Source organism: Hemicordylus capensis, chromosome 6 (assembly GCF_027244095.1).
Source record: "Hemicordylus capensis ecotype Gifberg chromosome 6, rHemCap1.1.pri, whole genome shotgun sequence".
In the NCBI taxonomy this organism is placed as follows: domain Eukaryota; kingdom Metazoa; phylum Chordata; class Lepidosauria; order Squamata; family Cordylidae; genus Hemicordylus; species Hemicordylus capensis.
The window spans coordinates 104,288,642-104,342,901 of record NC_069662.1 but is presented as its reverse complement, the minus strand read 5'-3'; the positions used below and the strand labels follow the sequence as shown (position 1 = coordinate 104,342,901).

Genomic DNA, 54,260 nt, shown 5'->3' with positions numbered 1-54,260 from the left:
CTGGCTCTTTAGGACAAGCCACTACTGGATTAGAGTATTAATTATGAAACCACATGATTATGGCAATAGAGTTATTACATATTCAATTTTAGCCTATATATTTTATGTATTCATTCATTCATTCATTCATTCATTTGGAATATTTATACCCTGACCCTCCAGTATGCCACTGCTCGGGGCACATCACAACAATAAAATAGATACAATGTAAAATAAAACTAATAAAATTCACCAAATTAAGTACACAAGTTAAAAGTCAGGTTAAAAACCACAATCAGTATTATTAAGTTTCAAATTAAAAGTTACTTTAAAAGCTAAAAATTGAGAATGCTAGAAACTAAAGAACCCACCAGATATAACCAACGATGAAATATTAAAAAGCCTCTTTAAAAATATGTTTCTCGTTTTAAAAAAAACCCTGAGGGAGGAGCATGGCAAAGCTCTTCAGGGAGAGTGCTACAAAGCTGAAAGGCCACAACCCAAAAGGCCCTGTCTCTAGTCCCCGCCAACCAGGATCTCTGTTAGTGGCGGGGCCATGAGCAGGGCCTGAGACAAAAAGAGGGCCCTAGCAGTTTCATATGGGTGAATATGTTCCAACAGGTACCCCAGCCCCAAGCTGGGTAGTGCTTTAAAGGTCAAGACCAGCACCTTGAATCAAGCCCGGAAGTGGACCAGTAACCAATGAAGCTGCTGCAGGATGGGTTTGATACTCATGAAGCAACTTGCGCCCACAAACATCCTTGCAGCAGCATTCTGGACCAGCTGAAGCTTCCAAAAAGTCTTCAAGGGCAGCCTCATGTAGAGCTCATTGTAGTAGTCTAATCTGGATGTTACCAATGCACGAGTGATTGAGGTCAGATCTGATTTCTCCAAGTAGGGTTGTAGCTGGTGTACCAGCCATAGTTGGTAAAAGGTGCTTCTGCACACAGCCGCCACCTGCGCTTCCAGAACAACGTCAAATTAGACGCTGCCTCACAATCAGCCTCAATTAGGGGTGTGGCCTCAATGTTGGTTAAAAGTGCATGTAAATCGAACATATAGAGATTATCAGTGGCTAACATCCTGACAAAATTAAGTCGAGGAAGTGGAAGTCACATTAAAGGGACAGATTATTTATTTATCTATCATATTTATATACCACCTGATATGTGTATCTCTAGGTGGTGTACACAATTTAAAACAGAATAAAAACAAAACAATTTCACAGAATAAAAAGTTAAAACAATTTATTGGGACAAAAACAATTAAACAGTTTAAAATTAATTTCACTTAAAAGCCTGAGAAAACAGGTCTGTCTTGAGGGTCTTTCTAAAAGCAATCAGAGATGGAGATGCTCTTGTTTTGACAGGGAGCATATTCCAAAGAGCTGGGGCAGCCACATATATCATAAAAAGAGATATGTCTTCTTAATTTCAATGGAACTTGTTCAAGTAAATTGAGTCAGAATGTCAGTCTTTTTTTCCCCTTGCTGGGAGAGGAGGCAAATTAGGAAAATGCTAATTACTCATGTAATTATTAAATAATTGCATTTATGTATTTGTTTGCTTTCTTGTTCATTTAGATTCATTTAGATTACTATTATAGCAATAGCAATAGCAATAGCACTTACATTTATATACCGCTCTATAGCCAGAGCTCTCTACGCGGTTTACAATGATTTAGCATATTGCCCCCAACATTCTGGGTACTCATTTTACCGACCTCGGAAGGATGGAAGGCTGAGTCAACCTTGAGCCCCTGGTCAGGATCGAACTTGTAACCTTCTGGTTACAGGGCGGCAGTTTTACCACTGCGCCACCAGGGGCTCATCTATTATACCCTTATTCCAGGGTGGGTCACAACATACTGGAAACCCAAAGGAATATAAATTCCAAAAATATGAATATGAAGATAAACTACAGAGATAAGCCACACAGAACCCAATACCATCACAATGCTGAGTACATGAGGCTCATATTTGGAAGAGCTAGACCAGAGAAGAAACTGTTCTGCGGAGAGGTTTAATCAAGTAAACCTCATAGGGCGAACAAAGAGATATCATAAAGAAGATTTCATGGTGTTTTCTATTGATCCATTAACTAGATAAGTAGAATCTCTCCATGGAGCTGCTATGCAGGCTGCATGCAGATCAAGTGTTAGATCCTAATAAGAAATCCAGAGAAACATTATGAATTGTCTAGACTAAAACTGTTTGTTCAGTAACAATAAAACTATTCTTTGTTCATCCTAGTATTCTTAATTCTGACTCATATATTGTAATACTTGAGCAGAAAGTGTGTTTCTGACTTTCCAAGTGGACTGATATTAACAAGGGACTACAATAAAGAGCACTTAGATTGCAGGGCACCTTTCTTCATTTTACAGAGACACTTGAGACTAGCACATGATGTTACAAAGTGTAGTAACCACTGGAAGTGCTCCAAGGTAACATGAGCAAAGAACACCAGTGATTGTGTTGAGCAGAACCAGGAGTCCCACAGATAACTGAATAGTTCTGTTGTCATTGTGCTCCCTGGATGGCACTATTTTTGGAGCAAGATAATTCCTAAGTTGTTTTTCATTTTGCTGGCCTATGTTCAAACTACGTTTGCTTTCGTCTGATTTCTGTTTGTTCCCTCCCTCATTTCCTCTAACCTATCATACCATACATTTTGCTATTTTGGCAAGCAGTACTTTGCCACTTAATTTTGTGCTTTCAAATATGTAGATAACAGGAAGTGTGACGGCTAAGGTTATCAATATGACGCTTCTCCAGTAGTGACAAGCCTCTGTCCTGTGCTGTTAATTTCCACACACTTACTATCGAAAAAATCTTTACACACTGCACCTGGATTATCCTTAGGAATGCATTTGCCTGGAGAACTGTAACATGTAAACTGAGTCCACCAAGGAATTGCCTTAGCTTTCCATTAGCAATTCCCACAGCTGCAGCCACACATTTTTCTGTTGTTGGTGAATCACCATTAGTTTGGGGAAACATAACTGTGGAGGACTTGGGCTTACATGCTGCAGTTCTCCATGTGAATTCATCACCAGCAACAGACACACTGGACAGAATGCTTTGGTAATATGTGTTTTAATTTTTGTAATTATGTATATATAAACACTGAGTTCCAGTTCACAGTCAGATTCCATATAAGCAAGTAACTAAAGCATAGGATGGGTTCACTCATAATAATGCAGAACCTGAGGTTCTCCCAGCCCAGGATATGGTAGGAACTTGATGTTTGCGCTGCAGACAACCACATATCTAGGTTTATTGGGGTGTGTGGCCAAGATGGCGATGTGAAAGCAGCTGGTTCTGTTAGCTCCATTCAGTGGGGATTTTTTCTTTTCTTTTTTGCCCTATGTTTGGATTTTTAAACCTTTTTAAAGCTGTTTTATATATGGATTCTCTTAGAAGAGGAGTTATTTAGATCCCCCCCCTTTTTTTCTTTTTAAATTCTGCTCCTTTGTTTGTTTGTTTATTTGTTTATTTATTTGATTTATATATGGCCCTTCCAAAAATGGCTCAGGGAGGTTTACATCAAAACAAAAACAATTAAAATCTAAACTAAATTAAACAATTAAAATCATTTAAACATTAAAATCATTAACATTACAATCATTTAAAATCTACATAAAAATTTTAAAAACCATAAATGGTTTTGTCTTCTGGAGGATTTACACACTTAATCAGCCAGAGCACTGTTGACCAGCTAGCTGGCTGGCTGATTGCTTAGCTTTTGTTTAACTTTAGATTATTTGGTTTTTACTAAGGGTTTATTTTATGTTGTAAACTTTTGAGCTAACCTAAAAAATGGGCCAAAAAGAAAAAAGAAAAATAAAAAATAAAAAAAGCAATGTATCAGTCCAGATGTGCAGGAACGAGTGAAAACTTTGAAGCAAACATGTCTGGATACATTTATGGCAACAAAGGACAGTGAGACACCAAAAGAGTCTGTAAGTTTGAACTACTCTATTTCCACATCGTATAGATTTGCACTCTTGGGGCAACAGGAAATTGAGCTAATTGAAGCAGCAACAGTTATCAAAGAAAGACAGTTGTAGGGGAATAATACCTAGGTAAATGATAAAGGACTTTTAATGAACCTATCTCTTGCATCAGGGCTGGAATCAGATGAGCGCCCCAGATTATCAGTAGATTTTATCAGAGATCAATGTTTACTAACAGCTCAGACCATTCTTGCAATATTTGAAAATTTAAACTCAGTTAGCCAGAAGGTAGATTGTATTATAACTTCAGTTGATGCCCTTATGCAAAAGCATTCATCTACCGGTAGTACAGCTAGCTTGATCACAAAGACGTCTGTGAACAGAAATGTGGTGGGCATAGGGAGTGACTCTGAAAAGACATCTGATACCAGAAATCTTCAGACTAAACAGGTTGCACTTCAGATAATTATTAATAAATACAATGTGGGAAGGTGTTGGTCCACCCGGAAGGCTATGAAATTCTCTTTAGGTTAATTACTTCATTGTCACCTTCAAAGTGTTATCTTAGATATTGAATGGTTGCCCTCTTCCCCGAAGTGCAAAAGAATTCTGTTAACTTTCAGTCAATCTACTGTTCCTTTGATGCTTTTCAAAATGAGAGCTTTTCTGACTGGCTATCAAATCTCTCCTGCCCGTGTTTTCCAAAACACTTCCATTTTCCCATTACTACTACTGGCAAGGATTAAATCTGCAAGATCTTTGACAGACAGACTGAATTTGCATAACATTGATAAGTCCACTGTGGGAAATGTGCTCCCCCAACCAGCTGCTGAGGTACTTTCACATAAACAAGGCAGTACAGTTGAAACTCTGGACAGTCATCGAGAGGACTTAACCTTCTCTTCAAATGATTCGAATAAAAATGAAATCAATGAAAATTTGCTGTATCTCAAACAGGCTCTGTCTTCAGTTCAAACAATTGTGAGTCCTCTTGCAAAAGTTGATCAACAGCAAACTGAGTGTAAAATATTTGATAACTCTGGAATTTCTATTCCTGGCAAAACGGAGGTTGTAGGGAAACTTGATCAATTTGCTTTAATCAATGTCTCCCTAGACAAGGACTTAATAGTGTTTGTGAACTCTGAATTTATACAGGTGAACCCCCTCAAACAATGTGCTGTTATCCTAGAAGATGTGTCTTCTAATGAACTGTTAAATTGGGGGGGGGTGTCCTGAAACCTGCTGAGCTTGTGCATGAAACAGAATTCCTGACAAAGCTACAATTTGTGCATGTGAGACAATTGAGTCAGGAGATAAATGATGTGGATGGGATTGATGCAGAAGTTCACAGTCCTACAGCACTGCAATTGGAGCATCCCAAGACCCAGGATGGGAAGCCCATAGTAAGACTCTTGGCTTCTGATTCAACAGATATTTCTAAGACACTCCTTGCAAATCAAAACTATCCGACAGGAATAGCTCCGGAGAACATTCAGAGGCACTCCAATGCAGATTCTATGGAACCAGAGGGAAATCAGCAATTCCCCTCTGAGCCTATTTCATCATTAGAAAAGTTGGATGAACTTCTGAGGCCCCTTCCATCTTTGCCTGAATTTATAGAATCCTTGAAGAAGGATCAATCCAGTCCCAAGATGTCTCCATCAGGCCTCCGAATAACAGAGCAATCTCCCCTGGATGTCTGCCCAACCGAGTCTGATAAGGCCCCGAGCTCTACTAATCTAGTTCAGCAATTAAATCTGCCTGGAGAGCAGGCTTCTGTCCCAGCCACTGCTGAATTACCCAAGTGACAATTATCAGTTCAGGGTAGATTTTCCCTCTGCACATGGAATGTAGCTGGTTGGGCATGTAAATCTACAGATATCTCTTCCATAGAATACCGGTCTAAATTCAATATTCCTTTCCTGCAGGAGACTTGGGCCATGGATAAGATTGAGGTGAATGGTTTCTATGTGCAATATGTCAATGCCCTGCCCAGTGAAAAGGAAAGTAGACCCAAAGGAGGATTGGCCCTATTGATTGCAACAGGACTTCATATGAAGATTACCCCCATGCCCTTTCATGCCCAGTGGGTTACTGCAGTTTTACTGCAATTTAATCACGTTCAATTGGTTCTGAATAATATATACTTAACTCCTCTGTGTAAGCATTCCCAGGTAGGGCAGCAATGGCAAAGCCTAGGCAAATATCTAGAGGAATGCATTGAGGCCAACCTCCTAGCTTATATTCTAGTGGGAGGTGACATCAATGCAAGGATGGGGCAGGATAACACAGCTTTATAGAACTATTACCATGCTGTCCCACAAGAAAATATGGGAGATTCCCTTCTCCCCCCACCCCCACCCCCCACCCCCACCCAGCTGGCCAAGGATGGGAAATACAATTTTGCAGGCCTGTGTTTGGCTCAGTTGGCCAATTGGTTTGATCTGTGTATTCTAAATGGAGCAGCAAGTGGAAAACACCCAGCAGAATTTACCTACTGGTCTGGGAAAAGGATGTGAACTGTGGATTACTGGCTTACATCGTATAACCTGGTTAGTTGTGTTGTTCAATTGGAGGTTGACTCTCACCCTGATAGTGACCATGTCCCTTTGATTCTAAGGACTAACCTGCCAGCTGGGACATTTCATTGTAAGGATAAATTCAGTTTCACTTTGGAAGTGGTGGTTGGGGAAGTACAGATTAAATGGGAAGAGAGATGGGCTCAAATTATGGACATTTTGTTAAATTCAGATGACATGGTGGGACTTCGTGATGAATTAATAAGGAAAGAGACAGGGTTGATATATTATCATTATGGGACACTCACCCATATGATACGAAATCATCTTGTATGTGAAAGAACTAATTATAACTGTCTGCCAACGGGTAGGTCTAGAGGTTGGTACTGTCACGCCCCCATCCTCAGATAGAGAGGAGAAAGAGGAAGCTGTCAGTCCTCCAGCAGCTGCAGGGATACCTGAAGGGCAGAGCCTGGCTTTCAGCTCACAGGAGATACCTGAGGCAGGTCCAGTCGAAGCTTCAGAGGCAGCAGAGACAGTGGGTGGACAGCAGAACACTGAGGTAAACAGCAAAACTCCTCCGCTGCCTCATCGCGAGAGAAGATTGATGAAACACCGACAACAGGTGGAAGAACTCAGGAGAAGCAGACAGCTGCTCAACAAGCCAGATAAGCCCTGAATCTGTGCCAGCTGGCCGAATGTGGAGAGCAATTAAGCCAGGCTATAAATTAAGTCTGAAGGCTGCAGCCAAACACTGAAAGACAACGTGCTTCTTGGAGCCTGCTTCAGCCAAGCCTCAGACTCAGAGAAACCCCAGCTTCATGTTGGCCTCTAGAGACCCAGGCTTTCCCTGCTTTACTGCTGCTACCTGACAGAGTCCTGACAACTGTACCTAGCAACAATGCCCTTCTGGGAACGCCTTGCACCCCTTTTGCTCTGGAACCATGCAATCTGGTGAATGAACTGAGTTTGCAGGGGAGGCTGTCTGAACGTGATACTGTAGTAAAGTGTTCTTGTGTGTTTCTCTTGCAGACCAAATAGGGTTCAGAGGATCTTCCAGTTACCTTGACAGAGACTGTGACTTCAACGCCAGACAGACAGGCTCCTGACAGGTATGACCAAAAGTGTGTAGCTTCCAAGAAGGAGCTAGTGGCAAACTATAAATGGTACCGACAAAACCCTCAATGTGCAACTCCTTCAGCACTACTAGTCCTGAAAAAACAATATAAATCCTTGATCAAAGCTAAGAAAAGAGGCTCAAAGGTTGTCCTGGCAGTGGCTGACTGCTTCAGTTAGAGAGAGGAATTCCCCTCTCTTCTGGAGTATTACAGTGGGCTGCTCAGACCATTATTCCTCCCATTTGACTAGTCAGGTCCCTATGGAGACATGGGAATTACACTTTAAAGCTTTCAATTTGGCCCAGGAGGAGGAACTAGTCCCATCAGATTTAAAAAATCATCCACTCCCTGAATGGCCACCTGTTTCAGTTGCCAAAGTTAAGAAACTTATTCATTCTTTAAAAGTTGGCAAGGCCTTGGGCTGTGATTGTATCTCTTCTGAAATGATTAAGTTTAATGCAGATTGGTGGGCCCCTGTATTGGCAGCCCTCTTTACATGCGTAGATAGAATTGTGCTCATACCTGAAGACTGGGGCATAGCCATAACAGTGCCCATATTTTTAAAAAAGGGATAAATGTGCCAACTATCACCCAATTAGCCTGCTGAGCATTGTGAGTAAGCTTTACATGAGGCATTTAGACTGGACGTTGCAAGACTGAATGGAGAATGAAGGTATTTTGGGTGATGAACAGGCTGGTTTTAGAACAGGGCAGTCAACCATGGAACAAGCCCTGGTATTATGCCATCTGATTGAGAAATATAGCAACAAACCTCCTTGTATGTGGCCTTTGTAGATTTCAAAGCAGCCTTTGATTCAATCTCGAAAATAAGCCTCTGGAGAAAACTCAGAGACACTAATATTTATAGACGCTTACTCTTTCTAATTTATTTATTTATTATTTATTTATTTGAAATATTTATACCCTGCCCCTCTAGTGCACTACTGCTCAGGGTGGCTCACAACAATAAGATAGACACAGATTTAGAAGATTTAGATTTAGAAGCTCTACGATAAAACCAGTGTAAGGGTGAGGTGTAACCCTCAAGGCTCACTTTCATATTTAATAACCACTAGTAAAGGAGTTAAACAAGGGTGCATTTTGGCACCCTCCCTGCTCAATCTTTACATAAATATCCTAGCTAATAATCTCTCTGATCCAGTGCTACATTCCCCAGCTATTGCAGGCGTAGCTATCCCAATCCTGCTGTATGCAGATGACACTGCTATCATCTCACAAACTCCTGTGGGCCTTAGGAGAGCACTTAGGCTCTTGGCCACTTACTTCAAGGACAACCACTTGGTAATTTGTCATTACTAGATTACAGTCAGGCCAAGGAGATTCTCAAACAGAGGGTCTTGAACATCGGAACAATTTAAGCTCCATTCAAGAGACCATAAGAGGGCGCCTTGGTGACTTTAACCGGGAACCTGCTATTGAGCTATGGTCCCTTTCTTTACCGAGCCATCACAGAGTTTTCCTCAGAGCAAGATATGATGCCTTACTGTCAGCAGTTTTATCTAGAAGGTTTTTTAAAACCTCTCTGGCCAGTCGGTTATGCCCCTGTGGCTCAGGTGAGGTTGAATCTGTCCATCATGTGCTGCTGCTATGTCCTTTTTATAATTAGCTGGTGCAGTCTTATTTCTCCCTTGCTATCACACTTTCCTGGCCAGACTGCTGAATTTTACGCCACACTCCTCCTTGCAGATAAGAAACCTTCTATCACCTACAAGGTTGCCAAATTTTGTGCAGCTGCTGTTAAGATCTGTCAACAGCTAATCTCCAGCCCTTCTTTTTGGATGCTGTTACAGGAGGCTTCTATGGTGATGTATTCTGTACAGTATGATTTACTTCTTATCTGAATGTAGTATCATCTGTTTATATATATAACTGATCAATGGTTGTAATAAAGCTATTCATTCAGGTTTATTAGAAATAGCCAAGTTAAGCCAGAGGCACACCCTCCTCACAAGGCCTGGGATGCTATCCCAGCCTGCCTTCCAATGTCTTACAGTCATTGGGCCAGATGGCAAAGGAGGTGGGCTTGTATAGAATGAACCAGAGGTTCATGAAGAACATGGGTTCAGACATAACTCACAGCCCAATGGGAGTAGCACTTAGGGATGGGCCCAGACCGGTCCGGAGGCCATTGTAAAGGCCTCCGGACCGATCTGGACCGGTCCAGACCTGGGCAGTCCGGTTCGGGTGGGGGGGTAGCTTTAAGAGTGGCAGGAGGGTTTACTTACCCCTCCCGCCGCTTTCCCGCTCTGGCGCCGTAATTAGCAATAGCAATAGCACTTACATTTATATACCGCTCTATAGCTGGAAGCTCTCTAAGCGGTTTACAATGATTTAGCATATTGCCCCCCCCAACATTCTGGGTACTCATTTTACCGACCTCAGAAGGATGGAAGGCTGAGTCAACCTTGAGCCCCTGGTCAGGATCGAACTTGTAGCCTTCTGGTTACAGGGCGGCAGTTTTTACCACTGTGCCACCAGGGGCTCTTGTAGGAGTAGGAGTATTTGGGGCAGCAGGATACTCCCTGCTGCCCCTTCCCCACTGTCGCTGTAAAAAACTCCCAGGAGTCCTTTGCGCGCGCGCACGTCCCAGAGACGTGAAGCGCGCGCACAACATGCACGTGCGCAAAGGACTCCTGGGAGTTTTTTACAGCGACAGCGGGGAAGGGGTGGCAGGGAGGTATCCTGCCACCCCAATTACTCCTACAATTACGGCGCCAGATCCGGAAAGCAGCGGAAGGGGTAAGTAAACCCTCCCCCCGCTCTTAAAGCTACCCCCCACCCCAGTGCCGGACCGCAGTTTGGCGATTCTGTGCACACCCCTAGTAGCACTTGGTTTGGCAAGCCAACTTCAAATTTTGGTTACACATCTTGGTTTGAGTTCCTGAATGAACCTGAAGTTCCTGCTTTGGAGTGGGTTCAGACAGTTACAGACAAGTCAGTTACTGATTTTGCAAGTAGGTTCTGTGTTATGTGTGAACCCACCCATTACCCACCCATAAATCATCACCTGGGGATACATTATTATGAACTGATTGCATATATTCCATCCACCACAATCATGAAAATCTGGTGCACACCAATATTTCTTCACATCATATTAGTCACTATTCCCTCCTAAGCTTAAGTCCATGGGTAACTGAAATGCTAGCATATTCTCCCCCTGCGTACCCTACCTCCGTTTCCCAGACCCTTTCTCTACTGTCTCCCTTGTGTCAACATCTTCTAGACTATAAGCAGGGCTTACAGGGGCAGGGACCTCTCCTTTCATTCTATGTAAAGTGACAAGTATATGGACAATGCTAAATAAAAACATAATCACAAGCAAACCCATGAACACCCTTGAAACACAGACAGGAAGCAAAACCAAACCAGAAAAGCAGCCTGGAACAAATTCCCCATTTAAGAAAAGAGTTTGTACAGTTGGACCACATGTTAGTTTTCACATGTGAGATAAAAAGGTTTATATGAGTGTATGAATGTTGTTAACATGGGATCATATGTGAAAGAAAAATGGAATGTATTTGACTGTAGTTAGCTTTTAGGACTATTATAAGATTTTCAGTATATTAACATGAAAGATGTAATTTCATACTTTTAAAATTATTTCTTAGCAAAAAAAAGAGTATCAACTCAAATAACTTGTAACCAGCAAGGAAAACATTAGCGGCTGCTGTTTTTTATTTGCATTAGAGCTGATTTAATTAAGTCTCATTTCTGAGAACGACTGATGATTCTATTCAATCTTTGTTTAAACTACAGTATATCACCCAAAAGATTTGAAGGAGATTTTGGGTTGGAGCAAAAATCTCCCCTCTCAATGGAATATGCTATTGTGGTAGTTTGCAGGGTTCTAAGGAAGACAGCATTGACCATAAGAAAGCACCTTCTGCTTTGTTAATTGAGTAGAACCATTTTGTGAGTGTAAGTGCTAGTGGAAAGTAGACATTCCTGGTGGGAAAGGATTGTCTCCATGCTATTTGTCATTCATCCAAGTCCAGGACAGGTTTATTAATGTCAGCCTGACATTTCCTGAACATCTGCTACCTCTTGACATAGAAGTCATAATAATTTAGTATTTCCATTCTGAAAGCAAAGCTAAAGTATGCTAGGTTATTTAATTCAATTTGGTATAAAATCCCAAAGGTGCTCGAGCTATTAAAAATGCATATGTGCTAGTTTAATGTCATTTTCTGTGTTAATAACAATACAATTTATCAACTTAAATATAATTTAATATGTTTGAGAATTCTCATGATTGGATTGCTTATAATAAATATTGAGTAGGTTAAGCATACATTTTGTCTCATGTCTTCTTCAATACTTTTATACCAAGCTCTTTAGATTTTGAGAATTCTACAATCCAAAGCTGCAATCTAAATATATAGTGCCCTTGGATTCTAGTGATGTCAATTATACTTCCTTGATACAGTTTTATGTCGTCAGGAAATTGGGGCTGATGTGATAGGAGGACTTGATGGAGGACTAGGCCTCAATTAGAGTAACTGCTTCTAGGGTAAAAAGGTAAAGTTATGCTGTCGAGTCGGTGTCAACTCCTGGTGACCACAGAGCCATGTGGTTTTATTTGGTAGCATACAGGAGGGGTTTACTATTGCTATCTCCCATGCAGTGTGAGATGTTACCTTTCAGAATCGTCCTATATTGCTGCTGCCCGATATAGGTGTTTACTATACTCTGGGAAACATATCTTCAGGGATTTGAACCAGCAACCTCTTGCTCCCTCAGCAAGTTACTTCCCCACTGCACCATTAGGTGGCCTGCTAGGGTGGGCGTCTCCAAATAAGGAAGAAAGCCTGGGAGTATCAAATCCCTGTGGCCAAATGCAGAATGAGGAGGGTAGGGTTTACTGGACAACTGCCTATAAAGGGTAGGGGACGGGTGTGTGAGAGCAGTTCAGTTCTTCCCTGGAGGCTTCTGAAGGAGGTCTGATCAACAGCTACTGTAGGACTAAGGGAGTTTAACAGCCTTGAGCTGGCAATCAACTGGGAATTCTTGCCTGGAAGTAAGTAGGAAGGATAGGGACCAGTTTAGCTAGATGTGTCCGCAAATTTATTTATATTTAAGTGCTTGGATCTGACTGCATGGTCCTTGTAGTTCCTGGGGAAGGGTTTTATTTGAATAGAAGCGTGATTGTTGAGGCCTCTATCACTTTCCTTATCTTCCAATTATTAATAAATCCTTGCTGTTATAGAGTGTCACTCCTTATTGGCTGCTGCCCTAGCCACATGCTCCCGAAGGTCTAAGACTGCTCAAGCCTTTCTTGTAGGGAGGGGTTTTCCACTTGCCTCCCCCAGAATATTCCTTTGGATGGGTGAATCTAATCATATTAAAAAGTGGATGGTGGCAGCCTATCCAGGAATCTTCACAGCTAGAGGAGGGATTTTGTATCTCTTCCCCACTTTTTTATCATTACAGGGGCCAACTGGAAAATGGTCACTAGTCTTCAATGGCGGTCATTAGGTTAAATAGGACAAAGCAAACTGCAGGCTACAGTCAACGAGATTGTTGAAGAGAGTCAAAACATGCTCCCACCCAAGAACATGAGTCACCAGGGCCAGGGGTAAGGGGCAAGTTTCACCCCACCCAGCTCCAGATGCACACCTTTACTCTGTTCTCATCTCTAAATTAATGTCTGTCAGACCTTAACAAGAATGAGCCCCAAGGACTGGGGGGAGTTAGCTCTCAATCTAAGTGGTTCACAAACCATCTGCATGGTCCAAAGACAGACAGGAGTCTTGTTCTAGAGCAGCACTCCAGAACAGTGTGTCCTCCCGCAAGAGACACGTTGCTCAGACTGAGAATAAAGCATTGAACTAGAATGTTATAGGGCCTGATAGATAGGGATTGGCTGGGCCCTTGGGGCCAGCTGACTGAGTATGCAGGCAGGCTGTTAATTCAGACTAGAAGGGCCCCTCAAATACACAGTTCAATCTGCTAGGTTTGCAGTGGAAACAGAACATTGGTGGCACAGGAAGAAAGGTGTCAGAGACTGACTGCTGGCGAATGACTGCTGGCAGCCATGCTTTGAGACACAGACATCCAGCCAGTCCTATGGGGAAAGGAGACTGTGACATCTTGGCAGGGTGTTTTATGTATCACACTGTTGTCCAACCCTTCCTCCAAGGAGCCGGAGACAGCACACATGATCTCCCCACATTTATTCTCACAGCGATCCTGTGAGGTAGGTTAGGATGAGAAAGAGTGACTGGCTGTCAGGGGTAGCTGAGAGTAGCTGCCTATATGACCACCAGAGAGTCATATAGACTTTCAGCACAGAGACAGGAAATGGACCAAGAACTGGGGCCAAGAAGCAAGCCAGGAAACAATCTCAGTCAAGCACACACCAGGATTAGAGTTGCCATGCCCTCCGGACTCTTGGATTTCACCTGGATTTTAAGCATCTCACCTGGATTACTTAGCCCACCCAGATTCACCTGGATTCCAGCTTTCATTTAAAACAACAACTGAGCTCTAGCCCTTGTAGAAGCAGAGTTATGGAGCAAAACGTGCAGTCACTATTCTGTTCAACTGCTGGACTTCCAAGCCAATTTTCATAATATGCAAATTAGGCACCCGGATTTGGAAAGCCAGAATATGGCAACCCTAATCAGGATCAGGAGATAAAACATGAGTCAGCTGAAGCCAGAATCAGAAACCATGGATATTATTATTAATAATAATAATTTGATTTCTACCCACCCTTCCAAAAATGGCTCAGGGTGGTTTACACAGAGAAATAATAAATAAAAAATAAGATGGATCCCTGTCCCCAAAGGGCTCACAATCTAAAAAGAAACATAAGATAGACACCAGCAACAGTCACTGGAGGTACTGTGCTGGGGATGGATATGGCCAGTTACTCTTCCCCTGCTAAATAAAAGAGAATCACCACGTTAAAAGGTGCCTCTTTGCCAAGCTAGCTGGGATTTGAAACTGAAGCAAAACGTGAGCTCAGACAGGAAGCTGTTATATTCTTCCTGTCCAGGAAGGATCTAATGAGCAGCCGGTTGGAGGGTGGGGTGGGGTGGAGAGGAGTGGTTATTCCAGGGACTGAGAACTCCATGCTCTGGCAAGGCTAGTGTAGTTTGCCTGGTTGCCACACAGGGCAGCAGTGTGCAGGCTCTCAGACTGCCAGCCTTCAAACACAACTTAATACAGATAGATCCCACACTGGCCCAAGGTCACAGTAATCTTTGAGTCTAAGCCAAGATAGAGACAAAGCCACCTTCCACTTCACCTTTGACTCAAGTGGCTTAAGCTCTACTGTGGCAGATGCTACAGATGTGCACAAACACATACTGTGTCTCCTGGGATCTTTCCAATATATGAGATCTCTGTCTGTATCTCCCTCCCTCCCTCCCTCTCTCTCTCTCTCTCTCTCACACACACACACACACACACCCCAGGCCCATAACAATGACAGGCATTTTACTAGGAAGGAATAGCTAATATGGTAGTGCAATTCACACTCTTTTGAATTTGAGTAAACTTATCACTGTTCTACATATCTCAGTCCAGATGCACATATATGTGATGGTTTGCACTAATTCAGCCACAGCAACATCCTGTTAGAAGCAAGTTCACTGCTATGCTTCCAGTTGTAAAGAATTGCTACAGAATGTCAAGGGCACTGATTTCTGCCAACTTAACTGAGGACCAAAAGAGCTCAATGACATACTGTACAACTGACAGTACAACTCTATGTCTATATCCAGAAGTAGTAGAAACAAATAAATAAATAAAAATAACATAAACTTTATTTGTTAGCCGCCCCATAACAAATTGTTCTCTGGGTGGCTCACAACATAGCATAAAAATGTCAAGCAAAAACACACAGCACATGAAATCACAACACAAGGGGCAGGGGGAATACAATACAAAACGATGTTAAAACTTTTTTTAAAAATGAAATTTAAAGATCAAAATGTAAGGCCTGAGTGAACTAAAAAAATAGTGTCTAAAAAAATAAAGTGATTAAGCCAAGCAAACCCTACAGGAGAAGCTGTTCCAACCACCAAAAAGGCCCTCTCCCTAGTTGCCACATGCCTCACCTCGTTTGGCAGGGGCCCTCAGAGCAGGGCCTCCGAAGGAAATCTTAAGGTCTGTGTTGGGACATATGGAGCAAGGCGCTCTCTCAGGTAGCCCCATCCCAAGCCATTAAGGGCTTTAAAGGTTAAAACCAGCACTTTGGATTGGGCCCAGAAACAGACTGGGAGCCAGTGCAGCTGACCAAGCACTGGTGTAATATGATCAAAATGTCCAGTCCCAGTTAACAATCTTGCAGCCCAGTTTTGTACCAGCTGCAGTTTGCAGACCGTTTTCAAAGGTAGCCCCACATACAATGCATTGCAGTAATCTAAGTGAGAGGTCACCAGAGCCTGAGTAACTGTGGCCAAGCTATCTCTATCCAGGTAAGGTCACAGTTGACATATCAGCCAAAGCTGATAAAAGGCACTCTGATCCACAAAGGCCACTTGAGCCTGGATCAGTCAGCACCCCCAAGCTGTGAACCTGGTCCTTCAAGGGGAGTGCAACCGCATCTAGATCAGGGTGAATATCATTCACCCAGGCAAAAGAACCACCAACCAGCAGTACTTCTGTCTTGTCCAGACTGAGTCTCAACTTGTTCACCCTCATCCAGTCCACTACTGCATCCAGCCACTGATGCAGTAATGTAAATAAGCCCACTTGTATTCACTGGGGCTTATTCCCCGGTAAGTGTGCACAGGACTGGTGTCGTCTCCAGTCTTATCCAAGACCTGACCTACCTACAATTCCCACATCCCCTTTCTAAACCTCTCTGTCCTCCATGATACCTTTGGGGGACAATGCTGTACTGCAGCTGGGAGCAGTGGCTGCCAGGGGTGCAACAGTACTGCCCCATTCATGCTTTTGCATTGGTGCAGCTTTCTTGAAGAGCTTAATGATACCATCTCAATATTACAAGTGCCACCTCTTTAACTAGCAAGCATATAGACCACTAAATCTGCACTCCAAAAACATTTTTTCCTACACAGATGTTAAAATGTCAATATGCCTATTTCAATTCAAGCTTTAACAATGTTTTTAAAAATCCTGCCCCAGCTATAGCTGGTTAAGATCCAAAGGCACTTTGATTTCTAATTGTACTTTCCCATTCTTTAAGAAGAGATCCTTCCATCCAATATTTCTTAGTCTTCTTACTCTTCTTGGACATGCTGCATTAAGCTTTCAGTGAACCGTGTATCACATCATTCATATACACTTGTATTTTTTCCAAAGTTTCCAACAGCATACTGTTCTCTAAAAGGTACTGTAGGTCTGGTTTTATGTCTGGTATTTTGCAAGCAAAAGCTAAATGACCCTCAAACACAAACTTGCAAACATAACCTCTGATAGTCACTTCCACTCACATTAAAATCCTTAAAGTTTCATTTAAATCGTTAAAATTTATTCTTAGTTTCCAAATCCACATTATTTGATCACCCATTATTTCAAAGTTTACTGGAGGATTCAAACTTCTTTCTGAATATCAGAATGCAAGAGAAAGAGGCCCCAAGCATAAGGGGAGGGAGATAAGGGTGCTAACTGTATGGGCAAAGAAGTCTGAGGGAGTCTGGCCTGGGCTCCAAGACCATTCTCAAGAGGGAAACAATTTCAGTGCAATTGTAAGTCATGCTTAAGGATGTTTATGCAAACTCTTTTTTCCTGTTGTTCTGTTAGAAACACTTAGAATCAGTGTTAGAACAGGTGGGCTGTTGGCCCAAACCCTGTTCTCAAAAGAGAGAGAGGGACAGAGAACATGCACTTATACTCAAGCAACAGAAGAAGAATCAGTCAAGGCTCTAACCAAACTATGCCAGCAAATTTGGAGAACAACACAGTGGCCAACAGATTGGAAGAGGTCTACATACTCATACCAAAGAAAGGAGACTTAGCAGATTGCACAAATCATCACACAATGTCCTTAATTTCACATGCTAGCAAAATAATGCTCAGGATCATCCAACACAGATTAGAGCCCTATGTGGAAATGGAAATGCCAGATGTTCAAGCTGGTTTCAGAAAAGGCCAAAGAACAAGAGACATCATTGCTTATGAACACTGGATAACTGAGAAAGCCAAAGAATACCAAAAAGAAGTCAAGATGTGCTTTATTGACTACAGAAAAGCCTTTGATTGCATCAACCATGTCAAGTTGTAGAATAGCCTTAGGAAAATGGGTGTCCCAGAACATCTCATTGTTCTCATGAGAAACCTATACACAGGACAGGAAGCCAGATGGAACATGATGAAACAGACTGGTTCCAGATCAGCAAAGGAGTAAGACAAGGCTGTCTACTTTCTCCTTCTTTATTCAACTTATATACTGAACATATACTGAGAGAAGCTGGATTGGAAGATGAGTGTCAGGGGCGTAACTATAATAGGAGAAGAGGAGACAGTTGTCTGGGGGCCAACTGCCTGGGGAGGGCCCACAGAGGCAAGTCACATGACTGACTCCCCCAGCCGCGCACCCGCCCGGGCTTCCTTCAGTTGTATTCATCCTCCAAAATTGATGTGAGTGTTAAGACTTGGAGCTACCAGAACTGCATGTCTGTCTCTAGTACCATTAAATGACTTGTATCGTCCACAATTTACAAAACCTTTTAAAAAATAATTTAGGACGATGTTCTATTGTGGCACATAAATTATATATAATTTATATAATATATAAATTTTACTATGCTTTTTGTTACCACTATTCAGCCTCCTTTAAGATTTCTTTACTTCATGAGCTGAGCTTCAGTGAGGTGGGGGGTCCATTTTAAAATCTTGTCTCTGGGTCCACTCCAACCTTGCTACGCCCCTGATGAGTGTGGTTTGAAAGTTGGAAGAAAAAACATCAATAACTTGCACTATGCTGATGACACCACTCTGATAGCTGACAGAAACATTATGCGAAACACTCTGACAGAAACATTATGCGAAGATCCAGCTCCCTTGAGAAGTCCATAATGCTGGGGAAAGTTGAAGGAAAGAGAAGAAGAGGACGACCAGCAGCAAAGTGGATGGACTCGATTACGACAGCAATGAATGCACCACTGAGACACCTTAAAGGCCAAGTTGAAGACAGATAATCCTGGAGAGAATCTGTCTATGTGGTACTGACTTAATGGTATGTAATCCATCAATCAATCAAAAAAGGGTTTGTAGACTGAGAAGAAGAGAAAAGTGTGCCACCCTATGTAAGATGCTGTCTCCAGAACTACAAATCCCAGCATTCCTTAATTCTCTGCTGGTATTTCCTAATTCATAAACAAGATGAGCTGACAAAGTGCAGCAGCTGCCTGACAGCAGGAGAGAAGCCTAAACACCGTAATGATCCTGCGACTTGCCAATAGGATTCACAGGATTCAGACGTTAATGAGTTAGACCTCTAGAATGCATAGAAGAAGTGATACTCAGTCCCAGGAACAGCATATACTGTTAAGGGCATTTGTCCCTTGTGATAATTAATAGACATCCTCGCCATACTGCCATGTCTAGTTAGATAAAGAACTGAAACCAGGCAGTCAGAAATGTTAAGAGCTTGGAAAAAAGGGACCTAAAGAAGCTAAAGGAAACCAATCAATACAATTTTTCAGAGCAGACAAGGCCTTATGTAGGGGCGTGGGGGCTGTATTGTAAGTCTGAACCAAATCTAGAGGCATTATAGCCATCCATCTTATTTATTTATTATATCTCTGTGTAAACCGCCCTGAGCCATTTTTGGAAGGGCGGTATAGAAATTGAATTATTATTATTATTATTATTATTATTATTATTATTATTATTAATAATAATAATAATAATAATACTTGGGCACTGAAAGGAAAATATCCACAAGTAATTCTCAAGGTCTTATATGGCTGAGTCATACAGTTGGGTTTTTTCTTATTTGTATACAAGTATTTTGCTCTCTCTCACCAAAGGCATACCAGCCAACATGTCCCTATTTTCTCATTCAGGTGAACAGGAAAATAGGGGCATGTTGGCATGTATGTTTCAAAGAGCTGCTGCTGCTACTAGTACTATTACTAGTAGTAGTGGATATTGTGGATATTTAGTAGTAGGCGGAGGCAGGGCTGTCCTTAGAGAAAACTCTGATTCACCCAAGTAGGATGTTGTGAAAGGAATCCATATCTTCATGGCTTTCTAGCTTAATTATTTGTACTCAGCTTGCACACTAATCCAGAATTCAGAAGACATCAGTGGGAACTTAAAGTGGTTCTGAAGAGACGTTCTTTCATCTGTGAGGTGCTGCAGGAAGGCAGACAGGAGTCTACAACCACCTGTTTCCTCTGCCACTCACATAGCTACTCACAATAGCGGTGCTGCTTTGGCCAATGGGCCAGAAAAGAATTCCCTCTTGGAAGTCACTTGCAACAATTCATCTTCTGTGAGGGGATTTTTTTTTCCTGACATCTCAGCCAAAGGATCACTGCTGTGCTCTCTGGGCCTGCCTTTGGCCCAGTTAGTGGTGGAAGAGCCAGGTGGTTGTGGGCTCCTGTCTTTCTCCTGTTGCCCCGACCATCCCTGTGTCTGGGGAGCAAAGAGCAAGGCCCCCAGAACTCCCAATCCCCTTTAAAGTTGCTTACAAACACAAACACACACACCTCCTTTAGGGTTGTTGTAAGGATTATATCAAAATATTAGAGGTGAAGCACTTTGCAAACTCAACAAGCACTAAGTATGACAGACTGCTAATGCCATCAGAGATCCTATTCAGACCCTGTTTCAATCAGGTAAGGTTTGGACTTTCCTCATATCTGCTAACTGGCCAAAGAGGAAAGTTCATCTTTTATAGTTGAGCCTCTTATATTTAGCAGGGGGAGAGCAACTGTCCCTGTTCAAACTAGCAGTGTGTCCCTCCCAGTGGCTGCTGAAGGTATCTCCCTTGTGTTTCTTTTTAGACTATAAGCTTCCTTAGAACAGGGAACCCTCTTCTCATCCCTTTTGCTAGGCAAACCACTACGATAATGTTTTTGTTTCTCTTATGTAGCATAATAGTAGTAGTATAATAGCAGGAGTAGTAAGCATGTATGCTCTTTGGCCGAAATGCTGCTAAGGAATAGTACAACCCAGATGTATATGTAAAAGTGATCTCTGTTGCTTTGATCTTGTTTTGCTTCCTTTTGATCTTGCACTTTGGCAGCAATCACACCACTCCCCTTTGAGCTTCCTGCCTTCCTCGGTACACTGACCAGGCATCTCTGGGCTCCTTAATTACCCTTTTGCTCAAACCAGCCCATTCCCCTTTGATCTTTACTCCTGTTTACTCATTGAATCTATATCTCTGCTTAAAGCCCCTGGTGGCGCAGTGGTAAAACTGCCGCCCTGTAACCAGAAGGTTACAAGTTTGATCCTGACCAGGGGCTCAAGGTTGACTCAGCCTTCCATCCTTCCAAGGTCGGTAAAATGAGGACCCAGAAATGTTGGGGGCAATATGCTAAATCATTGTAAACCGCTTAGAGAGCTTCCAGCTATAGAGCGGTATATAAATGTAAGTGCTATTGCTATTGCTAAAGGTAAAGTGTGCTGTCAAGTCGCTGGCGATCACAGTGACAGGAGGTTGTCTTTGGAGGGGTTTACCATTGCCATCTCCCGTGCAGTCTGAGGTTATTATGCCTCTCAGCATCTTCCTATATCGCTGCTGAGTCCCCGGTAGTCTGGGAAACATACCAGTGGGGATTCAAACCGGCAACCTCTGGCTTGCTAGTCAAGTCATTTCCCCACTGCGCCATTAGGTGGCTCATATATCTCTACTTAGTGCTTCCAAATTCTTTAACCCTTCTGTGTAAGATAAGCCGCGCCCTTTTGCCCTCTCTCCCTCTAAGGAGGAAAAATCTTCGGTCTGAATACGATTTTCCGACTACTGTAGCACACAGGCTTGTGCGGGCCAAGCCTGTGTGTTTACTTCGGAATAAGTCCTATTGGGATACTCCACCGAGTCCCACATAAACGTGCATGAGATCGGACTCCATATGATGTTTGCTTAAGAAAACTGTACTCTAAGACGACTTTTACTCTTCTTTCCCATATGGCATTATGCTACACCTCACATCTGATGCACAGAAAATATGCTCTTATTTAATTCTGTTAAAGAAATTAGATAATCGGGGAGCTGCAGCATGAGTAAGAGAGATCGTACGCGGAACTCCTTGAGACAGCTATAACGGTGACGTGCCTGTCTGTTCTGCAGGGGTAAATTCCCTTGACTCCCTCCGCCTTTTAAAAAAGAGAGGGGGGGGGAGGCAATGAATGCAAAACAGCCCGCTATATCTACACAAGCAAACTTAATTAGAACTGTAAACACTGTTTGCTTGGGGTGCTTTTTCCAGCTTCAAAGCAACATTTCCTCTCTTAAGTAAACAGGAGACTACAATTCCCAGCAAGCCTCGGGTGAGGGAGGGTGGTCCTCGACCGTTTTCGAAGGCGGAGTTGCCTCTCTTGGGTCCGTTTTGCATGGCTAGAGGAAGATTGTTTGCAGCGGCCATTGGAGGGCTTCCGAGTGGTGTCGCTCGTGCTGCGCGACCTGTCTCTTCTTTTGAAGTGGTAGACAGCAGTGTGTCTTTAAGGAGCTCCAATGGCTTTTGCTCCGTCGGCCTTGAAAGTCTGCATCGTGGGCTCAGGAAACTGGTGAGTGGGGGGCAATTTGTCTACAAAACTGCAGGGAACCTCTTCTTGATTACCTTCAGTGTTTGTTGCTTTAATGGTGTGTGTGTGTGTGTGTGTGTGTGTGTGTGTATGCGCGCCTCTTGACAAGCCTTGTCGTTCTGTATGTCATGTCAGAGGAACCCGCTCCAAAGTGAGAGTTTGGGAAGGTTGCAGCATGTAATATAGTAATTTTTCTGATCTTTGAGCCTAGCTCTCTATTTCCTCATTGGGTGGTAGTTGAAGCGGTTATACGCCACGCCTTTGCTTAATGGCCGAATGTACAGGTTCCCTTTTCGAATGAAAATGGTTGGCCCACGAGAGTCCAAGGTGTTCTAGGGCTGGGACCCTGGGACTGAAGGTGTGCTGGCACATTACAGAGGTTTCAACCTGGTAAGGTGTTTCTGAAGCTACAGGGAAAGATAGCATTCTATAAGGGCATGACAGTCCACCTGTCCAGGTGGCAAGGCTTAAGAGGTAGTGCAGACAGGTGGTACAATGCAGACTGGGAAATGGCCCACAAAACACCATGCAGCATGGTATCGTTTTTCCTTTTTTTGCAGGGTAATCTCATGCTTCTAGTTTAGTGCTAAGACATCTGAATTGGAGGCTGTCATGTGACTATGCTGTACATATTCTCAATAGGTTGCAGCATGGTGAAGTGGTCAAGTGTTGGACTAGGAGTGGGGAGACCCAAGTTCAAATCCCTGTTCAACCGTGAACCTCACTGGGTGACTCTGGGCCTGTGACTTACCTCTACCCCAAGAGGGTTGTTGGGTGGATAAACATAACCAGGTACACCACTCTAGGCTCCTTGGAGGAAGATCTGGATATAAATGTAAAAGTAAATTTAAATATATATGTATGTATACGCACCAAAGTGAATGCAACTGTGCAATGGTGACATTTCCATTTAGTGAGCCGCATAGTGTCTTAACTAATAGCACATACACTAGTTACATGTTGCAGAAAACTCCTTATTCATCAACAAGTCTGTTTCCATTTCCTACAACTTAAATCTGTTCCTATGTCTGTAATTTGAATATAAAACCTAAACTGGTTAGAATGAACATGAAACAACTCTTCTACTTTTTATCGCACACTACCGACATTCACAAGTGGCGCTTGAAAATGCATTTTACTTTGAAATGCATTCGTTGTGAAAACTTTACGTGTGGTTTAAGAGCCTGGTGAAAAGGGGGTGGACAAAAACTATCAGCTTCCATTGCTTATGTTTGGCAAAAGTTATCTGCCATTGGTTTAATTGTCATCCATGCTTCCGATAACTGGAAGCTGTTAGCTGGGACATTTCTATGAAGATCAAAATCCACTTCTAAAATGTCTTTAGTTAAACTATATTTATGTTTGTTAACTTGATGAAGATGATTAACCATTCAAATGTTTAATGAACTAGTCAGAAAGATGACACTAGTCTCCTTTAGTACTTGGGTTCTGTATTCCACTTAGGTCAGTTGTACAGTTCAGTAGTAACTCTACCCTTTGGCTGCTTATTGCTCTGTAAATATGAAATTTCTATCCAGTTGCTATAGAGTGATGTTTTTAACATGGCTTTTATCTTATGCTCACTGAAATCTTCAACAACATCAGCTGACAGAGGCCATTCGAACTGCTGAACAGTCAGTGGGTTCATGCTGGACTCTGCTGCCTGAAGGACATGCGTTTGTGATCCAGTTCTAAGGTTGCAAAAAGATTAATTTATGTTCTAAACTCCTGGAAAAGCTGTCATTTAACTGAGCTGCAACACTACAGACAACAGACTGAATTCAACAGCAGAGAATGAGGAAATGAGTGGTGGTGGTCTACTGTTTTGCAGTGTTGTGCTCCTATAATTATTGTTGTTGGCTTCCTTGAATCAATAATTGTCATCTTGTTTTGATTAAAACTGTAGGATAATGAATGTCATTAGAACATGGCTTCTTTGTTATCTTGCCTCTTTTACAAACTACAAAAGAGGGAGCTGAGGTCTACTTATGGTGATTCTTGTAACTTGTTTATGAACTTGTTTTGTGCACTTTGTTGTTAAGACACTAACAATGTGATATTTATTTTCGGTAGCATATTGATGGCAACTTTGAAAAGTGACCAATAAAACAGTGATCAAGCACGTTTTGATCAATACCTGTTGACCTATTAACTTATTAGAATAAGTGTCACAACAACAACAAATATTTATATACCACTTTTCAAAAAATGTTTCCAAAGCAGATTACTTATTTTATTATTGTATTTTATTCGATTTCTATACTGCCTTCCAAAAATGGCTCAGGGCGGTTTACGTAGAGAAATAATAAATAAATAAGATGGATCCCTGTCCTCAAAGGGCTCACAATCTAAAAAGAAACACGACACCAGCAACAGTCACTGGAGGTACTGTGCTGGGGGATAGGGCCAGTTACTCTCCCGCTGCTAAATAAAGAGAATCACCACATTAAAAAGGTGTCTCTTTGCCCAGTTAGCAGGGGTCAGACCCCTTTATTAGGGGTCCTAATAAAGACAGCTTTATTAGGACAAACCAGTGTTCACCATTCAGTATTCATTCTTTCAAATTACACAGAACTCTTCCTCTGGCTCATTGTCAAAAAAGAGGGGGAAATGCCTCTGAGAAAGATAGTAAGTCCTGTCTATAACTTGTTTCAATCTTAAAATGGTAAAATATGCAGTTTCTGCAGAAGAGAGCATATTGGGACAGAAAATAAAACCCAAGATCTTATTCTGGAAAATTTTTTAAAAGACATTCCAAATATTGCCTCCCTGCAAGGATTTCTATACCTCCTTACATAAAACTAATCCAAAGGTGGTTTACAAAAGTTAAAATACAATAAAAATCACATTGAAACATTAAAATTAATAAGAACCATAAAAACACCAAAAGGTGGCAGCCATTTAAAAAACAAAAACAAACCAAAGACAAAATAGCAGGAGAGCAGAGATTGGCAACCCCTAAGGGTTATAGCCTGAACAAATTAAAAAGTCTTAGTGCTTTTTAAAAGCAGCCACAGAACGCACTGGGAGACCATTCCAGAGCCTGGGGGCAACAACAGCGAAGGCCCTGTCCCATGTTAGCCTCCCTCAATGTTGGTAGGCAGAGCATAATCCCCTCTGATGACCTTGTTGGATGGGCAGAAACCTTTGGGAGCAGGCAGTCCTTCAGATATCCAGTACCCAAACCTTTAAAGGTGATACCCAGCACCTTGATTTGGATATGGATACAAACTGACAGCCAGTGCGCCTATTTCAAAATACATTTAATATGCTTTGAGCAAATGGTTCCAGAAAGAACCCTAGCTGCTGCATTCTACATCAACTGAAGTTTCCGGATATTCTTCAAGGGCAGCCCCACACAGAGTGTACTGCAGTAATCCAGCTGTGATGTCTAATATTAGATGTTTGTCCTACTCTGTGCCATATATTTTAAGATATACTTCTCTCCAGACCTTATTTTTATTGTGTAAGTGAAAATATTAAAAAGAACTGCAACTAAGAACAGATGTTTTGAAGTATATATGTCAGCTTCAGTGTTCTATGTCCCACTGTTTAAAATCCATACTCTTTTATATCCAAAACCTTTCCCAATCTGATTAAATACCTAATTAGTACATAAAGAAAGGGGAGGAAGGAGGTATAAGATGTAGTTTTCTTTCCAGCCTAGCACAGATATAAATTTCCTCCAGATATAAATAATATATTATTATTATTATTATTTTATTAATAATAATATGAATTATTAATATTAATAATTGTGCTAAGAACTGTTTCCAGTTACTAGCCAAACTGGCCTAGGCCTAGAACTAATCGTCCTAATCATGGCCTAATCGTCTTTTGTTGTTGTTTTGCTTAGAGAAAGCCTAGCCATCACCACCTTTCCTTATCTTTGAGTACCTCTGTCAAATAAAACTGAAACATGCACCATTTTGTTGGGTTTCTTTGGGATCAGCTTTGTGGTGGCTCAGAATGGTTCAAATCTCTCTATTGCTATCTTGTGTGACAGCCCTTTGATGCTTCTGGGACTTATATGGTACCAGGTTTTTAGCCTACTTTGCTTAAGGAAAGTAAGCTTATGAGATCACCCAACATCTTGTGTTTGTGTTTGTGTGTCCATCCCCCTGCTATCAATTTTGCAATCCCTGGACCAATATGAACAAAACTGGGTACAGTTGTAGGGATACCTCAACAGCATAGTTTGTGATGATGTCATCCACCCCAATTCAAGATGGGAGACATGTAAACGTTTGAGGTGCAAGTGGGCTAACTTGTGAACCACCTAATTGTTTTGAATCAAATTTGCTGCTTGATTCCATCCACAGTATATAGCAGAATAGTGATCCAAATGTTTTGCCAGCCAAGAGATCACATAATGTTCAAATTAATATGTAACAAATAGTTTTGATGCCCTTTTATAGAATGAGTAACATACCATAGATATCATAGACTATCTGTCCCCCCCCCCTTTTTTCTTCTTCTTCTTTTTTTTGGTGCAGCTGATAAGTAGTGAAAACAATGTTGGACTTCATCCTCTGTGCATTGTTTGGCAGTCCATAAAAGCCTTCATTAAGACTGACAGATTGCTTCTGTTTCTAATTTTACCACAGCCCATGTGGTGATTTTTAGGCATCAGTCATGAAAAGAGATGTGTATGTGAAAGAGACTGGTGTACATGTAAGAGAGAAAAATAATCTTAATGCATTTTTAGCCCACTTTCCTTAAGGAAAGTAAACTTATGAGAACACCTGGCTGTGTGTGTGTGTGTGTGGTGCCCCTCCCACCATCAACTTCGCAATGCATGGACCAATATGAACCAAATTGGGTACAGTTGTAAGGATACATAGGGACTCCTCAACAGCATAGTTTGTGATGACATCATCCACTCTGATTCAAGATGGTGGATGCATAAATGTTTGAGGCACAAGTGGGTTAACTTGTAAACCGCCTAACCGATTTGAACCAAATGTGTTTCAGCTGAAGAGAGACATAAGGACACTTTAATGGTGTAATTTGTAATGATGTCAATGGCTCCGATTCAGGATGGCGGAAGTGTAAATGTTTGAGGTGCAAGTGGGCTAACTTGCAGACTGTCTCGCCTATTTGGAACAGCTATAGGAACATCTCAACAACATAGTTTGTGATGATGTCATCCACCCCATTCAAGATGGCAGATGTGACTGTTTGAGGTGTAGCTGGACTAATGTTTGGACTGCCTGAACCAATTTGAACCAAATTTGTTACAGTTGTAGTGAGTGACACATAGGGAAACCTCTGCAGCGTAGTTTGTGATGATGCCATCCACCTCAGTTCAAGATGGTGAGCGTTTAAGGCTGAAGTGGGCTAACTTGTGAAGATGATAATTTTCAATTAAGATTATAGTGAAAGGGAAGTAAGCAGATTAGTTCTTACCAGAACAGCTTGTTAAATCTTACATTCTGCCACATGGCTTGACAAGACCTTGCTACCAAAAAGGCACTAAAATGTTAAAATCTGTTTTGTTCTTAAGTGGCTTATATATGTGCAAAATTTTCTTATACAGGCAGACATGTGTGCGCGCACACACACACACACAAGATGGTACATAAGTTTTCAAACTATAAGAAAAGCTGAGAATGGAAAAGTGTATTGGCTAAATAAAAGGTTTGGGCATGAGTGTTACTTGGCATCTTTAGAGCAGATCTGCATTGTCCTGAGGGCATGTATTGTGTCCTGTATTTGGAGGTGTTATCCTTTTTAAATTATCTAGTTTAAAAGTTGAAGTAATAAAACCTTCTCTTTGAAGGTGCCAACCTTGTAATTAATGCAGAAGTCTTGCTTCACTATACAATCGGACCACCTTAGGCACAAACATTTGCATGCTAACTGTGCAAGCATCAGAATTGCAGGAACTTAATTTTTTGTCTTGCCTTCTTTTAAAAATGCTCTGTTAGCTCAAACGAAGGACATTCAGGGTAAAAAAGTTGGCATTCTGATATCTTTTTGAAGAAAAATGAATGGGGATGTGAGCTGATACAGAATGGCTTTTATGGTTGTTTAGATTAATTTGTAATCTTGCCTAACTCTCTCTTCCATTTTCATAACCCAAGTTCAAATCCCCATTCAGCCGTGAAACTAGCTGGGTGGCTCTGGGCCAGTCACTTCTCTCTCAGCCTAACCTACTTCACAGGGTTGTTGTGAAAGAGAAACTCAAGTATGTAGTACACCACTCTGGGCTCCTTGGAGGAAGAGCGGGATATAAATGTTAAAATAATAATAATAATAAGTAATAATAACTGAGGTGAAATAAAATGTAGAAGTCGAATCATGAAATAGTTACTGGCAATCATTAAGGGCAATTTGACTATTCAGTATTTGGAGGAGGATGAATCCATTAATCCAATAAAATTCAAGACTTAGCACAGGATCTTTTGCAACAGTATAGGACAGTGATAGGTAAAACTAAAATAAGTTTTGCAGGATAAATAGTTCAGCAGGATTTTTACAATGGAAAATTTATATTATGGAATGCTATCTAGAAACATTTCAAGATATGTTTCTGAGAAGAGGTTATCCATGAAGGATATTTATTCCTTGAACCCATCAAATGAAATGCCATATTATTGGTAAGGTTAGGTGTATATCTTGAGTTCAGATTTTTTAAAAAAACATAAAAGATTAATTTTATTTCAATGTGCATGGTAAAATGTGTATGTCAGTTCAAACTACAGTTGGATTCCAGCTCACTAAGAGTTCAAAGACTGCTTCTCGTATCCTTCGGATGACAATTATATTATTAAACCAAAGGTAATCTCATGGAAATGATAACTTATTGCTTGCTTAAATTTCCCAACTATTATGTAAGAATTTACAAGAACTCTAAATGTTTACAGTGCAAAATATTAATAAAGCAGATGTACAACTTTAGCAAAATATGATATTTGGGGAGAAATGTCCCTCCCCTACACCATATTAGAACAAAATAAAAAGGAGAAATCTATCAGCAGATGGCAATTACATTGGGCATATTTAAATCAAATGCTAATAGATATGATATCCTTGATATCGCAGTATCTAGGTTCCTTTCCAATTATGTTGCATGTTTGTTGGATGATGGTTTCCAGTTACATTATTTACAGAGTAAAGTTCAATATTATTTTTGTATGTTAATTGCACACCTTACAACTATCCCTTTATGTTGGCAGACATAAAGCAGTTACAACTATCCCTCATTCATACATAATTGGTGAAAATGCTGTAGTGTCTTTGCTTTCCTGATTTACATTTTATAGATTCAGTATTGGCACAAGAGAGAAATCCCCACCCCCACCCCTTTGAGTCAAAATATTTATATAATGCTTAATAAATGCTTCTTGTACACTCTACCTGAAATAGCCAAATCCATTGATAGTATTAGAGGTGTGTGTTCCATATCCTCAGTTAAAATGTCTTGGATAGGAGTCTTTTAAATTTGCATTTAATTATTCCCACTTGAATGTGAGCTAAGCAGGAAAAGCAGCTAGGAGTGCATGGGTTTTTAACTTAATAGATTCAAACTGCATGTTGACAGACATAAAGCAGCTTAACTGAATAGCCATGATTGCGTTTCTCTCTCACTGTTATCCTCCGTTCCAAAATTTTAAATAGTAATGGGGCTCATGAACTGACTAATAACACTGAACTTCCTTCCTCGGTATTAAGCTGGCATAATGTGTATTAAGTCTTTTCTCTCTTTCTTCCAGGGGGTCTGCTGTAGCTAAAATAATAGGCAACAATGTAAAGAATCTGCAGAAGTTTGCTTCTACAGTGAAAATGTGGGTCTTTGAAGAAAATGTTAATGGAAGAAAACTGACAGAAATAATAAATAATGACCATGAAAATGTAAAGTATCTTCCTGGATATAAGCTACCAGATAATGTGGTAAGTCATAGGCACAGTGGAACCAGGGCCCAAAGGAAAACAGAGCATCAGTGTCCTCTCATTGACATCTACATGTTGCTGCTGCAAAAGAATAATTGTCACTCATACAGTCTCCAAGAGGTGCCTTTGACACTGCCAGCATGCAGCAATTGCAATTGCAATTTGCTGCCTGCAAGGAATATTGCTTTTCTCCAGGTACAAAGTAATACTGTTTGAGTTCTTCAATATTACTTTCATATCCATAATCCCTTGCTGTGAGTTTTTAAGAGGGGAGCCCTCTATGGCAGGAATGCTCAAGGTTGGGTCCCCAGATGTTTTTGGACTTCAACTCCCATAATTCCCAGTCCCAGTGGCCTTTGGTTGAGGATTATGGGAGTTGAAGTCCAAAACCATCTGGGGACCCAACATTGAGAATGCTCTGTGGCAGTCGAGGAGGAGAATACATGCTCTTTAAAAACAAAAAACACCACTATCTAGAGCAATTGAGTAGATGATGGTTGTTTTGTTGGCTTCAAATCATAGATAATCTTGGCTGACATTCATACCAATGTTTTGCATGCCAAATAACATTTCACACACACACAACACAGCAAGGGCAATTTTTGCCATTCCTCCCTTCTCTCTGCTGCCATCTGTGCTCCCCAAAAATATGTCTCTGAGGGCTATATGACCCCCCAGATACATATGTTCAGGAAGCACAGATATTCAACGGAGGATTGTTAAGAAAAATGCAAGCTTTCTCACAGAATTCTTCTGCCTGAAGTGTTCTGTGAAACTCCAAAGCTAGCATGCTTCTCTAAATATTGAAGTTATTCCAATAGAAAATATTAGCTCTATTCAGACATTATGTTGTAGGAATATACAGGTGTATGAGTGTACAGACATGTTTTAGTGTGAATGACTATAGCCCTATTCAGATGCAGTTTTTAAAAGTCTACTGTATGTACATTGGGCAAAGGGAGTCAGAAGCGCATCTCGATCACTTCAGTCATGTTCCCGCTTGCTCTCTGCATGCTTAGGGCATTTGTCTGAAGAGGCAAACGCTCTAAGTGTGATCACTGGCATTTCTGTGATCAGCAGGCTGCAGCTAGGCTATATTGGGCAGGGATATGTCCAAATTTTGTTTATGCCTTTCTGCTTATGAATTTCTGTTGTTATCGGTTGGGTATATATTTATTCTCCTTAGCTGTATACATTTACTGTGCAAATTGAGACAGTCATTTAAAATAATTGTTGCTCATCTTTTCTCTTCCCTCCCCTCACCCCATCAATATTTTGTACAGGTTGCTGTCCCAAACCTGAATGAGGCTGTACAAGATGCGGACTTACTGGTTTTTGTAATTCCCCATCAGTTCATTCATAAAATCTGCGATGAGATCACAGGGCATGTAGCCAAGAAAGCAGTTGGTATAACTCTCATTAAGGTATAATAGATATGCTGCAGTCATTTTTACTAGATAAAGGAATCCTCTAAAATTAGAGTAGGTAAAATTCAATAGGATGTTCTTGTATGGGAAATATTCCTTCTCATTTTTTTTCCTCCCTCCATGATAAAGGCTTGGGAGAAGGGAACCAACCATCCATACATCTGTTTACTTGGCTTCTTGCCTTTAGGTTGAGAGACCGTGACTGGCTCAGAGTCACCCAGTGAGCTTTCATGGCTGAGTGAGGGAGTCGAACCTGGGCCTCCTAAGTCCTAGGCCAACACTCTAACCACTACACTACATGAAGTCTTTACCTCAACAGCCAGCTAGAGTTTTATCAGCATCCAAAGCACTGCATGAGGTTTTCTGTGCCCTCCTTTCCAGTGAAAAGCATCACCCCTCCCCAAGATTGAGTCACCTTCTAGAATGGCACCCCTTGAAGTGATTGGTGATTTCCATGTTTGTTCCAGAAGCTGTATAAATTATTTACTGTACACATTTAGATTTGGGTGTTGTTTTTCCTCTCAGCCTGTTGGCAGAAGTAAATGCAATCAAGTACCTTCCTCCCACAATCTGATGTGTCTTATTTGCCACATGTTTAGTAAATGCAGTCTGGGAAACTAAGTGAATCTAAAATGTCTGCTAGTGTGTTGCAGAGTAATTCTGTCCAACGTTGTGCATATTTGTGGATGGTGATTTACCATTTCGCTTGGAGAATGCCAAGACCAAGAAATGCAGAATGGTTTGGCCTAGTACAGTATAGAAATCTCATTTTGGATCAGTATTCAACTTCTGAAAACTGTGTGGATTGTTGCTAGTTAATGAGACTGTGGCATAGTAGTCACTGCAGTAATAAGGGTTCAGTCTGATGTGAATGGCATATCGACTTCATTGTACCTTGCAATTATCCTGGGAAGGATAATTGTCATAGCCTTCTTCCCTATTGTGGCTACTGTCTTTAACTTCCTTCTATTGTTTACTGTAGGGAATAGATGAAGGCCCAGAGGGACTCAAACTCATCTCTGACATTATCCGAGAGAAAATGGGAATAGACATCTGTGTGCTGATGGGAGCAAACATTGCCAATGAGGTAGCAGCAGAGAAGTTCTGTGAGACCACAATAGGTAATTTTGAGGGATAATATGATAAATAAAATATTTCTATTGCATTATCATTAGGAGGTTCTGCATCTTCTCAAATGTAATTGCTGACTTTATCTCTGTAGCAAATGCTAACAGAAAGATTATATGGTTAGGAAGAAGGAAGAGAAGAAATCAGTTTCATCTTTCATTGTCCCTTCATAGCAGATATCTACTCCCCGCCCCCGTAAAATTTTGCATGTATTCTTCTTGGTTCTGCAGCTGAAATTACTAGCATGCCTCCTGTATTATGGCAGGTACTTGGTTTTGTAACTATCTGGGTAGTACATGTGGTGTTGTTTAGGATGTTTATATACTGCTTTTCAACAAAAGCATTCTCAAAATGGTTTGCACAGAAAAGAAATGATGGTTCTCTGTCCCAAAGGGGCTCACAGTCGAAAAAGAAAAAAAGAAAGGTGACACCAGTGTCAGCCACTACAGAGATGCTCTGCTGTGTGGACGAATGGAGACAGTTGCTCTCCCTCTGCTAAATGAGAGAGTGGCAACTTTAAAAGTTGTGTCTGTGCCTAGTTAGTAGGGGATTTCCTTACCACAGGAACAATTCCCCAGCATAGTCATGAAGGGGAGGTTGCACTATGCTTTGACCATTCCCTGCCCATCTCATGTGCACTTGCTTCACCAGTGACAGGACCCTTGCTTGACGTATTTGGCCATTAATGTTCCAGGATGTTTCGAGGCATGAAATATACATTTCTTAATTATTTTGTGATAAATAACAAGGACTTTTGTAAAAAGGCTATATATCTATTAATAATAATAAATATAAATATATTTATTTTTTGCTTTGGTTAGCTTGGTACCAGCCAGGCATTAAGATAGCCACCCTGTCCCACATTTACTGTAGTGTATCTGAAAAACATTAATATAGAAAGCAGACCAACTACTACATTTCCCTGTGAGAAACTCTAACATCTGGCTGCTCTCGCAGTCATTTTCAGGCCTGGGCTATTTCCTCTGAGACCCGCCATGGCCCTGAGGCAGTAGCAACATGCTAGCTGGAATATCTGAGGATTGAGGGGAATCTTTGCTCCCCACCACAGTAACTCTTGCATCTGCCACCAGGAGCCACAGGAGATGTCAGCAACCGCCTGGGCGAGGAAGCATCAACTAAGTGAGGGACTCTAATATCCTGATTGCCTGTACAAACATAACTAAAATTCAATAATAGCTTGTCCTTTCTCCTTCCAATAGGCTGTAAAATTCTGGAGAATGGCTTCCTTTTCAAAGAACTTCTTCAGACTCCAAACTTCCGAATAACTGTGGTGGACGATGCAGATACTGTTGAGCTTTGTGGTGCACTAAAGGTACAATGAATTTGAAGCTGAGGAAGTGAAAAGGAACAATATTAACATGAGAAGCCCTTACCTTTCCCTCCCCCCCCTCCTTAAAAGTAGAGAGAAGGGTGCTCTGGGAATTTGGGTCCAGGGCTGGCTCTCATGCTTACTTCCTCTGTGTCCATGAGTAATATATTGGGGGGTGGGGGGGTGTTTGGGGGGGTGCGTTTTGGATGTACCAAGTTTCAGGCAATGCGTAAAATTGCTTCCTCCCACCTGATTGTTGTATTTAGAAGCCACTGGAGCAGTGTAACATTTATATCAAAGGAGAGGAATTAAGGCTAAGCAGTAACTTGCCTAGGCCTAGTGTCACAAACATTGCTGCTAAAGAGTTGCAACATCCAAACTAAGTGTCCAATTGAAGCTAATGGGACTTAAGTTAGTCATGACTAGCTTGTTTCATGAGTTTCTGTGGTCCTTAGTCATGACTGACTAACTGGTCTGAATGTTGCCCAAGAAGTTCAGTAAGACACTTCCAAATATAGGCAAGGGAAATATATAATACAGGCAAAGGTTAGGGGATGGCATCATAGCTCAGTGGTAGTGGCTTTGCAAGCACATGGTCCCAGGTTACATCCCTGGCATCTCCAGGTAGCACTGACTGGGGAAGATCCCTGCTAAATGGAGAGCCATTGCTTGTCAGTGTAGACAGTTATGAGCTAGATGGACCAACGATCTGACTCTGTATAAGGCAGCTTCCTGTGTTTCAACACTCCTTGCTCTCCTGTTATGGTTTCTTCATCCCAGAATCTGAAAGACAAGCATCAGTCCTGATAATTAAACAGGGATTCTGGGGCGGGCAAGCACACAATTTGAATAATAGGCAATATGGCCCACGATAATGCTGCCAGCACTAGTACACCATATTTATCTTCTTTTAAAAACCAATGGCTTTGCTCTTTCTTCTTCCTACTCAAACTGCTACCAGATGCAAGTAATCTGGGTCTTCCCACTTGCCAATTTTGTTTTGTTTTGTTTTGTTTTTAAAGTGATGCTTTCAGCCATGAAGGGAGAATTGCCACTTTGCCACTAAATGGATTGTAAGCGAGGAGAGAATTGTATTGTTTGGATCCCAGTTCCCATCTCCTCACAAATGTTTCCCATTTTACATCAGAATAATCCATGGGGTGTGGTTGGGGGTTATGACTGGGATCCAAAGACCCAAATTCCCCTCAATTCACAATCCTTTCAGTATCAAAGTTGCTCCCACCATTCATTCATTCGATTTATATACTGCCCTTCCAAAAGTGGCCCAGGGCAGTTTACATCAAAATAAAACAATTAAAATCAATTAACAATTAAAAACAAAACTATAAAAACAGCATAAAACTAATTAACAATTAAAACATGTAAACAGTTGAAAACCCTGGAGAACCAGGCTGAACATTTACAGCAGTTAAAAACAATTTACAACAAATTAAAAACCCTGGAAAGCTAGGCCAAACAGATAGGTTTTAAGGGCTCTACTGAACACACCAATCAACATTATTCTGCTGCCTCTTGCAAGCCCTGGGCTGACTTATAGGTTCTCTGCTCTCTGCTCTCAGGGATATTCCACAGTGGCTGAGGAAAATATGCATGTAAAACCAAGGGCCAGTTTTGGGAGGTTGTGTGTCAGGTGTGGGGTGGAGTGGCATATGGACTCCCTCTATTTCCTAGTGCCATTTCTGTCCTGTCAAGAGACAGTTGATGTCTTCATGCAGGCATAGTGATTTGCTAGTATAGGATGTGATTATATCCTGCAGCTTGCGCTTTTCATAGACAATGTTTTATTTTCTCCCACTGTCCTTTTGGGCTGTTTGCAAGGATATTTGAGGGGGAAAACATCACAGGGACCTTCAGAGCAATTGGCTAACAGCAGCTCTGATCTTGTGGCAAAAGCTTGGAGAACAGTGCAACTACCACCTTATAGAAACCTGGAAACAAAATCTAGAAGACAATGTTAATGAATAAAGCTTAATTATGACAAACATGTCTGGGAGGGGGAAAAGCGAGGCAACAGGTATCTTTGAATGCTAGAACTAGACTGTGTGTGTACAATACTGGAATCAGATTATGCCCAGAGAAAATATAATACAGGAAGCATTAGCTATGGTCCTAATCCATAGCTAATGGATTAAGGAGTAAGGTAATCTTGGCCCTCCAGCTGTTTTTGAACTACCACTTTCACAACACCGTTTATTATGGCTGGGGATGGTAGGAGTTGTAGTTTAACAACAGCTACAGAGCCAAAGTTGCCTACCCCTGATCTAAATGGATATTACGTTAAAATGCTTTTTTAATGTGAATTGTATACAAATTGTCTGCTTTTCTACACACATTCTACTGTTTTCATTTTGCACTCTCTCTATCTCTATCTATCTATATATAACTCCTTGCAAGAGTTTCAGAGTTGCCTTTGGAAAGCCAGGAAGTTTGTTTGGTCAGGAAAACAAGATAATACTCACTCCTTGAACCTCCTGAAAATACTTCTTATTCACTCACTCATTCACTCTCTCTCTTAATGGTGCTGTGCATCCCAGAATTGTTGTTGACTTAATCATTTTTTTAAAAAAAATCAATAATATTCCATATCATTCTAGCAGCTACATGTAGTACTTTCTCTAGTGTTCAGAAGCTTCATTTAGGCTGTTCCGTGTCTTGGAGATGAGCAAATGCTAGAGACAATCCATTATTCATTTCAGCCCTCCATTAAGCTTGGCAAGATGCACCTAGGCAATCTATTCTAAATTATATCCGTTCTGGCAAAGTTCTCTGCAGTTCATTGAATCTGAACTCAGCCTTGTGATCCATTGCCTGTCTTCCTGTGCTGTATGCTGAAAGGTAAAACCAATCTCACACAGCTGTAGGTAACCTACAACATCCACCATCTGAACATATGGAGCTGCTCTATACAGAGTCAACCATTCGTCTGTCTAGCTCAGTATGCTCCATTCTGACTTGCAGTAGCTCTTGGCAGAGGATTGTCCCTGTCCTATTAAATGAGATTCTCTTTTTAGTAGAGATGTCAGGGATTGAGCTTGGGAATTCAAAACATGCACAGATTCTACTGGTGTATTTTTAGGTATCCTCAAAGGAAGATAAAAAGAATGAAACTCTATTTTGCATATAGCAGAGTTGATCGTGCTATGCTAAATTCTACCAAATAGAGGTGACTTATTTCAGCCATTGTGTCAAAATGTGGGGAGTATTGTAGCCTCTGGTACATCACCTATAAATGATGTACCAGTTCAGAATGACACTCTTCTATTAAGTCATTGGATGAGGAAGTCCCTGGCACTTTGCTTAATAAGGACAGCGACAAGGCTTAATAAGGCTTTCAAAGCATTTGAGTGCACTGAAAAATGCTTAAACGCTTTATTACTAGTGGAATACCCACTGGGATACCTTTTAACTGTGGTGTGGCATGATATCTGAATTGAGTTTCTGTCTGTCACAGTAGCCCTTGCATTGTGCATGTATCCCCTAGTGGTCAGGAGGGTACACTGTACTCTATTGATCCAAAGCTATATAATACAGTTCTCATTCCATAGTCTATAACTAAGGTGGCCAGCTAATGTGCAATTTGGAACAGCATCCTCTTAGTCTAGGACCAACCCTTTATTTGCTGGACCATGTTAGCTTTTGCTCCTGTCCCCTTTCTTTTTCTTTTGCTTAATTGAAGATGCTAAATGTTGCTGTGTGTTTCTTCCTCCCCCCACCCCACTCATTTTCCTTCATCCATTAGAACATAGTGGCAGTGGGAGCTGGCTTTTGTGATGGTCTGCGCTGTGGCGATAATACCAAAGCTGCTGTCATTCGACTAGGACTAATGGAAATGATTGCATTTGCAAAGATCTTCTGCAAGGGGCAGGTGTCTACTGCCACTTTCCTGGAGAGCTGTGGGGTTGCAGATCTTATCACAACATGTTATGGTGGTCGCAACCGCAGAGTGGCAGAAGCATTTGTTAAAACTGGAAAGGTACAGTACTTGTTATTTTGCTTGGGCCCTGTCCTGTGTCCCATGACTGACTCTAGAATCTTCCTTGTCAGGCAGGTCTGGAATGATCTTGTGACAGGTGGAAACCTAGATTAAAACAATTGGTTGTCAGAGATGTGAGGCTGAAACATTTCCACAATCCATCAACAACTGGGGACTCCCAAGGTTGAGAACTCCTGCTCTGGAGGGGATAGATCTAGATAGATTTGTCTATGGCAGTTAGCCAGAAAATCTCCATGCATACTCCTGGTTATGAGATGCTGGAAACAAATAAGGAATAACACTCTCCGTCATGCCCTACTTGTGAACTGCCTTGGGGCATCTGCTATTGAAGACAAAAGTACATGGACCTTTTGTTATGATCACTTTGGGGAATGGGATGGTGTGATGGGCTTCAGAGACAATATATTACTCTGTGCCAGATAGATACAAAGCTAGTTGAATTTAGGAGTAAGTATAATTTAGATTTATTTATTTTTTTGTAATCCTGCTGTGTTCTTAAGGCTCAAGGTGGGTTACAGTACAAAAACAATATAAACTAGCTGGGCGCAGAGCATCTGTGCCTCTAGTTCTCGCCCTGTGCCCCACCCCCATTGTCCTCTTCCCCCAACTGGCGCTCCTGCCTTTTGGCTGGCAGGTAGGCCGGAAAGGGAGGCTGCACTGCCCTCTCTGCCGGCCACTGCCGCCATCACCATTTTCTCCCCCGTCCCCGTGGCTTAGCGGTAGCTGCTTGCGAATTCTCGTGAGAGCTGCCACTCATGGGAATATATAGATGGTCAGCATGTTTAAAGTAACAATACTTTAAAAACATTTGTGTGTTAAAAGCAATTCAAAATTCTGTTTATAAGGCAATACATTCTGTCCCCCGCATCTCTTCCACCCAACTCCTGCTGCACTGACCAAGAGAGACCTCCACCCGATGCAGCCCATCCTGCCCATGTTTCCTCCCACTTCCTTGTCCGTTCCCCTGTGGTTGTATGCCTGTCAAACAACTTCTGTCCTCTTTGGTTTTTGGCACATCCATTAAAACATCCCATCTGGGTGGGTAGGTTGCCCCTACCAATCTATTCCTATAAAAACTGCAAGAATTTAAATATGCAAAAGAGAAGTCCCATGAAGTGGCCAATGCCCTTAGTCACAACTCATTAGAAGCTGTTACAGGGCAACTAGCTTAGTTAAAGATATTAGATAGGCTGAGCCCTCCTCAGTCCCAATGGTGCTCAAGTATGTTGCAGATAGTGGGTTCACTGCAAAAAAGGGTTTGGTTGCAGGATCCTCTGTCCCTTTTGGTTTGGACTTAGAATTGGTGTTGTGCTTAATCCTTAAAAGAGCTAACTTGTACCAGCACCCATTCTTTGCTGAATAAAGTTGGATTTCTTCCTGAACTTCTTCTAATGCAGGGGTAGGCAACAGCCATCACCCCTCTGCCACAACTCCCATCATCCCTGGCCACAATTTATTACAGCTGGGGAAGATGGGAGTTGTAATAGCATCTGGAGAGTCACACATTGCCTAACCCTGTTCTAAGAGGGTTGTGTATGTTTTTAAGGCTTGCTTCTTTTCAAATGATTATCTATGTAAACGAATATTACAGTGGTTAACCTTTTAAAAAAAATTATCCAGTCTATTGAAGAGTTAGAGCAAGAGATGCTGAATGGGCAAAAACTTCAAGGGCCACAGACTTCTGCAGAAGTGTATCGCATCCTCCAACAGAAAGGATTGGTGGAGAAGTAAGTGTAACCTATGCTATCATTTTGCATTCAGACCTTCCTAGCACTAACACTTGGTAACTTTCTGTTCTGTTTTGTTACTCTTGAACAAGCTAAAGAATTAATTATATCTCAGACCTAAAATGTGTTGGCGTCAACAGTTTTGAAATTGCCAAATTATTGGCCAATAGCGAGAAGCTCTTTGAAACCAAAAGCATGCCTTTTTGTAGTAAATGGAATATGTTGGGGTTAGTTAAATTGCATGGCATGGAGAGAGTCTAGTTTCTCCTAAGCTTATGCAGAAATAAGCCACATGAGTTTGGAAGTGTGTGTTCTGAGAAGTACAATTCAATCGTTCACTAAAAATGTCCAGATGAAGAATGTTTAACTTTTAAACATGCCTTCTCGCGAGCAGAGTTTATTAATGAACTTTGTAAATAAACTGCTACGTACTACCCTGGGTATCCCTCACTACTTCTAATGCATTGCTTATATGCAAAGAAAAGAAATGTGTCTACAGAATGAAAAATTTGTCTCAGACTTGGTCCATGTATGGATGTTAGGCTCTTATGGGATGGAGGGAATAAACTAAGTACCATTCTCTATACTTAAATGACTCCCACATGGTAAAGTTTAAATATAACTTGCATTATTTTGTCTTTCCTATTCTAAAACATGAATCCTAATTTCATTTACTGCTAGAATTGATACTTTTATTCAACTGCTAACAGCAGAATATCTTTTGTGTAATTACTAAAAATTCCTGGAGACATTTACCCTAAGATCCTAAAATTAGGACCTCCCCCTCCATTCTCCCCAAGGCCCGTTATTGTTGTCGTCATCCTCCTCCTCCTCCTCCTCCTCCTGAGACACATTCAGAAGTTACAAGGCTAACATGCCCTGCCTCCTACACCAGCATATTAGTATTCTCCCCTTTTAGCCTTTAAAACCTTATTGAAGACATTTCTTTTCTGCTAGCTGTTTGCCTTTTTATTTTATTTGTGTGTTTTTTAAATCTCAGATGCTGTTCTTGTTTGTAGTGACTCAGTGTAGCCCTGAGTCATGTGGATTGGGTGGAATACTAAATCTCTAAATAAATAAATAAAATAATTAAAATAAAATAAAATATTGCTTATCCATATATATCCCATGCACAATTCCAGAGTACAGTCTTTTGTCTGGCCAGCATTCCAGGTCATGAGGAAAAGCTTTGCCTGGGTACAAGCAAATAAATATGCATATGGGGTATGCATATGGGGTACCTCAGCATGTTGGAGGTAGGGGTAGTCAGTGTGCTCCTGTACCCTCTGTACTGGAGTACACTTTACACAGTTTGAATAACTACAGAACAAGACTACCATACTTATATAGGCAGTGGGTGCAATTTCAAAAATTCCTTGAATCACATAGATCATTCTTGGAGATTGGATATTGGGTTAGATGGAAAGCTGTCTAAAGCATCAGGTGTACTTTTCCTACATTCCTCAAGTCTGCTTCAGCACTGATTGTGGTCTTTGGGAGATTTGCCAATCAGGAAATTGCTTATTGTACTGAATTAAACGTAAAATGACCTACTGAACTTTAGCTGATGAATTGTAATTAAAAGAGGAGATTGCCAAACTCTGAAGTTTTAAACAAATTGGCTGAAAACTAGGTAACAAAGCCATATCCACTTAATCTGAAAAGACTAGCTTCTTTAAATCACAAGTCAAATTATGCTCTGTGGTCAACACATAATGGATGCTAGATGTTCTTTGGTTTCCTTGTTTCTTTCCATCTAGAAAGATGTTGTCTTCTTGTCTTGTTTCCCTGTTATTTTAGGTTTCCATTATTTGCTGCTGTTTATCAAATCTGCTATGAAGGGAAACCTGTCCAAGAGATGATTTCATGTCTTCAGAGTCATCCAGAGCATATATAAATTCTACTTTGCTGTTGTCCCAGGTCCTGCCTTTTCATAGTTGTGTGGGCACAAATTGACTTAATGAAACGTCGCTACTCCATTAAGCTCTCATAGCAACATGAATGTCTATGAACTTTTGTAGATTGTTCTTGTTTGATGTAATCATTCTGCTCCCAGATGGCCCACTCTAATTTTTACTGGCTAAAATTCAAGTGGCTTTCAGACATGCAATGCACGACTTGCACACTCCTAATTATTCATGTAGATATATATATATATATCTTTGTACTGTGGAAGATGCTTGATGTTTTTGTAACCTCCATAACAATGATTCCTTGTCATGAAAGACTTCATCGAGTGCCCACCAGTGATTGAGGGAAAACAAACCTCTTATGAGAATTGAAAGTGGCCTGAAGTGCATTTCATTTTGGGACTGTTTGCTAAAACATACTAGGATTCTGTAGTGCACATCCAGCTTCTAATCAGGTTTGCATGCCTTTCAATGACATTAGTTTATTTCATGAACATTTTAATGAAAATCTATTTAATAGCATTTATTTGGTGAGGCACTTGATCTTTTTAACTTGATTCTTGGAAAAGATTTTTAGAAACCTAAACATTAAAATACAATTAAAGTGGACATAATCTCTTTTAAAGGGATATTTTTTCTTCACCCATTTTATCTTCTATTAGATTTGCTTTTCTTTCTTCTTCCTATTTCTAAATCTGTGTAGCAAGAAAAAGCATTTACGGACTAAGCTTTGATGCTTGACATCGCACATTTTAAAACCTTGTGGCTTTGGACATGAGCATATATATCTGCAGCTGTCCTTGTCCTGGCTGAATTCAGGCCTGATGACATGGGGAACTCATGTCTGTGTGAACAATCATTGTGTGTGAATGTTCTGACACAGTATATGTAAGTAATGAGTCTTCAACTCATTGCCACCTGGCTTGGCTCACCTTTCAAAGGAATTTTCAGGAGGTGATAAGATGTGATCTTGCCACTAGTCTGTTGGCATGCTGATCAGAAATGGTCATTATTAAGCAAAACAAAAACCCTTCTTGTTGTTTGTCCACTCCACAGGGAATTTCCACAGGAAGATTCCTACATTAGTGACCTTGTGGTTTTATCTGTCAGCTCTGCATGTGTTTCTGTTCCTTGTGCTGTATTCTTGGTATAGCATTCTTAAGACTTATTAGTTGAGCTAATCCACCAACTACAAGTTGCTGCTCAGATTACCACACACCAAGGGACATATTGGGAAATTCTAGTTAGCACATGATTGTACCACAACCTGTGTTAAGTTTTATAAAAGTATTTATTTCAGTGCCTCTTATAACTGCTGTCTGCTTGACTCACCTTTTGAAATCCGTTTTTAACTGTACCCCATTGCCTTCAAATGAGATAACTTTCTGGAAGCTATTTATAGTCTTGACTGCCTTGACTTCCTGGTGTCTTAAAAGGAATTTAAAAGACTAAAATTACCTAGTTGTAATATGCTGAATTAGAGAATCTGTTATATCACTGAATTGCCCTTTTATGGTTACCATTTATCATTCTGATGTTGAAAGAAATACAGAACCTACACCTCTGGAAAAGCTAGTTATAAAAACATACTAAGATAAGAGCTCTGGGGAATAATAGTAATATGTAAAGTACTAAAAATTAATCCTGTGCTGTAACCTTTATGCACGCTCCTAGCCCTGGAAAGATTGGGTTTGGTGACTACTCTTCCTTGCTGAGAATTCAGAATGCATCTGTTATGACTCATGGAAATCCCAGTCCTTTTTATTATAAAGTAGTCCTGTTTAAAGTCAACAAATGTGTTCTGAATAGGCTTGTTGTGCAGTCTTTGAGACTTCTCACTTTCAGACAAAATGAATGTCTAGGCATAACTGTCCCAAGTGCATTATACCACTTGAAGTTTCACATGTTACACTTTTTCCTACACAGACAGTGCTCACATGTAGAAAATGAGATGGAAACTGCTTATAGTTGTGGATCATGGAAAGCTCCATTCGTAGTAATCTCACCTGCATGCACTTGCTATTTGTATATGGATTTCATGCTCTTTCCATCCCGCTACACAGAAAGCAAGTGCTTTCTGTGTAGGAAAAGTGTATCATGTAGATCAGCACCTTAGTGTAGATGGAAAGTGGCTTTATTATAATGGAATTTCAAGAACTCCTAATAGGTTACAGTGCTCTACACTATTGAGAAATTAAAACATGCAGCATTTAATTTTATTGGATACATTTTTCCTTAATTCCATGATTCTATTTATGAAGAAAGATAGTCAGAACTTAAGAATGGCTTGAATTTTGTGGTAGTGTGGGAATTGTTTAAAATCATGTGAAGTTGCATTTGAGAGAGTGGATGATGTAGTTGTTTATAGGGCATTTTGGATATAAATAGTGGTACTGGTTGGGTATCCCTTATCCTGCTTGGGACCAGAAGTGTTCCAGATTTTGGATTTTTCCAGATTTTGGAATATTTGCATAATGAGATATCTTGGGCATGGGACAGAGCAGGCGCCAAACTTCCCCCTTCCTAGTGGAGGATGGGGTATTTTTTGAGCTGCTAGCTTTCTTTAGTGATTTCTGACTTGTGAGCCTTAAGGCTTTTACCCTTTTACATTTGTTTATCCTTCTCTGGCGATCCTTATTCTTCTCCTTCCTTTCTACTCTGTGCGAGGGGGGGAAGGGAGTCGCCATTTTCCTCTCTTTTTCCTTTCCCTTTCCTCAGTTGTTTAGGTTTGGTTGGCTTTCAGTTAGTTTTTTCAGTTTCCCTTGCCTTTTGGTGATTTGTGCCTTTAAAATCCATGGGGATTTCTCAGTTGGGAGACTCCCTGAGAGGCTCCCTGTCGGAAGGGGCTCTCTCGGAGCTCGTGACAGTTCCCTCGCTCGCTGGGACCACGGCGGCGACTCTCCCTAAGGTATCCGAAGCAGCGGTAGCTTTGGCTCCCATGGCGGCCCTCATCACGGCCACTCTGCCACCCAAAAAAGCAGCGGCAAAGACAAAGCATTTAAAGGACCAGGTGGGTCCAGAGAAAAAGAAAAAGCATAAGCGCACCTCCGGTGGGGCTCCACTCAGTGAGAGGTTAAAGCTGCAGGTGGTTTTGTTTTTTGTTTTTGTTACGGCGTGGTGTCCAGATTTTGAAGCATTCCGGATTTTAGATGTCCGGATAAGGGATGCTCAACCTGTATAAAGCTTAATAGATCTTTATGTGAAGCATGTCATCTGTTAATATTTAATCTAGTTTAATTATGGCTTTGTCCTTATTTTTAACATACAATGTATGTAACAATTATGTTTTGTATTATGTATAAAGGGCTATGTAACCTGAATGTCATAAGTTACCCAAACTGTTGAAATACTTAACACTGTTTTATTCCATAATAAATTGAAGACCTGTTTTTCTATAAAGGCATTTGACTTTATAAGCATTACTGAATGATTTTTCCAAACCCTGCCCACCAATTATTTTATTTTTTCAATAAAATGTTATTACTGTGCATTCATTCCTGTAGTCATTAGTTATTCCATCCCTTATATTTGCCAAGCTAAATTCTTCTGTGCTGCAAATGTGTCTTTACATTGCTGTTTTCTATGTTGTTTTTCATAAAAGTCACCATAGGAGAACAAAAGGTTTGGGAGAAGGCTCAGTTCTTTATCTTAGCACTCGAGTTATCTTACTCTAGCAATGGAAGATATTGTGCTCACTCTCATGCATCAGAATACAGGAGACCCTCGATTATTGCAGGTTCTCTGTGGTTTCAACTATGGGCTATATATACCTGGTTTCCATTATTGCGGGGGTGAATTCCAGCCATTCATGGTTCCTGTGTGTGTGCATTTCCGGTGGCCTTTATGACTTGGAGGCAGTGTGGAGCCATGCTGGGATGACTTTTCCCCTGGAATTTGGAGGGTTTGGGGGGCAGAATTTGGTGGGGTTTGGGAGTCATTACTGGAGGAGCTTGAGTGGCCAAGGCACTGTGCTCTTCTGCTTCTTTTCATTTTTAAGTACTGAGGAACCCAACTCCATCATTCCCATAGTCACAAGGTTTCAATTATTGTAGTTTTGGCATTTGCGGTGGTAGAGAAGAATGTAATCACTGATAATCAACGACCTGTTGTATAGCTCTAACTTATTTAACGCAGCAAAGATGGATTCTGATTTTTAACAGAGAAAATAGAACACTGGCTGTGTGAAGTCTTCATCATGTGGTGTGTGAGCACATGGACTGCTACATGTCTAATTATTGGGAGGGGGGAGTAGGGGCCTTGATGAAATCCACAAGCCACATACTTTGGCATGCACTAATTTTAGCCTCTGCCACCGGCCCTCATAAGCTGTACCTCCAGCTCTATTCCTCTAGAGTACTGTACTTCTATATAAACATTCTGATAATGAGCTAAAACTAGAGAAGCATTCAGTGTGCCAGGAGTGACCTCTTCCTGTGATAGCACTGAAAGAGCGGAACCAAACCTGTGTGTTCATGAGCCTTGTATTTTGGTGAAGCCAGCTTATGGTGCAGCAGGGAAATGACTTGATTAGCAAGCCAGAGGTTGCTGGTTTGAATCCCCATTGGTATGTTTCCCTGTATCAGCCAGCAGGGATATAGGAAGATGCTGAAAGGCATCATCTCATTCTGTGCGGGAGGAGGCAATGATAAACCCCTCCTGTATTCTACCAAAAGACAACCACAGGGCTCTGGTCTCCAGGAGTCAACACCGGCTCGACAGCACACTTTGTTTTGGTGACAGTTATCCCCCCACGTCCCCTGGGGGAAACTTTGTATCAACTGAGATAAGGGGTGGGTGGCACAGGATATCAGAGATGCATAGAGAATTATAGAACTCAATAGCAATAGCAATAGCACTTACATTTATATACCGCTCTATAGCCGGAGCTCTCTAAGCGGTTTACAATGATTTAGCATATTGCCCCCAACATTCTGGGTACTCAAGTTAAATGTCCACACTGAATTATTTACAGCTCCACATTTTCCTACTGTGCGATCCTGTTGTGACAAAATAAAATAGAAAGTAAGTATTGTGGTACCTTGTATGTAAACTAGAGTCCTCTTCTTCAGCAGTTAACTGCGTGGTGTAGTAGTTAGAGTGCTGTACTAGGACCGGGGAGACCCAAGTTCAAATCCTCATTCAGCCATGATACTTGCTGGGTGACTCTGGGCCAGTCACTTCTCTCTCAGCCTAACCTACTTCACAGGGTTGTTGTGAGGAGAAACCTAAGTATGTAGTACACCGCTCTGGACTCCTTGGAGGAAGAGCGGGATCTAAAATGTAAAAATAATAATAATAAATAATTAACTGTAACAAAGTGTCACACTAGAGGTCACTGTTGTGCAAAACATTACTCCCACATGCTGGGATGGAGAGAGCATTTCTTCTCAATAATCTCTTGATGAATTTCAAAGTTCTCATTCTGTATGTTGTAATTATACACACACATACTCCTTGTGCTTTTAAGGCCAAAAAGGTTGCTGCTTCTGTAGCTCTCTCAAAAACAAAGTATATTTTCTTACAAACAGAAACTTCAACCAGCTGATGGGTCATGAGGGTGAGATATGCTTGATTGACAGTATCTCCATCCACATAATGGTGCAGGGTTAGACAACCTTGGTTCTCCAGCTGTAGCTGAATTGCAGTTCCCATCGTCCTCAGCCACAATTAATTGCAGCTGGGGATGATGGGAGTTGTATTTCAGCAACAGCTGGAAAGCTAAGGTTGCCTACCCCTACACTATGGCATAACTGCAAAGTTGTGCTACAGTAGTGGCAGAACAGCTGAGCATACAGGGTTGCCCTATTCATTTCCACATCTCTGACATAATTGGACCAGCCAAAACTGCTCAAATACAGCTTTAGAGTTGGATTGCACTCCAATCTGATGAAAAAGGAAGGTACCAATTTAGTAACCAACTGCAGTGCAGTGTAGGAAGCTTCCTTCCGCTGTATCAGACCATTGGTCTCTCTCGCTCAGGGCTGCTCAGCTTCGGCCCTCCTGGAGATGTTGGCCTATAACTCACATAATCCCTGGCTATTGGCCACTGTGGCTGGGAATGATGGGAGTTGTAGTCCAAAAACAGTTGGGGGGGGCTAAGTTGCTCTAGCTCGACTGACTGGCTCTCCGTGGTTTCAGGCAAGGGTCTTTCCCAGCCTTACCTGGGGACTGAACCTGGCATAAAGCATATGTTCTACCACTGATTTACAGCCCCCACCCGAGACTGGAAGGATATTCACAGGACAACATAATCCAGCTAGAGTTCTTAGCTCTGTGACAAGGAGAAGTAACAGCAAATCCAATTCTTACGGGGTTTGTTTATTGAAGCATGGATGTACTGCTTTTCCAAAGTGGTGTAAAACCCACCCATGCCCCAATACAATTCTGTTAAAACCACCATAGAGTAAAAAGAAGCAGAGTAACCGAATCAAAACAAGCTGGGCAATAATTTGTTGATGCATGGAGGTTTTCCAGCCACTTCCTAAAGAACATAAAGAGGAAGCTTCATTCATCTCTTCAAGGAGAAGATTCCAAAGTTTAGGGGCAATTGCTGGAAATACTTGGGTCCAGTTCAGAAGATCTTTTGGGCAGCCAGCCCTCCTCACGTAATAAGGATGTGTGCATGCCATGAGCATGTGCTTCCTCGTCCTCCTCCTCAGTGCCAGTGTGCCAGAGCATCATTCCTGAAATGTCGGGGAGGGGGTTCATTTGACTTTGAAGTAGTGTTTGTAATGCATGTAGAAAGACCATGTAATTAAGGAACAGTGTCTAGTTTGCCAGAAGGGGTCCCCATTGTGGCAAAGGCCATTGCGTCTGGAATTATGGGAGTTCTAGCCCAACAACATCTGGGGACCCAGGGTTGAAAACTCTGGACTTGACATTAATTGGTGAGTAGGTTCATATGGAAAAAGACAGTCCCTAAGGTATTAACGAACCTTATAAGACATTCACGTGAGAAACAAATTATATATCAAGGCTTTATGCCAAGTAGTAGAGCTATTATGGAACTCCACAGGCTCTACCACCTCAAAAACAAGCATGTGAACTAGTCCGGAGCAAAGGCCTCAGATTAGTACATAACTGCAAACTGTGTGAAATTAGCCATGGCCTACTGCCAGGAGCAAGTCACACGACTACCATTCTTCACACTAGAGCAGGGATTCTCAACGTTGGGTCCCCAGATGTTATTGGACTTCAACTCCCATAATCCCCAGTCCCAGTTGCCTTTGGCCTTTGAGTTGAAGTCCAATAACATCTGGGGACCCAACGTTGAGAATCCCTGCACTAGAGCATCCGAGATAGCATGGTAGGATTATGCGAGCTTTAATTCTGGCTGTCACCGCGCTCTCTTGGCAGAATTGCTACGGCTTTTTGGCTCAAAGAAAAAAACCATTTCCGCTTTTTTAACTCATCTTGTGGCGCAGCCCTTAATTTGCTCATAGTTTACTGGGATTAAGCAGTGAAATACAAAAATTATGGTCCATGCTTAAAAAAACAAATAGTAATATTTCATGGTGTTCCTGGTACAGGAAACTCCCAATTATCCAAATTGCACTTATCTGAAAGTTCTGGCATCCTGATTCAAAAGATCATGCCATATGTGATAATGCTGAAGTAATGCCAAGCCATGTAAATAGTCATCCTCTATCTGGGCACTACTTCTTCAACATTCTCTTGCTGTTCTTTCATCTTTCAGGTAACTTGGACATTACTTTGTGGTTTATTTTTTTAAAAATGCAGCAGAAAAATGAAGCCTAGGTTTCAAGTGTTTTTAGGGTTTTTTTTAAATTTTTTTTTTTTTTTAATGCTGTAGTTGGGGTTTTTGAATAAAAGTTCAGAAAGGATATCCTCTGGTTGGCCTGAATAAAGTAGGAGGAAACACTGAAAAAGACATGCTGCCAACTACTATTTTTGGAAATCAATATATTTTGATTGCTACACTGATCACACCATGGCATTCATTGTAGCATCATGTACGATATGTATTATAGCGATATAAAAGCATAAAAACCAGTAACGGTAGAGTAGCACTTAGCTATTGTGGGATTAAATTACAGTTGCCAATGCCATTAATTCCTTGTTAATTATACCTTCTATTACATTCTCTAGAGTTAGTCAAGATGATGTTTTTCTAAAAGGAGCTCTGAACATTCATTTCCTGTAGGCACTATCAAAGCGTTGCTACCAAGAGTACTAAAGGCATTGTTAATTCAGTTCTGAGCTCTGTATTTGTGTGGGTGCATGTGTGTTCAGTTACATGTACGTGCAAGTCTGACCTTGTTTGTAACAACTCTATTAAATCCAAGGTATTAATCAATTTCCATAGAGGAGAATGCAATAATTATTTCAGCATACGAGTTCACTTCAGCATCCATGGGGACAGGAATTTGTCTTAGGATCTTTTTTCAAATTTGGCTCAAATTATTTTCAGAGACTTGCATTCAAGTAGCGTGATACCAGGAATGTTATGGGAAATGTACTGCAGTATTGAGGGGGGTTTTGTGTGGGGGGGGGAATATCCCACATGCAGGGCCAGCCTTAGGAGTGGGCGAGCTGAGCAGTTGCTCAGGGTGCCTACTTGAAGGGGGTGCTGAGCTGAGCATAGTGAAGCTGCGGAAAACTGTGGAGGCTTCAGTGGGCTCCCCAAACTGGAGCAAGAGAGCACAGGCAGCAAAGCAACAACATTACTGAGGTAGCTCTGTACCCTTTTTCTGGGCATTGCTGGGAAAGGTCGGTTATACTACTGGGGTTTGCAAACCTGCACAAGCCACATCAGTTGGCAACACTGATAAATTCATTGTGGGGGACACCAAAAGCACTCCTTACCCAGGGCACTATTTATCCCTGGGGTGGAACTGCCCAAAAGCTAATCTGTCACTTTGTGCCCTACTGTACAGCAAACCTGCACAACCTTGGACCTCCAGGTGGTATTGGACGACATCTCCCATTATCCCCAGCCTCAGTGCCAAGTGTCAGGGATGATGGGAGCTGTAGTCCAACAACAGCTGGAGGGCCAAATTTGTGCAGCCCTGCTGTACATAAATCTTTATACTTGTATAAGTGTTCAGGCAACCAGCTCTGCAGATGTAACCCACAGCTGATTGAAGTAACTATATTATCTCCCCTTCCCCCAGTGTATGGAGCCTTTACATAAGGTGGCTTAACACGACTGCCTAAAATTCAATTAGCCAGGAACCAGAAGTTTCAGCAAGTGTATCATCCAAACCTGCCCAAGCATGTCCCGTTATTGAGTTTCTCCCACTTCTGTCCAGCTTCAGATCTTGGTTACAGAAGCCAGGTGGAAATCATGAAGATCTAGGTAACACAGCAAGGGAACCTGGACTTTGGTGAGTTCAAATGGCACACCTGCACAGGTTCACCAGGATCCTCTGGATTCTGGCTTACTGACTTTCAGGTGGTTATGTGAAGCTGTCAATAGTCTGTTTCTTAAATTGGTTTGAACAAGCTATACTTTCACTACTATGTGTAAGCGAGAAGCCTTGGAGTACGAGCCACACAGATGCTACAACAGCACTTAAAATGCAGGATAAATTGCAAACTCTTTACCATGCTCTAAAGCAGGGGTGGCCAACCTGAGGCTCTCCAGCTGTTGTGGGACTACAACTCCCATCCTTCTCAGCTGCAGTTGCAAAACTGCAAGTTAGGGAGGGTGAGAGTTGTTGTGGCCCCTCAATGGCTGGAAAGCCTCAGGTTGGCCACTCCTGCTATAAACAGCTCTTGTTTGATTTAGGTTTTTGTGTTCATAGCACAATGAAGAAATGCTGTTACAGAAGTAGTTTCTATGAGGTCTACAGAAATTTGCAAAGAAGCACTCAGGGTTGGCATTTTATCTGCTCAGGAAGTAATAGGATAGACTCATTGGGAAATTCCTGTGCTTTGGATTCAGAGAGTAGTAGATCAATTCTTCCTGTTTCTGAATGGTGAAGCAGAAAGTTTATGAGGCCTCACTCATCAGCTAAATGACCCCATTTGTCATATTTATTCAGTTTCCCATAATTTCCTTGTAGATGGAAGAAGTTTCCACTGTGGACTTTGGGCAACCATTTCCCAACAGGAGACTTTAATGCTCTACTCGTTTGTACATCACAGATGTACTCATTTGTGGGTGCAGTGATACTGAGCCTTACCTGAACTGCTTTAGATTATAATATGTTATAATATTTTCTCAAGCAACCACATATAAAGCTGCCTTATTCTGACTCAGATACTATAATTGAGCCAACTGAGGGAAAGTGATCCAACTCTGACCCAAGTGATCCAAATTGATCCAACTGAGGGATTCCTTCAATAGCTTCAGTCTACTGACTGAGATTTTTCCCTGTATAGTCTTCTAATATCTTTCCCTATACCAAGCCATGGACATCTTCAGGATTGTTTTCAGTAGCCGCAGAGATTGATGCCAATTCCTAGAGACCCCAGGCCAATCCTCGAGGGTTGGCATCCCTAGTTCTAGCCTGGTTCAGAGGAACATTCATTTGCATTTATGCATTTATTTAAAATATGCATACACATCTGCTACCTTTCTACCTGATACTAGACACTCAGGCCAGCTAAGGATAAATCTTAACAAACCTTAACTACCATCTAATACCTCTTAATATTTTATAGAGTCTAACTTTTGGGACCACAGAAGAGAGACTTTCCCATTAATACTTTCACCCAACTGCCTAAAAGATAAAAAAAAATTACTAGAGAGCAAATTTATTGTTACATTTTGGACCACTGGAGGATGGCCCCCATCACATTAAAAGACTTTTCTTGGCTGTTCCTCAAACTTTACATACCAGAAGTTATACCCTCCATAATAACTTACTGGGCAGCTTCACATGATCCCCTGCAACACAGTAAGCTGATAAAATCTGGGTGAAATTCCAGAAACAGGGAGCACATACTCCTGTTGGGAATGACATCTGAACCCAAGTCTGATTTCCACACCAGCTTACCAAGTTCTGTCTAACTTGGTCAAACTGACTTCATACAGGAGACAGGAGTCAGCCTGAAGTTGGGCAGAACTCAGTAAGCCAGAGTGGGAACTGGACTTGGGCAGGTTCAGACACCATGCCTGGTGGGAGTGTGTGCTTTCGGTTCCTGGAATTGACCTAAATGTTACTGGCTTGCAGTGGAAGCTGCCCACTGAACGAATGGAGTAGGAAAACTGCGTATAAAGCTACCCACTGAAGGAATGGAGTAGGAAAACTGCTCCAAATTCTAACAAAAAAATCCCTCACGTCACAGCTCTCAAGTTGCTATAGCTCAGACCTCAAACATGCCATCATGTCACATGTGCTCTTGACACAGTGATTTATTTAGTGTTGCATAGCACTTAACTCTTCATATTAGCACTGTTGCTAAGAGCTTTTTATGCAATGCTGGTTTGGTTTGGAAAGTGTACATTAACACAGCTGAAGCCATTATTTTCAGTGAAGGTATTACAAGTGGATTGCTATTTGCTTTAGGCATTGAAATTTATTACTGCCCCCCACCACCACCCCCCGTGCCTCATCTCTGAGTCACCCCAGTATTCAAAGACACAAAGCAATAAGATGGATATGCTATTCTTTTTGAAAGACATATGTGTCTTGAGTGTAGGTTTAAAAAATGCCTAGCAAATGAGAGATGGTGGCATAGAATCATTTCTAACATACACCCGGACACAAGAGTCACCTTTGGCTCTTTTCCAAGAAAAATAGCAACCACTCTTTGTTTTGTTCAAGACAGACGTTTGGAAAGATGTAGCTTAAGACACCAAGGCATTGTGAAATTGTCTCAAGGCACACAGAAAAATGCTCTTTATTAATGCAGCAGTAGTCAACCTTTAAATGATCCCACCAACATAATCTTGTCTTGAACGGATATAATATAGCCAGGGCCATAGGGAGGGGCCATGGAGCAAGGAGAGATGAGCGTCCCAAGGCTACTGAAGTCTGGGGGGCCACCAAGGCACCCCCTTGGCCCTTCCGCACCCAGCCAATGAATGAAGCACTCTCCAGCAGGGGCCACGAGGTGCACCCCTTTCCTGCCCAGCTGGTGCTTTGTTCTGGTGCTGGATGGCTGGGGACTTCTTTCCCTGCCTCACTCTCAATGAGACATAGAAAGAAAGCCCCAGCCAATCAGCACCGGAATGAAGCACTGACTGGGGAGCGTCAGGAAAAGGCGGAGAAGCTCCTCTTCTGGGCAGTGGCCACACCCCCTGAGTCAACTTCAGATGCAGGGTGTGTGGCCAGTATTGAGAACAGGGCCACTCAGCCTTGCTCCCAGTTCTGACTGGGGGAAATTGAGAGTGAGGCTGAGCGGTCCTGTTCCCAATACTGGCCACGCCCCCTGTACCTGACACTGAAGCAGGGGATGTGGTCAGGGTGCATGTGCACCAATTTCTAAAGACTGAACCTTGTCCCCCAGCCACCAGTGAGCTTCTTACCCCCCTGAATACAGGACAATTGCTGGCGGGGTGGAAGAATACGTTTCTGGAAATCTGTTGCTCTTGTTCAAATGAACTTTCATTGGAATGGTGTATCTAAGCATTGGGTTCACCAATG

General features: G+C 41.5%; 1 protein-coding gene across 3 annotated transcripts; it reads left to right on the top strand.

Annotated features, from left to right (window-relative positions):
- The first annotated feature begins 7,546 nt into the window (after positions 1–7,546).
- On the top strand, positions 7,547–45,197 carry GPD1L (glycerol-3-phosphate dehydrogenase 1 like). 3 transcript variants are annotated; one of them, XM_053260206.1, is made up of 8 exons: positions 7,547–7,567; positions 29,989–30,166; positions 31,450–31,590; positions 32,576–32,714; positions 33,942–34,054; positions 37,812–38,045; positions 39,687–39,793; positions 41,594–45,197. In XM_053260206.1, the coding sequence occupies exons 2-8, from the start codon at positions 30,059–30,061 to the stop codon at positions 41,688–41,690; spliced, it is 939 nt and encodes a 312-aa protein (XP_053116181.1). In that variant the 5' UTR covers positions 7,547–7,567; positions 29,989–30,058; the 3' UTR covers positions 41,691–45,197. The 3 variants fall into 3 exon arrangements, with proteins under 3 accessions (XP_053116181.1, XP_053116180.1, XP_053116182.1); XM_053260205.1 differs by lacking the exon at positions 7,547–7,567 and adding an exon at positions 22,038–22,252; XM_053260207.1 differs by lacking the exon at positions 7,547–7,567 and adding an exon at positions 23,044–23,062.
- Positions 45,198–54,260: the final 9,063 nt, after the last annotated feature.

Bases quoted from the DNA above. Each gene is read 5' to 3' on its own strand.
- GPD1L (XM_053260205.1), top strand. From the start codon at position 22,200: ATGGCTTTTGCTCCGTCGGCCTTGAAAGTCTGCATCGTGGGCTCAGGA. The intron at 30,167-31,449 runs GTAAGTCATAGG...TATTTTGTACAG, and splicing joins ATAAGCTACCAGATAATGTG to GTTGCTGTCCCAAACCTGAA. The intron at 39,794-41,593 runs GTAAGTGTAACC...CTGTTATTTTAG, and splicing joins CAGAAAGGATTGGTGGAGAA to GTTTCCATTATTTGCTGCTG.